At 32.8% G+C, this 72,089-nt stretch overlaps 4 protein-coding genes across 6 annotated transcripts; 1 reads left to right on the top strand and 3 right to left on the bottom strand.

The window, feature by feature from the left end:
- Nucleotides 529–3,146, bottom strand: LOC109329031 (protein ODORANT1-like). 3 transcript variants are annotated; one of them, XM_019562691.1, is made up of 4 exons: nucleotides 2,867–3,146; nucleotides 2,111–2,240; nucleotides 1,036–1,351; nucleotides 529–990 (listed from the first exon to the last, which is right to left on the bottom strand). In XM_019562691.1, exons 1-4 carry the CDS (start codon nucleotides 2,997–2,999, stop codon nucleotides 730–732), a joined length of 840 nt encoding a protein of 279 aa, XP_019418236.1. In that variant the 5' UTR covers nucleotides 3,000–3,146; the 3' UTR covers nucleotides 529–729. The 3 variants fall into 3 exon arrangements, with proteins under 3 accessions (XP_019418236.1, XP_019418235.1, XP_019418237.1); XM_019562690.1 differs by having other exon boundaries at nucleotides 529–1,351; nucleotides 2,867–3,145; XM_019562692.1 differs by lacking the exon at nucleotides 2,867–3,146 and adding an exon at nucleotides 2,589–2,698 and having other exon boundaries at nucleotides 529–1,351.
- On the top strand, nucleotides 17,793–32,969 carry LOC109329047. Its single transcript, XM_019562710.1, has 14 exons — nucleotides 17,793–18,071; nucleotides 18,201–18,320; nucleotides 20,358–20,414; nucleotides 20,674–20,775; nucleotides 27,217–27,300; nucleotides 27,384–27,502; nucleotides 27,611–27,712; nucleotides 30,654–30,770; nucleotides 31,178–31,243; nucleotides 31,367–31,433; nucleotides 31,763–31,816; nucleotides 31,915–32,004; nucleotides 32,356–32,397; nucleotides 32,500–32,969. The coding sequence occupies exons 1-14, from the start codon at nucleotides 18,066–18,068 to the stop codon at nucleotides 32,626–32,628; spliced, it is 1,155 nt and encodes a 384-aa protein (XP_019418255.1). The 5' UTR covers nucleotides 17,793–18,065; the 3' UTR covers nucleotides 32,629–32,969.
- LOC109329278 lies at nucleotides 50,664–51,332 on the bottom strand. Its single transcript, XM_019562958.1, has one exon. It carries the CDS (start codon nucleotides 51,330–51,332, stop codon nucleotides 50,664–50,666), a length of 669 nt encoding a protein of 222 aa, XP_019418503.1.
- On the bottom strand, nucleotides 54,379–57,070 carry LOC109328973 (cysteine-rich repeat secretory protein 60-like). Its single transcript, XM_019562625.1, has 3 exons — nucleotides 56,152–57,070; nucleotides 55,112–55,225; nucleotides 54,379–54,968 (listed from the first exon to the last, which is right to left on the bottom strand). The coding sequence occupies exons 1-3, from the start codon at nucleotides 56,873–56,875 to the stop codon at nucleotides 54,961–54,963; spliced, it is 846 nt and encodes a 281-aa protein (XP_019418170.1). The 5' UTR covers nucleotides 56,876–57,070; the 3' UTR covers nucleotides 54,379–54,960.

Raw genomic sequence — 72,089 nt, 5'->3', positions numbered from 1 at the left:
GCAGGAAGTGTATTCTGTAATTTTGATGACTGAAATTTAATCTCATTGGAGGTGTCGTAATGATGTTATCTTTAACAATAAAAGTGTGTATGGAGGAGGTTTTGGATAAGATAAAGTTCAAAGTTTTAGTTATGGATCAAGAATAGACAAAAAAGAGATAACATGTTTTGGTTTGAATATGTATTAATCCGATCTTTGGGTGGGAGTTAATAGTTTCCTTTAGATTCTTGAGTTTTTGATCTCTCCCCGTGGGTGTCTTGTAAATTTGTTTTCTCTGCATGTAATTTTGTTCCCCTTCAATAAAATTTCCACTTTATAAAAAAAACACAAAAATTAATTATGTATTGATCAATTTTGAGTCTTTTCACACATGAATATACAAAGTTTGTGTGAAACATTTGATTTTCTACTCTTTTTGTAGTCTATTAATTAAGATTACCACAAGAACATAATAGAAGAATAAAAAATTTATGAATAAGATAACATTTCATTTGCATGATAACAAGAATGACCTGAACAACAGGAACATCAAACCAACATGTTTGCACTATTATATAGATTTATCTCCTGCATGACTAGGTAAAATGTTGGAGAGAAAAAAAGTGAATTAATATAATACTAAAGAAGAGTTGGAATTATCTTCAGTTCATAATTTGATGTTTATTTTATTTCAACAACCTAAAAGAAATTAAGTTACAAGTAACCCATACTCAAAAGTCTAAAAAAAAACTAAAACAAGCCATAGTTCCATGATTTTGAATCCATGATTATTCTTGGGTCGCCACCATCATCATTTACCAGGAAATCCCAACCATTAATAAAGTCATCATCCCATAATGCCATGCTCCTATTGTTGTTGACATTGCTATTAATATTATTATTTTCATTGTTTGGAGACAACTCAAAATCTGGGAGCAGCAAGTCTTCAATGAAGTTTGATGATTTTGAAGAAGTGGATGAAGCATGTGGAACAAGAATCTTATTGGATTCTATTATTGGAACTTTATCTATGCAGAACTCATCCATTATTGAGTCAAATGAAGGTGTTATAGTTTTGTCTTCTATAGCTTCAGTTAAAGTTGATGACTCAAATGAAGTTTCTGGCTCTTTATCGTGGTCACTTTCAGGTTCAAATTTTGGGTCCTGGTTAACTGGTAAACATAGTTTCTGATGTTGTTCTTGACATGGTTGATGTGGTTGGGTTTGAGTTTGCACAACTGCATTAGGGAGTGGCTTATGAGTAACAGGATCAATTCCTATTTTCTTGAGCTTTTTCTTTATATGAGTATTCCAGTGATTCTTGATTTCATTATCAGTTCTTCCGGGGAGATTAGAAGCAATCTTAGACCATCTGTAAAACAAGAAAAAGAAAAGGAAGAAGCAAGACACTATGAATCAATAAAGTAATAGTGATTATTATTTCTGTAAAGAATATTTACACCATATGGTCCATGCTAAATACTGAGAACATTTGAAAAGGAAAATGACTTTACAACCACCAGAATGTATATATTTAATGTCATGAAAGTTACAAAATGAATAAAATTTGCTCACAAGACAAAGTATGCCTGCATTTATATTTCTATATTAATGATTGCCATATGCGGTCAACTTTGAAGAACTGCAATCATTAATAGTTCCTTTTGATTTTACTCACTTAAAAAAAAGAGGGTGTCACATTGCACCAGTCTCCACAAAAATGATGTATTTATGTATGTTTCTAAGATTTAAACTCATGATTTTCTGTGACAAAACATACGAATAATAGCTAACAAAGAAAACATGAAAGAAAGATAAGACTTTGTATGCAATTTTAATGTCTTCTTCTTTTTGCAGGTGTTGTGGACCATGTCTTCTGTTTATGATGAATAAACAAATTACCACTTGAGGGGCACGTATTATAGAAATGATAAATTTGATTTAGTTAGTGCTAGTGCTGTCATTAAGAGACATTTTGTTTAAACCATTTTCTGAGACCCAACCTAGTTTAAATCTCTTAACATCAAAATAGCACTGTGCTAGTTATTTTATTAATAATAAGTAAAAGGGTTCAAAAAGGACAACATGCAAAAGGGAAAAAACATGTCAAGAGAGTGAATAGTGAAAGAACCTATTGCCAAGTTGAGCATGGAGGTCAATGACCATTTTCTCCTCATCTTCTGATAGAAGACCTCTTTTGAGGTCTGGCCTGAGGTAATTTGTCCATCTGAGCCTGCAACTTTTCCCACACCTTAAAAGACCTGCATGAAATCATAACCAAAATTATTATGTTTAAATTCATTAAAGTGGTTACCTTTCAGAGTAGTTGAATTGAAAATGAAAATGAAAATGAAAATGAAGTTGAGGCTTTTCTCCACTTAATAAGGCAGCATATAAATTAATACCCTCCTCTTTCCTATAACAATGAAATAAAAGGAACACATGCAAACTCTAAAGCTTTTTTGCTCATAATTGAAGTACTTAAAAATGTCATTTACAATTGTGGGATGTTGTCTTTATGGTAATTGCGAAAAACTAAGAAAAATGAGGACGGAACAGCCACAATATTACGGTCATAATTATTGTTGTTGCATAGTACAATTTTAAACCTGCAAATTGATACATAAGGAAGAAGCTTTCTAACACCATTCTTTCTGCAACTTTCATTATAGAAAGAAGTGAATGCAATGATGAGGACTAAATGTGCGTATGCAACAATGAAAAGAGGAAAAATGATTTGAGTATATCTCACTCACACCAATTACAATGAAACAAAAATACATAAAAATAGAAGTTTGATTTTTTAATTGACATGAAATGTTTTACTCAATATAAAATAATATTTGAGATATAGTTGAGACTACATATCCTTGTTATGAAAAGAGACCTGCTAACTTAGGTACAGTTCTCCAGCAAAATTGGCCATTAGTGAGGATGAAGTTGATAAGCTTCTTATCTTCTTCTGCACTCCATGGCCCCTTCTTCAACCCAACTTTGTCACAACAAGGTTGTCTTCCCATTATTGTTAAGGAATACACAAATGCAAATTGTAAAGTCTATTTGGAAATGATACCCAAAAAATAGTGGGTTCAAATTGATATAGATAGAGACTGAAGAGTTCCTAAGAATATACACATTACAAGGTAGGATAGAGCACCACCACCTACTTATTTATATAAAATCAAAACCCCATAAACTCCAAAGTCCTCAAAGCCCACTAACTCATTTTTATCATTTATTTTGATTTTTGTTATTTCCTACTAAAAGGTATTCCGTGACAATTTTATACGCCATCAATATATTATCAACCACTAATATTTATTAATTATTGATTCTATTAAAAAAATAGTATCAATAAATCATAGCTAATATATTATTTATATATAAATTTTTACAATAAGATATATATTACACTCTTACTTTATTCAATTTTTGAAAGGTTTATTTCATTCAAGTTGGTTTTCTTTCTTTCGTATTTTCATTAATTTATTACTTCAGTGACTACTAACACGTGGGGCTACATCTTCTTCTGAAAGCACCACCTCATCAAACTGTTTGAAGCGTGAAATACTGCACTAACTCAAACCTTAAAAGAAAATAAAATAAAGTATTTTCTCATCTTAAAATATAATTTATCTCTTTTAACTAGTAAAAATATAAGTTTAAAAATGTTTTTATAGAAAATAATTAAATATGATATAATTTTAGTTGTTGGATGAGATAACATATTTTTTTATACTATGAAATAATTTATTCTCAAAACATAAATACTACAAATACATTCCAAAAAAACAACTGGGAATGCAGAACCAAATATTGCTCTTTTTTTTTTCGAAAAAAATAAGTGTTGCACTTCTTTATAACAGTGTTTACAATTTGCGCCGCCCTCTTTATATGTTTTTTAATAAATAAATTTACAATTATTTTATTATAGTACACTTATTTTGTGGTACAATTTTAATTTTTTATTTGATTAACTATTAAAAAGTTAGATTTGAGGTATGAAATCAATTTAAATATTTTTTATATTACAATATTGTTGAATTAGACTTCGAATAATATTAGAAATTATTGTCTCTAAATTAATATTTAAAGCTTGCTCGAAATTAACACGTTTTTTAAATGAGGATAATACAATATCAGAGAACTTAATGTTAATTATAATATTTTTATGAGTTTTATACTTAAAAATAAATTTAATTTTATTTATAGCCTAATTTGATTTATTTTAATTTAAAGTAAAATATTAGAACTAAGAGGACATGTACTTTTATTTATATATAAGAGAGATTTCAATTGTGAATTTCATTAGCTAAGATTCTTTTTCATAGTGGTGATTATATTCAAATAGTTACATTATAAATGACATGTGTTTGGGTTTACTTTATTATCACCAGTGAGTTCTCTCCTTTTATAAATACATATAATCTTCACATTATGAAATTGGCATCAGTGAGTGTTGTATTAATGGTGAAAAATTTGGATATATCTATCAGGTATCATAACTAGGTTTTAACATATTGAACATTATATTCGCACACAAAAGTACTAAAAGTCATTACAATTTTGGTACTTGTACTTTAATGAGGTTAAAGGGAGAAAACATATTGAAAAAGAAAAGATTTAAAAATAAAAAACAAGTTTTGTAAAAGAAAATAGAGCCTATCATTTTAGCATTTATTAAAAACATCGTCCAATTCATGCTCCTTCAATTTTGAAAAAAACGAAAGAAGTGTACAAAGGTTTACGCCACGATACACATGCTCTCTTAATATATTTGTTTAACTAATAAAACATCGTAATGTCATACTAGATTTTTATCTAGATTAAAAAGTTAAAAGTTTAATTTCTATAAATGATATTTGTTGGGATGAACAAAACACATATTCTAAAAGAGAGATTAATTTCTTACCTATAAAGTCACAAAATATATTAATTATAGAAAAATATATATTTGGTCAGAGAAATATGTTTAAAATAAAGTCATGCTTCTTGAGCTTTGACATTTAATAACGAAATTAATAAACATTTTTTTCGGGAATTAATAATCACAAATCTAAAGTCGTGATAGACTTGAAAAGATGATGCTATTTACAGCTCAAATCTTGTTTATAATACTTTTGACCAATGAAGGGAGAGAAACAAGAGTGTGACTAAAGTTTACCATTTAGTGTGTACCGGTTGAATGACAATGTTTATCATTTAGTATTAATATTTTTATAACAAAAAAAATACCCCTCGATTTTTTTCCATCTGTTATTCAATTCTCCTACTTATTATTCTCTTGCATATCATTATTGTGTATTTAGTAATGTGCCTAATGATGAATGTGGTAACTATTATTTTTACAGACAAAGTTTTTCACAGGGATAAAATAAGAAAAAATAATTGTAAAAAATTGATAAGATATTTATAATTTATATTGTACAACTTTAACAATTGAGTTAATTATTGAGATATATATGGTAGCTATAATTAAGCACATGCATATGTGTAGAAAGAAGCATAAGATCCATCATAGAATTGGATTGGTCCAAACTACGCAATTTTATATGATAACTTCTCATTATATACCATGACTTGTGTACACTCTTCAGTCTCTTGTAATTATCAATGTTCTTAATATGAGCTTAAATCAATACCGCTGACCAACGTCCCTTACTCTTCAAACCAGAAACTCATTCATCCCTCTTTAATCTGCATAAATTCTGGTTGAATCGGATTAAACTAAGATAACCCAAAGTAATCCAGTGAAAGAACTAACTATTTAATATACATTAGAAATTCATAGGCAGTTTGAAAACTGAAAAAACACAGATCACACAATGGGGTGTATTCATTATTAATATCATTAGAGAGTTGTTCTTTTAGTCTTGTGAAAGTGAAGCTTGGAGGTATGGAAGTATGAGTAGAATCTTCTAATATGGCTTTAGAAGTGCTTGAATAAACTGGGAGAGGTACTTGAAAAGATTATGTAACGATCAAGTCAGTATGTGAATGAGATAGAGAATATGAGAGAGTAATATAAAGAGATATTGTATATGTAAGAGATAGTGAATGAGTAAGTAAACTTTCTTAAGGGAGAAATCATCTATTTAAAGTGGAGAGGTAGTAAGAATATTCCTTTGTAGATGTTGTTGACCTGGCCGACCAAACGGGTTGTTGGGTTTGCTCTACATGGGCGAAGGTGGCTTTTCTGATGTCAAGCGGCTTTGGCAGGTCCATATTATGTGCATTGTCGACTTATAATTGTATTAGTATGTGCTATCATGCCATAGGTCCATTTTATCTCATGTTGAAAGGTAAAGTAGGGCATGGATAGCATGTGCCAGGTGGCAGAGGTCTGTGTTATTCAGGCAACGTAACAATAGGGTGTCAGAGATGGTCTTTATAATATTTTCTCGTATCCTCCCAGTCAACAGTACATCTTTCGGGTTTATCCATTTGCTCGGTCGAAACTCGGGATGTTCGAACTAGACTTGTGTCATCCGGTCTCGAGTTAGTAATTATTGCCTCTATCCGATCATGGTGTGTACTTTGGAATCGGGTTGGAACAGTTGTCCTGGTCTTGTGGTATGGCTGATAGGTCAGGCATGTCGGTAGACGTCGTTATATGGTTGGGTGATAAAGACTCTCGGGTATGTAGCTAAGCACATGAATAGACTCCCCATCTGATTTGATTTCGCTATTTGTATTTTTGTGAATGTTTTCAGATACTTGTTGTTTAGTTTATTAAATGTTGTTGTATCTTGACACGTGGATGGTTAGGGAAGCCTTGAGCTTTGTACCGTTTATGTAATGATGAAGTCACACCGGGTGTGATTTGCCCCCAATTTTGTCGACTTCTGCATTAAATGAGTGATCTTGTCCTAGCGTGCAATAAATTAATTGCCTCGATCTCTAGGACACCATTGGATTATAATCGAGTGCTTCTTCTTGAACGGCGAGGATGAGTCTAACTTTTGCCTCTAGCATATCTGAAGCTACGGCTTTTGTGTCTACCATTAGATTATATTGTCTTTACTTATTTTTTATGGTGATGATGATTTGAGCAGTGTGAGCATGAGTGAGCCCTTCCCTATTATTCTTCTATAAATTGTGGGGGAAGTGTATTTTGATTTCTTAACTCATGTTTCCAATTTGATTGTTTTGAGTTTTTGATTACAAGTCTTCGTTGTTGTTCTTCATAGAGGGCCTTTCTTCATTCAAAACTCAGGTAATTCCCTCTCCTTGTCCTTTGTTTTTTGTCTTCTTTCATTCTTACTGGTTGCAATAGTTGTGGGGTTTCTCACATTAGGGTAGTATAACAGTTGTGTGGTCTTTTTTTTACTCTCGTAGTGTCATTAGAAATGTAGTTCCTCGTGTAGGATAGTTGTCTCTAGTCAATGGCCTTAAGTTGTTAATTGATAACTCTTGTAATAGTAGGTCTGAGATGACTCGTGACTTTACCTCTCGGGTCGTCTAGTATAGGATCCTGGCTGATCATGAAGGGGGCGATTCTTTTTATTATTGGGTTGACCGTGAGGTGCTGGGAATAGAAAGCTTCTTCTTGCTTGGAGATCGTCCGAATTTTGACATTATTGGCAGGATACCCTATCATTTCATACTGCACGCTCCGAGGAAAGACGAGAGGGTCTACTTCAACTATTGGGTGGAGTGGGGAGATAAGTTTTCGTTCTTTTTGTACGAAGTATATTCACGGGACTTCAAGCTTCGCCTTCCTCTGAAAAGCTGGTGCGTCTCGGTCCTCCACCATCTTCGGGCAGCCCCTTCCCAACTTCAGCCGAGTGCTTGGGAGTTTGTCCGGGCCTTCGCCTCTTTTTTTTGAGAAAGGAGGCTCCATAATTCCCTAAAGGTATTTTTCTATATGTTGCGGGTGACCTGTAGCACAAATAAAGATGAAGAGTAGGCATGTGAAAGAACTAGCGATTTAATATACATTATAAAATTCATAAACACTATCTATCATACATTTTCAATAACATTCGAGATGTATTAGCACAAAATTGGATGATTCAAGTTCAATTTGTAATGAAGTAAACTAATATGTTAGCGGACTTAATGAACAAACTAGGGTCAAAAGCTTCTAATGGGTTCACAATCTAGGGCATAATTCCAGTAGAAGGACATAATATCATGTACATTTTTCTTTCATTTAACTAGTGTTATCTTTCAAATGTACCCAATTTTTTGGGGACCTTTTGTGTTTACTTAATAGAAACAAATAGGATATTGTTGTGCTCACCATGCTGAACTTTGGGGATTTTGTTGGGCTTAAAGTTTCTTAAGTAGAGGGGTTTCGAATAGATTAGTATATAGTCATATTTTAATTATAGTATTCAACTTTTAAGCTCTGGCCTGGGATCTCTCCCGTGTGTGTCGTGTTTGTTACTCAAATCCATAGTTGGATTGCACACTTTCCACTAGTGTTTTGGATTCATGTGTTCTTTAAGCCTGTTCTTTAGTGTTTTAGGGGAATGGTCAGTATCGGATGTCCGGTAGAATGGAGGAGATCAGAACCCTTGGTCGAAATATCGTTTGGACCTGCTAGGGGAGGTACTTGAAAAGTTCTCGGATGATCAAGTCAGTAAAGAATTTTAAAGAGAGAATGAGAGTAAATAAGAGTAAATAAGAGAGAAGATAGAGCAATATCAATAAATGTAGCAATAAATGAGGGAATGAGAATTAATTATACTCCATGTGTGGAGTTCCTTATTTATAGAGTCTGGAGATCGTCGACATGACATCCGACTATTGGTCAGGACCTAGTAGGTACAACGGGGATATGCAGGGTTGTCCTTGTTCCGTTTGCAGGTCTGCGTCTGTCGAATTGTCGAAGGTAGATAGAATGTGCAGGCGGCATGACAGGTGGAATGTTAGTCAACATTTAAGGCGCTTGTGGCGCATTAATAGTGGGATCAGAGACTTTAATATGGTATCAGAGGCATTAAAGACGTGTCAGAAGCATTTATGGTGCTTTCGGCGGGCCTGACCTGCCATGGGAAGTGAATGATGGTAGGACTAGACATACATATGTACTCGGGACGGGCTAGGAAACACCCAGATTTATCCAGGGTGGAACAAAGCCTAATAATGTAGCAGATGAATTGGCTAAATCTGATTTAGATCTAGATTTGTAATTTTTTATTTTTGATGTAATTTGTAGCTTTTGCTTTCTTAAGTTTTTGTTAGATAGTGTCTCTACTCTTTATTATATAGGATTGTAGATTATTTATTCTCTTTGTTCCATACTTACAAATATAATAATATAAAGTCTACCGATTCAGCAGAGAAGAAGTTCTCAACATGGAGATATTGTAGGGAAAAGGGTGTTAGAACATCTCTAATGATAAACAATATATTCATTTCTATGAGTCTCAAATTATTTTATAATTTATTACAACTTTTCATAAAATTAAACTAACATCTACATTTTACTCACAATAACAAGTATCATTCATATTCATATTTGGGTCTCACAACATATCTTAATATTCTTAATCAAACATCTACTTATTTCATTCTTCCTCCTTGTTCTTATTTCTCTTTCATTATTTTTATCTAAGAATAAAATTTACAAAATAAGAATGTCACAGTAAAAAAGTAAAAATGGCGTAAAAACATTCTCATTTTCAGTTAAGAACAACTCCTTCTACTTCAAGACAATAAATGCAGCACATAACACATCAATAATTCAGAATTAAAAAAGTACTCCATATTTATTTTGACGTTTTCATTTTATTTTAAATATAATATTTTGATATACTAAATTATATTTTCAATGTTATAATTATTTATTAAATTATATTTTCGGTTCATAATTCTTTTTCACTATGAAATAAATAATGATTAAATGAGAATGTTCTAATAATCAAAATATATGAAATTGGTTATATTATTTAATGGTTTCTTAATTTATATGTATAACCTTGAAATAAACATTTAATATAAGATGGAATAATATTTTATTAAGGATTAAGTTATTAAGTCTCATAAAAGTATTATTTAATACAAAAGTATTATTTAATACATATAAAATTCAGTGAAAGTTAATATTGAAAAACTATCACCACTATTTCTTGATACATTAATGACAATATTTTTCAATAAACGATTACTTATTTTGTTTAGTTAAACAAGGCATTAAGTAACTAATATTTATTTTTTAAAGAGAAAAATATCCCTTGATATAAGGAAGATAAATTATCTCCTCCAATTTTTAAAATATTGATATATATTAGTTATTTTCTATAAAAATAGTTCTAAAATTAACAAAAACAATACAAATGTCATACTTCTACTTGGTTAGAAAAGATAAATTATCTGATATGAGAAAATACTTTATTATTTTTTTAACACTTCTTGTCAAATTTTAACAAGTTCTTCATTACCTTAAACAACGGATGGGGATCACATGTCCTCATTCATGTCTCACTTGGTATACCAAGTCAATTACAAAACTCCATCACTTAAAAAGAAAAATTATAAAAACAGAAATTAATATTTTAATATTATTTTATGATATTTGATTGATCCGGGATAGATAAATAAGAAAAATATAGGACAAGTGATCGTTGTACAAGAAACAACACCATAGAGTATTGTTTTATTATCACCTACAACCTCATGTTCAACCAGAAGGACATCAAGCAAGAAGCTTCAGTAGGGTGGATTTGCCCTTTCCGTTGGGCCCAACCAAACCATACCTCTTCCCATGAGATAATAGATATCATCACTGAAACATTCTTCTTCAGTTCTTTACCCGAACAGATAATTTATCTTTTTATATATCATCAGATACTTTATTTTATTTTTGAAGCAGGTACTATCTATATATGCTCCTCTATTTGCCAGAATCACATGTTGAGGTTTTAAGGAACCAAGAAGACATAAATCATTCTATCAAATCCATAAGTCAGACGGCAATTTTTTGAAATTATTCTCAGATAAAATAAATAAGTAAATCAGCTTATCTAGCCTAATAAAATAAATAGATTATTGGTAGACTCAATTATACATCAATAGAGACAGACTTAATCTGTAAAATCAGCTACAAAACAATAAATAAATATGTAGAATATATCATGCCAATACAGATCGAAGATAAAACAAAATTGGCATGAACGATGTATAGAGTTCTAATCTCAATAATATCGGGCCTTTGGGCCCATTCAGCTCACCACTCGGCCTATTAAATAATAAACCGCCATTCACCACAAAATTTCTATCATCCTTTTTCATTTTCAACACCATTTTTTAAAATCGTAAAATACATTGATTTTTTGGGTACAAAAATCCTAAAATACATTGAATTAGCTCACTTTTAAAGTTTTTTATACAATTATTTTATTATTCACTCTTCGCATATCAAGTTTTTTTCCTGAAAGCGACAACCACGAACCCCGAAATGAATTAGTTCCTTAACCAAAAAGAAAAGAGAATACCTTAGTATTACAAAAAAAAACATATCAAGTTTTCACTTTCAACTATGGTGGACAAAATTCATGTTATTTATAAGGAACTATTAATAATCTTATATCATAATAGACTTTTAAATAGGCTAGAAGATCAAACTATTATTTAGTATATAGATTGGGTTTGTTGAAAACAAATTTTTTTTTGATTTAGTTTGTGTCCACTCATACTCGATTAACCAATGTCAATTGTGTTTTTTCACTTCTCATACTAACTAATCCAAAATAAGATATAAATCACCAAATCTAATTCTAATAATGAAATGAAAAGGTTTATAGGCATGAGGATTGACATAATGATGTGGTTTGGGGTTTAATGAAGAAGATGAAAGAGAATAAGCTATGGGTATTGGGTAGAGAAAATATAGGGTTATGTGGTTATGTTTTTATGAGGTAGTTCATTTTCTCTAATGAGTTTAAACTCTATGAATCATATGAAGAAAGTTGTCTGTATTTTTTGGTATTGCCAATGATATTTTCTCACCATTTTTGAATAAGGAAATACCTTTTGGGTTTGTAGTTGTCTTTCATAGGAAATACATAAAAGTGTCATTCATAGGAATCAAATTGACATTTGGTTATTGGGAATCTAGTGGAGTCCTTACACCATTGTATCAAACACTTTGAGAATAAGAGTAATGGATTATCCTTGTAGCTAACAAATGAAAATGTGGACCAATGTGTTTTAAGAGAAGGAGTTTTCCATTAATAGAGAGACAAATACCACATAATAACACACTAAAGACAATATATAATAATGTTTTTATTACTATGAAATCACAATTTTGTCATTGAAAATATGAGTAAAAACAATCATTTATCTCTCTATTAATGGAGAGGATCCTTGTTCTACTCATTGGCTTCCTTTGATTGGTTGATTGGGAGTAGGGATCTTCTCCATTACTGGAGAGAGAAGTAATTCTTTTACACTTAGTTTTGAGATAAAAATATCATTGCAAGTATAAACAAAAAGATATAATTGTCTTTTTATCATGTTTTTTGTTTTGTTTTATACACTACTTTCATGGAGAGGAGTCTGACCCTTTGATGGTACTTGTAGAGTGAAGATGAATTAATCGCAACAACCCAATGGGATATTCCACAACAAGAAAAGATTACAAAGAATAGCTATAGAGTTTTTTTTAAAAAGAAAACCAAGAGAGACTCAATCGGTAGCGTATATGAAATACATGTCATGCTTAGTGCCCTTTTTACAATGGTTTGATATGTTGCCTTCATTTATTTATCATCTTTATAAGCATAAAAAAGTTTTTTCCTTCGAAAGAGAGAGCCATACTAAATAAAAGAAGAACATAATCCCAATTATGTCAATAGGCACAGTATTCACATGATGCGTTTTTTATGCTCAAATAATGCTAATAAGCTAAAGGAGGAGAGTCATAGAGATAGTACTTACCTTTTAAAATTGGCTCCTAGGCTACTTTTTTATTACCTTTCCCTCTTTTCTAGTACTTACCTTTTTCGTTTCTGCTTGTGTATTTCTCTATAGTATTGCTTTTTCTGTGTATTTTATGTTTTTTGTTATCTACTTATGTTTCTGTTTTCTTTTTCTCCTCTTTAGTATTCTTTTTGTGTGTTCTTTATGAAAGAGTCATCATCTATTTAAGGAATAAAACTGAAAACTTTTTTTCTATAAAAAGGTCAACCGATTTTCACTTTAAAAAACTATTTATACAAATTAAATTAAGGTATCACAATCCAGATCAGTTTATGATTTTTTCCTTTTATCATTTGATTTTTGAAATTTAAAATAGGTTCTAGAACCTTATTTATTTTCGAAATAATTATATTTATTTTTCTGAAAAATACTATAATAATAGAAAAATGGATTTGAGATTTTTTATAGGCCGGGCAAAAGTGCTAATAAACGATTAATTACATATAAATCAATAATAAGGAAGATGATAAAAATACAACAAATCTAATATTCCTGCCATTAAGACACAGTTTAAGTTGATGTTGATGTTGTGTGGGTGTAACTTCAACATCCTCAAGCCTGTATGTACGATCCAGTCATTCCAATACGGAGTTCCAATGTTATTCACTCAACACACGTTCTAATATTTTATTTCCTTCTTATACCCCTTCATCATTTAAAAGAAAGAAAAAGGATTCTTACGATACCATTTTTTAATCAGCTATATGTAAAAATTAAGGACATATTTGTTCCTAGTTTTACGTATAAATTATATATTTACTAAGAGAGTCTTATTTCTACTTGAACATGAATGCTTCACATAAATAATACGGGTGAATGTTTTTAGCTTAAATATAATTACATCTCATAAAAGTTATTTATAAATATTTTCAATGCCATTGTTGATATGTGAGATTATATTAAAAACTAATAATTAATAAATTTTAATGTTAATATGGTAAATAAACATTTTTTCACATAGCTAAAGGTATATTTGTGTATTTAAATGTCTTAGATTATATCATATCAAATAGGCTAACACATCACAATAAGTCCACACAAAAACTAAGTAAACAAATAGATCATCTTTATAATATTTTAAAGAGAAGGTGATTCTTTAAGCCTAGGCTTGTCCTATTTGTACTTATAGTTATGCCTCCTCAAAAATATTAGTTTTATATTCATATGTGATTGTACAAAAAGAATAATTAATCCACGTCATTCTTATGTAAAACAATTACATGATTTTTTTGATAGACAAATGTTAGTATAGAGTATTTATTATGGGTAAGACTCAAACCTTCAATTTTCTTCTATCAAGTCCTTAACCATTCATTCTAACTATCAAATTATGTTATGCCTTTTTTTTAATTTTTATTGTGACCAAACCATGGATCTTCTTCACTTAATTACATCATTGTTTATGATTATATAACAATTTAATCAAATTTAATTGTATAATAAGATATACACTTCATGGTTTAGATAAACATAACAATTTTTTTTTTATCAACTATTCTCTCACCATATTCCTAGCGTAAAGCCTAATTTATAAGTAGTAGCTGAGTTTGCGCAAAATAATATTCCCTAATGAGATCATGCTTTGGTTTTCCAAGGTTGTAGTGTACTTCTTTATCATTTGCTATTTGGTGTATTGATCTGTGATACTCTATTTTGAATTCTATCTAATTGTTTTGGTCCTTTGGTTATATTTTTGAGTTAATACCCCTTATGCTTTTAGTCCATTTTCTCTTGCTTATAAAAAAAAGGATTGGCAAGAGGGACGTGTGATCAATTTAATATGTGCTGCAAAATGTTCATAAATCAAAAGTGGGAATGGATATATCCATTTTTTGGTCAAATTCTTATATCATGCTCATCTTAAAACATGCTAATGAGTAGCCCACTTGCCTCCATAGACAATGAAAGCAAGTGATGAATTTTTTTAAATTAAACAAAAAAATTGAATAAACAAAAAATGTTATGTTATATGTAATTGATCAAATTATATTACTATACAACTTTTAGGAGACATTAAATCATAATATCACAATTATTTATATTTTAGTTTTATTAAATACTAAACCTACAAACCTCTCGTATTACTCAATATATATGCCCATATGTTTGATGGAAAACGATTCTATCAAACAAAACAAATGAACTAAAATTGTATCACATTTGTGAAATTTTTTGTAAATTATCTTAATCATAACATATATATATATATATATATTCAGTTAAAAAATATAACTTATTTAAATAGATTAAATTTAGTTCCATACTCCGTTAATTATGGGCAAGTCTACCCGACATTTCACGAAAAAATATCATCACATGTAAGAAGCCGTTTTTGAAATTAGGTTAAATCGGAGGTTCTTTAATACTTGGGATCAGTGTTGTTAAAACCGTACCGGTTATCAAACCGGTCAGGGTACTGGTATAGTGGTACAGTGGTTCAACCAGTGGTTCAGTAATTAAACCGCATGCCGGTTAAACCGGACATACTTACTTATATTTATATATATATAAACCTATAACAAAAAAATTCAAATAGGTAGATACTCAAATTTATAATTCATATTTATAATCTACTCAAAATTCACATAAATAAACAACTTTAAGTCTTTAACAAATTCAAAGTCTAAATTAAAAAACATATATCATCCAAAAGTATCACTTAACAAGCACAAAATATAAATAAATGACATAACTTCACAACTCACTCTATAAAACAAATAAATTTAGAGTTTTAACATTTAACATCAATGAGTCAAAATTGTCTTATATGAATATTACACTTTTCTACCAAATCCTATCTTCAGACAGTACTCCAAGATTACACAAATGTCACTGAGATTACACACGAATGTTAGGAACCAAAATGTGTAATTTAAGTATGTCTTGGAAGCATATGTCTTGAAGTGTCGAAGAAGAGTTAAAAAGATGGGTCATCCTTGTAATGAGTTTTTAAGTTTTTAAAAAAAAAATATATAAATGTTATAAATGTGTATAAACTGGCCGGTTTAGTAAAATACCGGCCGGTTCACCGGTTCTGACCGGTTTTGACCGGTTTGGACCGGTTTTTGACCGGTTTTGACCGGTTTGATACTTGGCCGGTTCAACACCTATACCGTACCGGTTAGGGGACCGGTTCACCGGTTTTCCGGTTGAACCGGCCGGTACGGTACGGTTTTAATAACTATGCTAGGGATGAACATAGATTGGGTTGGGTCACGTAAGACTTGTTCCTTACCTAGCCTTAAATATTGATCAAGTCATTTTTTAAACATAAACTCGTTTCTAGACTCGAAGCTAACCCGACCCTAAATTTTGATTGAGTCAACCTTTAAACTTGAACACAACCTTAGACCATTTTTTTATCAGCAACAATTTGATTAAATAAATAAATAGTTAGGAGAATAAGTGATACTCCTATTCAAAAACCAATTAGGCAATATTACCAAAGATACAACTAAAGGGGCTCGAGACTCACTCCTCAAAAGAAAAGGAAAAATCAATAAAATATTCTCAATATTATTTATTATTATGGATATATAATTTGACATATTAAATGATATATGTATATATTGTTAATCTTATGTATATAATGAAAAATTATATAATTAACAATATTTTCGACAAAAAATATCTGTATATAATTAAATAGAGACAATCCAAAATAATAAGTGAGTAGTCATGATGAGTCATGTTTATCCCTACTTCATCTTAAATATTAACTATGTCTATTTTTTTAAATCTTGACCCTAAACCCGATACCTTATTATCCCAAACCTGATAAGGGGAAGAGTTGGTCCAGCTCACCCCTATTTAATACTGGAAAATTTACACATGTGGTGCACCTTGACCGAAAAATTACGGTTTTGGTGCACCTTTTAAAAAAATTACCAAACTAGTATAACTTTTTAGAAATCGGCAATGGGATTGCCGATTTCTGTAATTTTTTTCTCTCTCCTCCCCCAAAATCGGCACTGGGGAGGGAGTTTTATTACAATATAATTTTTTTTTAAACTCCCCCCTAAATCGTCAATGGGGGAGGAGTTTTATACTTTTATTTTTTTTTTATTTTTTTTCTATCCCTTGAATCGGCAACCGGAGAAATATTATGTGTGTTTTTCATTATTGTGTTCTGTTATTAGGGTTAGGGTTGACAAAATTTATTATGTTATGTGTTGTTAGGATCTGTGTTTGAAAAATTAAACCCTACAACTAATAATATAACTCCTGCAAGTTAAAAAAAAATAAAAAACTCTCCGGTTGCCGATTCAGGGGATAGAAAAAAAATAAAAAAAAAATAAAAGTATAAAACTCCTCCCCCATTGACGATTTAGGGGGGAGTTTAAAAAAAATTATATTGTAATAAAACTCCCTCCCCAGTGCCGATTTTGGGGGAGGAGAGAGAAAAAAAATTACAGAAATCGGCAATCCCATTGCCGATTTCTAAAAAGTTATACTAGTTTGGTAATTTTTTTAAAAGGTGCACCAAAACCATAATTTTTCGGTCAAGGTGCACCACATGTGTAAATTTTCCATTTAATACTATTTGATTTGTTCTTTCTCTTTTACTTTGTATAAACATTTTTCTCTCACCTTGCTTTCTTTCTTTTTGGTTGTTCCTTCCTTTCTTACCCGGACAAACTTTCTCTTCTCACTTCTCCTTTTTATTCCCTATTCATTGATTTTCTTATGTACTTGCAAGCCTTTATGCTTTACCTTCTTCTCTTACAACACGACATCAAATGAAGCCTTTCAATTTTGTAACTGTAAGTTCTTATATCTTCTTCACAAAAATAGGTTTTTTGCTTTGAATGATATTCATACCTCTTCAATGTTCTCTATAGCCATTTTTTAAATGGTGGGTTTCATTAACTATAAGGAAATGTAGCGTGGTGTGCGTGTCTTTGTGTAAGTTGTTGCCTTCATGATCAGGACACTGGAAACAAGCGTTTCTTATCATTAAATTACAAAACTACTTCTTTAATGTAGCTCTTAAGTTTTCTGTTCTTGCCACCTCAAAATCTATTAAGATTTTTTATTTTACTGTTTGTTTTTTTTTCTAGCAAATTTTAAATGACATATTTGTTTCAATTTCAAACGAACTGAAAGTACACTGTAATTATCTTCAAACCTTGCAACATACATATGATAGTGAGATGAAGGTGTGTTATATGTTATTCATTTGTAACATTTATTTAGGATAATAAATTTTCTCCGAATTCCTTTTTAATTTATGGAATTGCAATGCTTTTGCAAGTTATTATAATATCATTATCTTTGTCCCTTGTTAGGGTTCTGTTTTTCCTGACCTGAAGAATAGGTTGTTTCTTTGGAGTTTCCTTATCGTAGTTTCTTTGATTTGTGGTGCTTACTTTGTCGGCTATTCATTCACTGGGAAAGAATACAAGCAAGTATGTATTTCTATCCCCAAGTTTTTCATTTTAAAAAAGTATATTGTATATCAGAATATAATGCTCGCTCGTTATCTGTTCCTTGAAGCATCAACACGATGTATTTCATCATATATGTGCCAAAAAATTCATATTCTCTATCTTTAGCTAATAGTATTATGTCAAGTAGTATGATAATATTAATTTTTATTTTTAAGAATTTTTTATTTATTTAAGTTATACTTTTTAATTGATCAAGATAGAAAATTGGATATGCTTCGAGAGAGTAGATTTGTTTTAATAGCATGTATTTACTGCTTGAGATTGATTACAAAAATTATAAGATTCAAAACTATATTGACAAAACGCACTACATTTTTTCATTCCATTTTCCCCGCACTTTCTTATCCTAGATGTAGTTAAATGTTTTATTTTATTTATTTACTTTTTTATGCTCTTTTAATTCCTAATATAATATAATATTTTTTTATCTTGATTTTTTGTTACTATGTTTATTGTTATTGTTAAACTTGTTCTTTTCTTATAATTGTTAATTTTTATATTTTTTATTTATTACACAGATTTTATTACCATTTTGTTATGGATACAATTTAATATATTTTTTATTAAGGTAATTTAAATTAGGAAGTTACTTACTTTCAATATATACTTTAAAATAAAAATACAGAAATTCAAACATAATTTACTTAAGGCAAAATATATGTAACAGTTTTATATATTTTCACTACATCGTTTGTCATTCATGTTTAATGTTATTTAAGAGAAGTAATACAAATGAATAGTGGATGATGTACTGATTGTGTATTAATCTTTGCACTAACAATAACTAAATATTATACTCTATATTTATATATAGGAAGTAAGTCAAATGAGAACAATTGTTATTGTGAGAACAATGCAAATGAGAATAATTGTTATTGTGAGAACAACTCAAATGAGAAATGATTACATGCGTAACTTTTAATCTTCACGATTCAAATAAGATCCAATATTTCATATTAAATGTTCTTATTTTTCACAATAATAATTAATTCCACTTGAATCACTTCATATATATATATATATATAAATAAGTGCTTCAAATGAGAACAATTTTGATATAAAAACTGTGAGCATTACATATTTACAATCATACATAGATGATTAGAATTAAAATTTAGTTATTAATCAAATGATAACTTAAAAAAATTATGTGCTTTTATCTTTTAATCTTAATAATTCAAATAAGATATAATGATCCAATTAAATGTTTTCATTTTTCATAATAGAAATTGTTCTCCTTTGACTTGTTTACTATATATATATATAAATATCTTTAAGTATAAAGTGTTTGTGACTAATTTTTTGTATGAAGACCTTTAGAATTCAAATAAACACATTTCATGTATGCCTCGAGTAATTCAAGTTTAAATTTCAATATTTTTATATCAAAATACGATATAGTGATTGTAAGTAATTTCCTCATTTAGATTAAGTTAATAAAATAAGTACTACATTGTATCGATAAGAAATGGTAATGAAATGTATGTAATAAATAAAAATTATAAAAAATAACAATTATAAACAAGTTTAACGATAAACATAGTAACAAAAAAACAAGATAAGAGGAAAATTATATTAAATAATATTATATTATACTACTTATTATATTAGGGATTAAAAGAATGAAAAAAATTAAATAAATAAAATATAATATTTAACTACATCTAGTCTAGCATAAGAAAGTATAGTGAAAAATTAAGTGAAAAAAATGTAGTGTGTTTTGTCAAGAATAGAAGATGTTGATATGTAAGTTGTCTTGGAATTCAAGGTCGAGTTGGACTTAACAATTACTCTCACATGAATTTGATTGCTTTCAGTTGTCTACCCCTTCTTGTGAACAAATGGTTTCCAGTTTCATTTCAGGCTTTCATACTTTTCACGTTATAATAATGTGTTGAATTCTTAACTAATCTTACGTTTTCACGATATTTATTTTATACAAATACGTCGAAATTTGAGCTATGACTAGAAAATTTGGTGGCATCACACATGCAGAGATTAGCACAATGGGGGCTATATACAATGCCAGATACAAAACCCACTGCATGCGAGGTTTGTCATTTTGGAGGAAAGAGATTATTTTTATGAGTTTAAAATCTATTCACATTCAGTATAAAGTTTTTTACACTGTTAATATATCATACACCATTGATTTATATTATTTTTGTCTAGAGTCAATATGGTTAGCATATGAATGGTGGTGAATGATTTGCTGTAAAAAATTGTTTATTAATACATATTAAATCATATTTTTATATGACCTGTAACTACTTGTAATTACCTCTAATTCTCCTGTTTCCATTTTCCTTAGAGACAATGCTGGCCTACTGGAAGTGAGGCATTGCCTGAAGGAATTGTTGCTAAAACTTCCAACTTGGAAATGCGTCCCTTATGGGACTCTGGTATAAAAAATGTAAGTGAAGTGTATGCTAAATTCTCCTCATGTATTTTTGACAGAAAGAGGTACTCTATCCCAAAATCATCATGTCCTTATGTCTATGGTCAATAGGCATTTTCCAAATAATATAAAAATATTAGTTTGTGTTTTTAAAAAATTTCTTTTTAATTAAGTGACATTTTTTCATTGGTAAATTGATTTTGAACTGAATCTTGTTATTGAATCATAGCATCAAAGTGTCATTCTATAGTACAAAAGTGATTGCTTAATAAACAAGCAAACTAAAAAGGATCTAACTAACTTAACTAACTTTTAATGAGAATTTAACTCTATAATCAATTTACTAAAAAATACATTTGTGCTCAATTAAACATTAAAAGTTATGGATTATGCTTGAGATGGCCCATGGTTGATTTTCTGCTTGGGTCAGTTTGGTGTATCAGCCTCGGCCAACTTGTCTGGATTTTATCGGCCAGCTATGTGCACCACGCCTGAGTTTCCTCGGTCAATCTTATGCGCCAAACTCAACCTGTCTCGGTCAGGTTCCTACATCACGCTCATGCTGCTTCGGTCATTTTTGTGCGCCAAGCTCAATTTGTCTCGTCAGGTTCCTGCGCCACACCCATGCTGCTTCGGTCATTTTTGTACACCAAGGGCAATCTGTCACGATCATTCCCTCTAGTCAAGGCTGGGTTTCCTCGGTCATTTCCATGATTCAGGGCCAAGTTTCCTCGATCATTTTCTGACCATGTATTGCAAACTCGGGCGATGAGTGTGGCCTTAAATTCCTTGTCTGGCAAGGTATGAGAATCATGCTTATCTTTCAATATCCCCCACAAACTAGAGAGTATATATTTATTACTCTCAGTTTGTTGAGTAAATACTTCAAAAGGTGATGGATCTAGTGGTTTAGTGAGAATGTTTGCAAGTTGCTAACGAGTTGGTTTGGAAGAAGGTGGAAGAGGTTGGACTGTAATCTTTCACGAACCACATGACAATCAATGTCTATGTGTTTGGTTCTATCGTGAAAAATTAAGTTAGCTGCGATATGTCTTGACGAATTGTTATCACAGTAAAGTAATGTTGGTTTGATTAATTGAATTCTGAAGTTGATGAGTAGGCAGTTGAGTCATTGAATCTCACATGAGGTTGCTGCAAGTGCACGATATTCCGCTTCAGAAGATGATCGTGCCACAATGGTTTGTTTCTTGGATTTCCAAGAAACTAGGGAGTTGCTAAGGAAGATGCAGGACCTACTAATGGATTTTCGGGAATCAATAAATGCTGCCCAATCTGAATCACTAAATCATTTTAGTTTGAAAGGGGATGTAGATGCATAGAAGAGGCCTTGACTTGGGTTTGTCTTGATGTATTTTAATAATTGAGTCAGGGCTTGATGGTGTTTGGTTGTTGGTTGGCTCATGAAATGACTAAGTTGTTGCACTACATAACTCAGATATGGTCTTGTGTTAGTGAGATATATAAGCCTTCCAACAAGCCTCCTGTAAGAAGCTGGATCAGTGTAGAGGGGTGAGTCATCTTGATGTAATTTTGTAGTCTTGATTGTTGGGGTTGGTGCTGGTTTACATGCCAAAAATCTTGTATCTGATAGAACATCTTATGCATGCTTCCTCTGGAAGAGAGGATACCTGTAATAGATCTAGATACCTCCAATCCAAGAAAATATTTTATATTACCAAGATCTTTGATCTTGAAACAAGTGTGTAAGAAATTCTTAACATATGTGATTTCAGTATGATTATTGCCAACTAAAACTAGATCATCAAGATAAATTAATAAAGTTGTAAAGTCCATACCCATGGCCTTTGTGAATAGAGAATGATCATGATGTAATTGAGTATAGCCTATTGAAGTAAGAGTTTTGGTTAATCTCGTAAAACATTGTCTTCAAGCTTGTTTTAATCCATACAAGGATTTATGTAATTGGAAAACCTTGTTGGGAGAGTTGCAGATCACACCCTGTGGTATTTTCATATGGACAACCTCATTCAATTCCCCATGAAAGAAGGTATTGTTGACATATAATTGGTGGACAACCCATTTTTGTGAGGCTGCTATGGCAAGGAGTAGTCTAACAATTGTTAATTTAACAACTAGTGCAAAGGTGGCTCAGTAATCTACTCATTCCCTTTGGTTATAACCTTTTGCTACTAGTCTAGCCTTATACCTTTCTATGGAGCCATCTGCCTTATATTTCACTTTATAAACCAATTTGGATCCAATAGGTTTCTTGTTGGCAGGTAAGTCAACAATAGTCCAAGTATGATTGAGTTTTAGAGCATTCAGTTCATCTTGCATAGCCTTTATCCAATGGTCATGTTTGACAACTTCGTGGTAGTATTTGGGTTTAATAGTTTTGGTGATGGAGAGCATATGGTTTAAGTGTGCAGGTGTGATAGCATGATAGGATAGAACAGACGAAAGAGGATGATAAGGTCCCTATTTTATGATAGGATTGGTTGTAGGTGAAGGTTTTAAGGAAATGAGATTATAGTGAAAATCATGTAAGTAGGTTGGTGTTTACCTAGGTTTGGTTTATCTCCTAATGGTCTGAGGGTGTAGGTTAGTAAGCTCGGGATGAGGGGTTGAGGCTGCTAATTCTAGGTCATTGTTATCCCCTTGGTTGGGAGTAGGCAGAGGGCTATAATAATTAGTTTCTTCTAGGAAATTGTAAATGTTGTCTACCTCTACCAAGGTGTCTTGGTTGTTGTTGTCCAACAATTTATAGGGAAAGACATGCTCATAGAAAATAACATTTCTAGAGATGAAAATCTCTCTAGTATTTAGATCAAAGAGTTTGTAGCCTTTATTACCATGTTTATGACCCAAGTGGACACATTTTCTAGTCTCGGGGTCGAGTTTAGATCTATGGTGTGTAAGGGTTGAGGGAAAGATAAGTATCCAAAGACCTTTAAGTACAAAAGGTTTAATGGTTTATTGTGTAACATCTCATAAGGAGACTTGTTCTTAAGGATATGGCTAGGGAGTCTGTTTATTATATGTGTGTCATGCTGCACTGCATAAGACCAAAAAGACTTGGATAGTTTGGACTGAAAGATTAAAGTCCTAGTGACATTTAATAGGTGTCTATGCTTTCTTTCTACTACTAAATTTTGTTGTGGGGTTTCCACATAGGATGTTTGATGTAGTATGCCATGAGCAATGTAAAGCATAGGCATGTTAAATTCAGCTCCATTGTCACTTCTTATGACCTTGATAACCTTATCATATTGAGTCATGATCATCCTAATAAAGTCCTGAACCAAATTTCTGGTTTTAGACTTGGCTCGCATAAGGTAGAGCCAAGTATGGCTTGTATAGTCATATACAATTGTGAGAAAGTGCCTATAGCCATGTATAGAGGTGTTTGATATGGGCCCCAAATATCCATATGTATAATATCAAAAGCATGCTCACATCTATTCATGTTATGTGGGAAAGAAAGTCTAGCCTATTTGCCTAAATGGCAATAATCACAAACATTAGCAGCATTAAAATTGACATATGAACATGTTTTGCAAATTGAATTCAAAGTAGTTATTGATGGATGTCCCAATCTGAAGTGCCATAAATCAAAGAAAGAAATTGCTTGTAGATTATTTACATTATGAAAACTACTTATCTTATCACTAGATAAGCTTCTAAGCATATACAATCCATTTCTCACTTCAACATGTTCAATCATCCTCAAGGAAATCATATCCTGAATGCAACATGTGCAACTATCAAAGATTAGATTACAATGTAGGGAGTTAATAAGTTATGAATTGAAAGCAAGTTGTAATGGAATTGTGGCACATATAGCACATTATTTAAGGTAATTGACTTAGAAAGTTTTACTGCCTCTGCTATTTTTGCTTGGACAGTGGTGCCATTAGGCAAGCCAATTGCGATTGGCCTTATGTTGTGATGAGCAACAAATAAGGACAGGCCAGGGCACAAATGGTTAGTGGTCCCTGTATCCAAAATCCAATATGTAGAGTTACCTGATGGACGGTGATCCTCTTGGTTTGGATTATTTTATGTTGCATTGGCTGGATCCACAGTTAGCTGATTGACATTGTGTGTGACTATGTAGTTCCTGGATTTACAATGCTCTTGAATAAGGTAGTTAGTTGCTCATACTATTCAGCTCCAAAATTAAATTTCTTGTCTTCTAAGCCATTGAAACTTCCTTGTGGCACTACATCTTTCTGATGTGGTTGGTCACTGCTTAGTGCTATGTTTATTGCTCTTGATTCTTGCCTGCTTTTTCCTGATTGAAAGTTTGGTGGGAATCTATATTTAAAATAACATGATTCCACTGTGTGTCTTTCTCTACCTTGCAAGAAACCACCCCTTTGTCCACCTTGTCTTGATCTTCATTGTTGTGTATTATCAGGTTTGTTGGATGATCTGTCATTTGCAAGATTCAAGAAAGTCTTAGAACTTGTGGAACCATTGAGTTGTCTCTTTTGTTGGTGTAAAAGAGAGAAGGCTTTGTTTATCCGAGGTAGTGGTTTCATAAGTAAGATTTGTGTTTTGCAGTGTTGAACTCATTATTTAAGCCTTTCAAAAAGCAGATGACATACTCATTTTCCCTCTGATCTTGCATCATTTTAACCATTCCACAATGACACTTGACGTAACATGCACAAGAAGGCATTAGTCTTAAAGTTTCAAGTTCATCCCACAAGGTCTTGATGTCAGTGATGTAGTTTGAAATTGCTCTATCTCCTTGCTTTATTGAATGTAGTTCTTGAAGTAAATCTGATATTTTGAAGTAGTCACATTTTGAAAACCTTTCCTTGAGATCCAACCATTATTCATGAGCATTGTCAATGTAGACTATGCTTTGAGCAATTGGTTGTGTGAGACTTCTTGTAATCCATGAGACAACCATGTTGTTGTATCTTTCTCACATGTCATAATTTGGACTTGACAGACTTGGTGTATTGATTGCGCCATTCACAAATTTGAATTTGTTCTTTGTAGACAATGCTCTCCTCATGGCCCTAATCCATGAATGATAATTGTTACCATCCAGTGGAGGTGATGCCAAGATTGCACTAAGGCTCTCTCCTGGATGGAGATAGAAGGGACTCTGTATGTCATTGTCATTTGTGTTGAGTGGCAGAACCTGTTCTGGTTCTAGAAGATTGGCCATGTGCTTGAGTGCTTTGTTCTTGTTGCTAAGTGATGTGGTGAGTTGTTGAGAATAGCTCTTCTATTCTTGGCCAAGGAAGGGCTTTCTTGATGAGATTGGTCAGGATTCTTGACCAAAGTTGCATAAGGCTCGTGGCCAAGAAGTTTTTAGAAGAGAGAGGAAAAAGAAAAAACTCCTGATACCATAAACCATAAAGCGATTTTGAATTAAATTATACCTCTCTTGTTATTGAATCATAACATCAAACTACCTTTTTATAGTATAGAAGTGATTGCTTAAGAAACAAGCAAACTAAAAAGGATCTAACTAACTTAAGTAACTTTTGATGAAATTTAACCCTATGATAAAAATTTACTAAAAAGTACATTTGTGCTTAATTAAAAATTAAAAGTTATGGATTATGCTTGGGATGGTCCATGGTTGGTTTTTTGTTTGGGCCAGTTTGGTGTATCAGCCTCGGTCAGCTTGGTTGGTTTTTTGTTTGGGCCAGTTTGGTGTATCAGCCTCGGTCAGCTTGGCTGGATTTTCTCGGTCAGCTATGAGCACCACACCTTAGTTTCCTCGGTCAATATCATGTGCCAAGCTCAATCTGTCTCGATCAGGTTCCTGCGCCACGCCCATGCTGCTTCGGTCATTTTTGTGCGTGAAGCTTAATCTGTCTCGGTCAAGTTCCTACGCCACACCCATGTTGCTTTGGTCATTTTTGTGCACCAAGGGCACTCTGTCACGGTCATTCCCTCTAGTCAAGGCTGAGTTACCTCGGTCATTTCCATGAGTCATGGCCAAGTTTCCTCGGCCATTTTCTTGGACTGAGACACGAATGAGTATAAAATGATCTTTATCCTTTTTTTACAAGTTAAAATCCTTCGTATTATTGATTTGTGGTAGAGCGTTCGGCTGTTAACTGACTGGTCGTAGGTTCGAATCCTACTTGGGGAGATTTGATTAATTCCGAATTATGTATTCGGAATGAAAGGGTTCACTTTGACAATTAAGAGTAGGTAACTTGTTCCCTCTATCTTTGTTTCTATTGCATTCTATCTCATCGTATCCCATTCTGTTATGCGATATTTGAGAATCGCCGTCAATACCTCAGTGTATGTTCGGTTATTATTTTTGTTTGAGAGTATACGATAATTAACATATGAATGGTGAATGATTTACCGACAGTATAAAAATACTTACACTATTGGTGAACATATTGAATCCTACCTTTAATTTTCTTTATGTACTCATACTTTTTCTTATACATTTTTTTGACACTTCTTTTGCATTTTTTTTTGTTTCAGAGAATTTCAAAGCACCCATCGAATTTGTTGGCTATAACAGTAGGAGTTAAACAGAAAGAAATTGTCAACAAAATTGTTGAAAAGGTAATAATTCCTTCCCTTATACAGTTATTCTTTGATCTAAAGCTCATAATATTATATCTGCTGAGTGATATTTCTGATGGTAGTTTCCTTCAAGTGATTTTGTCGTGATGCTTTTTCATTATGATGGTTTTTTGGATGGATGGAAGAATTTGGCTTGGAGTAATCATGCCATACATGTATCTGCTATCAATCAAACAAAATGGTATAATCAGCTCATATGTTAATTTGTTTTCCCAAATTATAGTCAAACACTCTGAAAATTAAATTCATGTGTAATTATTGAACAAAATAATGCCGTGTGATGGTATAGGTGGTTTGCCAAACGATTTTTGCATCCAGACATAGTTGCTGGATACAATTATATATTTCTATGGGACGAGGACCTTCTTGTTGACAATTTTGACGCAAAAAGGTAAGCCCTTTTGCTTGTCTCTTAAAATTCAACTTTTTATAGACATCCTCATACGGCTACACAATCTCTTTGGAAGTCGCCACCACATCTTCTACCGTTTAAACGTGAAAAACTAATTTAAGCGCAAATTAGGATAAATTAGTCTTTTATACTAGAGTTTGAGTTTAGGACTCGGGTATAGATCGAGTAAGGTATTAGCACACCGTTCGCCCATAATTAAATGGTATCCTAACTAATTGTATGAACTAAATATCATTGATTAATTTAAATTAAATTGTTTAAATAAAATATTTTATTTTATTTGTGTTTGACAAAATTTCATCTTGCTCTTACGATCCCAAGGTGCAATAGGGAAATCAAAACTACATAGTTCTGATTTAAAAATTGGTAACTTGGTTGGATTAAAAATTTAGAACTGGTTTGAATTTAATTGAAGTGAAACTAACAGACGAAGAGTCGACATTCATTATTTATAGCACTCACAGTGGTTGTTCTTAAGGTTGTTCTTAAGAGAATAAGATCATTATTATTTTCTATTCTACAATGGTAATGAAATCCATTTAGCCAGTTAAGCTAAGAAGAAAGAAATAGATCAGAAATAGAGTTTGAAGGCCCAAGAGTACGGGAATAGGTCCGGTAGGGAAGGTGCGAGATGATGAATGAAAGGGTCTGCCTCAACAGATGAATCCGTGACTGCAGCGACTGAGGAAGAAATCGATTCATTGCCAGCCGTCTTGTATCCTGGCAAAAGATCCCAAAAAAGCAAGCAGCATTTCTTTCCTCGATAAGGCCTGGGGGATGCTTCCTACCTTCCTTATCGCAGTCAGCTATGTAACTCAGGCAGCAAAGGTTCAAGCTACTCTTTACAACTTCTTGTGGTTGACGCTAAAAGCTGCTTGTGACAACTCTTCTTGTTCGCTCCTACACGTATGCCGAGTTTAATCTCTCATTGTGTTTTGTTCTTAAATAAGAATAAAAGTGACTAAATAAGAACAAAAGTGACTAAATAAGAACACTCATTGTTGAAGAGAGAAAATCAATGAAAATACATAATCTCGGAATAAATACAAGCACAAACATATCTAGAAACATCAAAAAATCCAGAATCATTACAAAAATTAAAATTGTGCAAAAACGGAAATTAATAATAAAAAATCAAAGAACTCAAACTTGTCTTCTTTGAACAAAAATTCTACCAATTGCATTTATGTCAACAACAAAATTATATTTTTATTTATAATTGATTCTAATATTTATAATAAATTATAGTAATTTTTAATTTATTAATAAGTAAGAAATTATTCTTGATATTTTACTATATTTATTGTAAAATATAAAAGTGTAGGCTAAGTTGTGGGACCCAAATAAGAATAAGAATGATGTTTGCCACTGTAAGAAAAAAGTAAACGTTGTTCTTATTTTATGAAGAGTTGTAATAAACTATAAAAATAATGTGTGAGACTCAAATGAGAATAAAAACATTGTTTTCCACTGTAGATACTCTACCCTATTCCCACTTCGATATATAGCAGAAACAGTAAAAGTTACTGGGACTGGTTCTCGGCTCGAAGCCAAGACAAAAACACAATATAAGTTGTAACCTTGTTATAGAAACTTCATTAAAACATTCTATTTATGGAATTAAATTATTTTTTATAAATTTGATTAATAAATATTATTATAAAATCTATATTATATGATATAAAAATGAGTAATTACGCAAGGTACTAATCAACTCAACCATGACTACCACCGGACATACAGTGAAATACCTACTGTCATGAAAGTTTATATCCAATTGTAAACAAATTGGTTTATTTTTATAGATCACATGGCTCTAAAAAAAATTGTTTTTTATATTAATTTGTTAGGATTGTTTTAACAATTAGGATTATTATATAATAAATGCATTCAATAGGTACTAGAAAGGTACCTGATCCATTTGAGACCAATGGTAGGTATAAGTTATCAACTTTGAACACATTGAGCAAGTAGTAATGAATGCATAATAGGAATATAAAATACTAAGTTGGCAATTAGAGTGGTTCATGGGAATTTCATCAAAATGCTGAGAAAGAGAATGCTTTAATTAGAAGTATGGAGTGAATATATCCATTTCCCTCGTTGGAATAGGACAAGGAGTAAGAAGAGAATATGAGGCATCATCTCAAGGCAATGTAGCAAGTATCCCCAAAGTGACTAAGAAATGAGACACTGTGTGAGATTGGGGCGTCCATGAAGCTTCTCTTAACCAATGTACATGGTAACACGTCCAACATGAAGGACCTTGTATCATATGGATTCTACATTTTCTCCAACATAACCAAACAGGATGAGTATAGTGTGGTTTGGGGTGTTTTATTTAGGTTAGGAATAGGAGATTTAAAATTATTGGATAAAAGGGATGAGTTGTGTGAGAATGAAACAGTAATTGTTTGTGAAATAAGGCTCACAAATCGTCAGTCATATACCCTCTCTATCTCTCTGATAATACAAGTTCTTCATACTTAATTCTCACCATGGGAAACTCAATCCATAATCATCTCCATGTGTTGTTTTTTTTCAATTAATAAGAGAGGGTAGTTGACAAAAGAGAAGGTGGGTGTGGGATAATAGAGAGAAGAGTGGGTAGGAAAAACATGGGATGGTGGTTAAGGAAAAAGTAGAATGATGGTTATTTATAGATAATGTGGTTACTTTATGATACCTAAAATATATCGATAGAAAATACCCAAAAAAAAATGTCAATAGAAAATAACAAAAATAGTCATTTTTCTTGAAAAAGTATTATGGGCTGGAAAAAAAATGAGTGTGCACAAATACATACACTTATAATACAAAATTCTTACTCTATTATTTGAATTACCTACATATAATATGTGAATTAGTGATGATAGTTTTGTTGTCCACAGTGATTATTAACTTGCTGGTTATTTGGTAGGTATTTGTCTATTGTTAAAGAAGAAGGACTTGAGATATCACAACCTGCACTGGATCCTGGTAAATCAGAAGTACATCATCCACTGACAGTTCGTCAAAAAGGATCAAAAGTGCACAGGTTAATCTTATTTCTACCTAACTCTTGTGAAAAACTGTGTTGCGTTGGTAGATCTACATCGTTATTACAGCATAATAACCAACACCGTACTCTGCTAATGAACTTGAAAATTACACATTTCCTTGTCATTTTTCGGGATAAATTTCCTAATATATGTGCACACTCAAACACAAAATATTAGCTGTCTCATAAAGTGTGTTACTTTATGTGTAATTTGTGTGATTGGTTGAAAAAGTTGTATTTAAGTTAAAAGTTTGATCATTAAATATTTTTCTGATCAATCATAAATGATGACATATGAATGATACACTTTGTATTAAAGAAGATGTGTTCCCCTAATACACATGTGGAAGTTGTTTCCCCAAACAATACTAACCATGCTTTGGCATTATTATATCTCTATGCAGAAGGTATTATAAATTTAAAGGCAGTGGAAGGTGTGATGACCATAGCACTGCTCCTCCTTGCATAGGGTAAACAGTTGCACATTTGTATTCTGGGTTATTCTCTCTAAACTTTTATTATTATTTATATTCTGATCTTTTGTGCTACTAAATAGGATTAGTTATTTATTATGGAAAGAAATTTCTTTGCAGTTGGGTGGAAATGATGGCACCAGTGTTCTCTAAAAAATCTTGGCAGTGCGTATGGCATTTGATTCAGGTATGGATGGATGGGGATCCTAACCTGTCTCCAACCACGTTCCTAACCAATCACAATGAAGAAAAATTGATAAAATTATAAATATTTAATTTTTTTAAAGTGACGTGACATAAAATAATTAGTCTGGGACAGAGTTTGGGACATGTTTTAGGACAACAGATCCTTACGAGAGGGAAAACCATGTCAACATGGAACTTAACCATATTGTGAAAATTATGATAAGTTATTATTGTTGAAAATGATGATATTACTTTCTGACTTAAATTAAAAAATTCTGAAACATGGTTTCTTCTTGTTATAGTAATGTTTATCTTTCTTTGCGTGTACAGAATGACTTAATCCATTCATGGGGCCTGGATAGGCAGCTTGGTTATTGTGCTCAGGTGGTTTGATTGCATATTCATTACATTGCTAAATAGTTCCTCCCCCTGACCACTGTGAATTGTTACTCATTCATATTTATCTAAACATTATACTTCAGGGGGATCGAATGAGAAATGTGGGTGTGGTTGATTCAGAATACATAGTTCATTTGGGTCTGCCCACTCTTGGTGGCTCAAATGGCAACGAGGCAAGTGGTCTTATTTTTATGGATTTAATATGTATACCTCTTGTAAGTATTTTTTTTACATTGTCAGCAAATCATCTATCATTTATATGTTAAATACTATTGACTCTCAAATAAAAATAATATAATCAATTATGGATGATGTGCTAACCGTATATAAAAACTTTATACTGACGATTGTAGATTTTAAACTCTATTTTTATATTTAGTGTGTATCTTAAGGATAACAATAACTCAATTCCCCGCCTAGTTCAAATGGCATGTGTAGTATATTAAATGGAAAATGATATTTTTTGTTGTTTTAACTAACTATCTAATTAATTAACAAAGGTTTGTCCTTTGGGTTGATTACAGGCACTATCAAATTTTTCAGATAGAGATAGTGATAGACCGAAAGTAAGTATGGTTATAATTAAGAGCATTGGAGATAGTCTTTATCCTTATTTTTTGTTGAATGAATAAAACAATGAATGCATTGCTACTTTGTTATACATGCAGGTTAGGATGCAGTCATACAATGAAATGAAGGTTTTTGAGAAAAGGTGGAGAGAAGCTGCAAAGATGGACAAATGTTGGATTGATCCATATCAACAGCAGCAGCAGCAGCTAAACCAGACTAGACTTTAGTCTACTTTGTTCAATGTCCATCCATCTATCCATCCATGTTCATAGCCAACTTTTGAAATTGACACAAATCAAATTGCATGAGATAGATTTTGGTGAATAAAACATCACATTGATTGGTGGGACAGTACCCGTTTGCCATTATTGTTTTTGCCTTGGTTTAGTTCCATTCCCTTAAATCATGGTGTAAATAGGGGAGGAGGTAAGGATGTGTTTCTTCGTTTGACTATACGATAAATGTGAAATCTTAGACTTTTTCACCCACTTGGTATGTAAATATGTGGTTATGATTGAATAGTCTGAAAGATATTTATTCATCTTGAAAATTTAAATTATTTCGACTCCAGTTGGTAACAAAATGCTATTTTCTTTCCAAAAATGCTTTTTTTATTTTAAAAAAAATCTCATCTAGTAAGTTCGATAGTAATTAGGTAAGTTTTCATTAATTAAAATGAAATAAAATAAACTGAACCCAATAAAAGAACATGCTTTTGAATTAAATTGAGTAGCTACGAACCAACAAAGTTTACCAACAAGACGTTGGTCTAATGATGTAAGATCCGTTAGATATCTAGGATGACTAAAAGATTAAAAGTTCGATTCCGGTGAGCGACACTTATGGGAGGAACAACCACATACTCCAAAATGAATTAGTTCATTACCCAAAAGGTAAGAGGATACAAAAAACTCAACAAGGTGTTGGTCTAGTGGTGTAAGGCCCTGCTAGATCCTCAAAATGACCAAAAGGTCAAGGGTTCGATTCCTATGAGCGACAGTTATTGAGAGGGACAATCATACACCAAAAAACAAATTACTACGAAAACTCGTGAATGAATAGAGGAGGTCTATAGGGAAAGGTGTTAGGTAATATTAGTAGTGTATAGAGGAGGTCTATAGGGAAAGGTGTTAGGTAATATTAGTAGTGTGTTTAATGTATGAATTTTTTTATTGACAATTGTTAGTATTTAGTATGAGTGAAATTCGAATCATTAATCTCCTTCATCCTAACTATCAAAGAACTTTATAACTTCTTCATTTTTTCAAATTTGTTTTGGATGAGATTTGAAGTCACAACTTCATACACTTTGTTTCTAAAACCTTTCATTATTATCTTTAAACTAAAACCTTTTATTATTATCTTTAAACCACTTTATAACTCTCCACATGTATACGGTATGGACACTTGACCCAAATCCTTTTTAATGATCCGATTAAGTGCAAGAGATAAGGATTCCATGGCTCTTGCATGATGTTATCATTCCTGTTATTGTTGAATGTTTCAATTTTGGAATATGTCTAACAAATTAATTTTATTGAATTTTATTTATATTAAAGAAAAATAATTTTGGAGTAAATTTTGTGGTTTATTTTGAACCATTGAACTGAAATTGTAGGGACGTGGATATGTTACAATTTGATTTGTTAATTTATATTTTGAAGTAGTAAGATATGTAAGCGAGGTAGGGTGTAAGACAATACTGAGTGCACATTTCTTCTTTTCTCCAACCAAAACAATGACACTTTATCGCCTCCTCCTCCTTCGCTCCCTTCGCCTTACCTCCTCCTCCTCTGCTCCCTTCGCCTTACCTCCTCCTATCTCCTCCACCATCATTCTCTTCATCTCATCTCCCAATCTCGATCATCTGCCTTTTCCTCTACCGAAGAAGCCGTCGCCGAGCGCCATTGTCGCAAACGCCGTCTCCGCATCATGCCTCACCTTAACGCCATCCATCCTCCTCCTCGCCACTCTCAACCGCGTGACCCCAACGCTCCCCGCCTCCCTGACACCACCTCTGCGCTTGTTGGCCCACACATCAGCCTCCACAACCATGTCCAATTCCTCATCTAAGCTGGACATCTTGATGCAACCTCTATCGTCGCCCGCCACTCCATCTTCTCCTCAACCTGCCCCATCGTCTTCACCTGCAATGACATCATCACTGCCATGTACCGCGCCAAGAAGTACAACGAGGCCATTGCCCTCTTTTACTTTTTCTTCAATCAATCAAATATTGTTCCTAACATTGTTTCTTACAACAATGTTATCAATACTCATTATGATGAGGGTCGTGTTGATGTTGCTCTTTAGGTTTATCGCCACATCATTGCCAATGCCCCTTTAGTCCCTCTCATATTATATATATCGCCACCTCACTAACACTACATTCGGTTTATGAAAGAAAAGTTATGAGAAGAAAATGAATAGAAAATGAGATGAATTTTTAGTTGTTTGGTATGGAAAATGGAAAGAATGTGGAGGGAAAATATATTTATAATTAATAATGAAAATGATATGGATAGAAATATAAAAGCACGAGTCCCACCATAGAACTAGAATCATCTGCCTAAAGAAAATCATGTCTTATGTCTCTAACCAATCAAACTTCACAAAATAATATAGAAATATTAATTTCTGTTTTTATGATTTTTATTTTTAATTAAATGAGACTTTCTAAATGAGTGCGGACACATAGTAGGACAAAAATGGATACATGTGATCCCCATTCCCACCATATTTCATTGTATTGGTTTGCTTTTAGGGAGGAAAAATATCCAACTCATGGAAACTAACAAAAAAATATATCACATATCTACAATAATAGCTTTATGAGTGAGTACAAATATCATGATATTTATCCCGTAGGTTTCAACATAGTTATAAATTTATTTTTTAATTATATATTTTATACATTATAATTTTAATTATTGAAATATCCTATTATACATCTAATATTTTTTTATATATTATAATTATAAAATATATAATTAAATTCGAAAACTCGTTGGATACTAGCAACTAAAATCTATCCTTACGGGTATCCACAAAATGTTGGATGTAACACTGTGAATTTTCTATGTATGTTTTATTAATTATTTATTTTACTAACAATTAATTTTTGAAATTAATCGGTGCTAATTTAGGCTAAACCGTAGTTGAGTGTTAGTCTTGTTTTGTGAATTCCTATTTTGTGGTCAATTTTTGTAATTTTCTGTGAAGGAAAATTTTTGAGCTGCTCCCGGTCCCAAATTCGGCATCAAAAATGTGTTTTGAGTTCCGTAATTCGGAATCGAATTATAATTGCGCCATTGGCTTCGAAATATTATTTCGAGTTAAGATAGACATAAAGTTTATCCATAATGCATTTCTAAATATTTTTCACTTCGAATTCCGTGTTTCGAAGTTCTAACCGTAAACCGAAATTGGGAGATTGTTAATATCCGACTGAGTATTAGCCAACAATACTCGGACATGGTTTAATCATGAATGTTTCACCGAAGAGGTCAAATCACTTTCATGAGTGAAACTTGCTTGTCAAACAAGCACAAATAGAAATCTCTTACACAAAATCCCTTAAATCACTCATTTATTTCTTACACAATCCATTTTTTGAAAATCCTTTGGTCTTTCCGCTCTCTAAAATCTGATTTCTTTTCTTTAAGTGCCAACTCCTAGCTTGGAGAAAACACTTGACATTTTCATAGTTTCTCTTCACTTTTGAATTTCTAAGAACTTTCAAGGTAGTACTTCATTTTTTATTCTTCATCCTTTAAGATCTAACCATTAGATATTTACGAAATTTTAATATGATGTATATATGTATGTTAAGAATATTTTCAGCCGTTGAAATTTTCAAATAATCTTCCTAACTCTTTTTATGCTCAAAACTCTGAATATGTGCTTTCTTGAACTTAGAAAGTTGTTTTTGAAACCATGAACTCTTTGTTATTCATGGGGCTATTTTTTAGTGTTTAAAAGGATGCATTTTGTTGATTTTAGTGAAAGGGGATGAGTATGAAATCAAAGGAACCTTTAAGGAGTTTTGAACCATGTAAAGTTTGAATTTTTCACTTGTTTTTGGCTTGAGTAACCATAGTCTTGGACAAGATAGAAAGTATTTATTTTGCCATATTTCTAAGTTAGATTTTTATAAGTTGGATGAGTTTTGTTGAAAATATGGTTCATTGTTATTCATGACTATGAAACCAACACCTATTAACCTTTGTGGGTATGTTTGAAGGTGTTGAAATGATCATGAAACTTGTTGAATCATCCTTAGTTAACTTACTTTAAAGTGGTAAGTTTAACAAATGATATTTTGGTTTAAAAATGCTAACTTTTATTATGTTGTTCATGATTATGAAATCAACACATATTAACCCTTGCGGTTATCCTAAAATTTGTAGGTGTTGAAATGATCATGAAACTTGTTGAATCTACTTTAATTAACTTACTTTAAAGTGGTAAGACTAACAAATGATATCTTGATGTAAAATGTTGTTTTAAGTATGTGATCAACACTATCAACACTTGTAGTTGTTTTAGAAAGAATATGTTGAAATGACCATGGAAAACTATTATACAAAGTATGGAATCTACTTAAGATGACTTGCTTTAAAGTGGTAAGGTCAACTTAGGAGATATTGATTTAAAAGTATGGACTATGATTAAGAAACTTACCTTAAAGTGGTGAGTATAACTTAAAAAGTCTCCATGAAAGCATAAATTTATGCGGTAATAAAAGTGTAAACTTTATTAAAATCTTACCTTGAAAACGACGGAAATCGTGAACAAGACTTTCGAGGATAAATGATGGTTCAAGAATATGAATTTTGGACCGGATGGATGAAAGCGATTGAGTTCATAAATAGGTTAAACAATGTCTTTACCTTAGGGTTATCATGTAAAAAATTTAATTTGCAAATCACTAATTTGTTTTGCGTTTACTTCTGAAGCTTCCGATGTCGGACAACCTACCCATTCACACTTAAAGGGAATCAATCGCTCAACAACCTAAGGTGAGGGAGAATACATCGTGAGATAGTGGTGTCTGAATATGATACCAGGATCTCCTAAACTACCTCAAAAGTTTGGAGTTATATTTGTGTATTAAGAAACTCGTACTTAATCAAATGTTTGCGTGCCTAGATTGAGTACAGATAATTTCTTAAGTTGTATGCCTTAGGATAGATTAAAATATCAAGTAATATGGTAGTTAACCACGAAGGAACACCACTCGAAAAATTAAAACACGTATGGATAAAAAAACAATGGAGATATTCGATCTAGAGGCCCAAAAGGTCGAGGGAGTGGTCCTGGCCACTAGACCACCCTGCCTGGGTGAGCCAACCTTACTTGGGCGAGGGCCAGGCAATGTGTTTTGCCTGTTTTCGGAGGTTTTGGCACCCGAGCGACAGTCCCTCGCCTGGGTGACGACCAGACAGTGATTTCGATCATTTTTTGGTGGATTTATCTCTTGAGCGACTATCTCTCACTTGGGCGTGAGCCAAGCAGTAAATTGAGTCTATTTTGATTGACTAATTGCTTAGGCAATAGCCCTAGCTTGGGTGAGAAGTTTATTTAATACTTGGGAGATACAGTGGCTCAAGTGAGGAATTTGGTGCCCATATCAAAAAACATATACAATTACCTTTGTTCTTGCACCTTATTAGGGCAAGGTTTCCGACGGTGATGTCGTGATTAGGGCGATGCCCAAAAAGGATTGCACGATACCACGCAGTGAGGTTTTTTGACCGTAAGAGGGTTGGCCATATGGTCATCCAGGGTAATTCAACGATGATTCATAGTGGTAAGGAGGTTATTCCTCAATTATGTGATGATGTAAGATTGGGTCCTACAAGAAGCATTCCTTTGGGAGATGTCTTAGGTTGGGCCGGTCATGAAAAATAATGATTAAAAGATTTAATCATCTAATTTCGGTTAGTATGCATACTCATTATGGATAATGAAGTAGTGGAGAGGAAATTTATGGGAGATGGACGAGCCCAACGATGTTGAGAGGGATGATGATGGGTGATTCGTCAGCAAAGTGTTGAGGGAGAGTCTAGGTGAGACAAATCCCTTGTATTTCTGGATGAGGTATTATGTTGGGTCAGACAGTTCTCACAGCAAAAACTAGACAAGCTCTAATAACCCTTCTTTGCAATCAGGATCGATGAGAGGGATGCAGAGAAAGCGTTTGAGATGACACCATCCTGAAATGGACAGTTCTTTTGGAATAGATCAATCATATATCTTTGTGAGGAATAATTTTGGTGCATTCAAATCGGCTTATTATGGGACCTGTACTCTCAGTTATTTCTGAATAGTTTATTGGGAGGATATTGGTGTAAGGATGGATGAAATAAACATAGCATTCATACATTGAGCTCGTGGATATTGATCCTCATGGTCTGAGTTATAACATCATTCATCATTTGCATTAAGTATATGAAATATTTTGTGTATATTATGTGTGTATTTGTGGATGTGATATTCTATATAATTTCACGCTGTCAATGAATAATATTCATTAGATGTCTTACTCTATTTTCTTTCTGGTTGTCTTTGGTACGCGTTTTTGTTCAGATGGACCATTCCACAAGGACTCGGAGCTACTGATTCTCGATATCCCAGGAGAGGGCATGGAGGATTGACGGAAACCGCTACACCTACACGAGCCCTTGTGCCTTAGAGTTGGAGATGGATTGTGATGGCTCCATGATGCCCTTCCCATCCCAACACACGAACTTAGAGGCTTCCTTCATTTTGCAAGATCGAATGCCGACACCTATTGTATGTGACTCCTCGCAGACCAGCTGCTGCATGGCCATCTACGAGGCGTAGGAGTTAGGATAGTGTGATCTGTTCCCCACCGTGGAGGGGAGATGCTCGATGGACCATGCCTGAACCACATGCAAATGCGAGAGCGAGAATTAGGTTACAAAATTCAGCCTATGACCCACTAGAGGAGATGGAAGCGGAAGAGGAGATGGAGACTGAGGAGAAGTTGGAAGCTGAAGAGGAGGATTGTGTGGAGTTAATCAACATAGAGGACTCCATCGAGGTAGTAGACCTCTCCTCTGAATCTGAGATGGAGGAGGATATAAGCGATTGTTCTAGCGTACCCACGGACACTGGAGCTAGCCGTTAGAAGCTATTTCTTTTTCTGTTGTGCTTTTTGGGTAGGGTATCTGTGTAAGATACTTTCGATGTGTTGAATGACTTAGCCTATTTTGTATAGTTTCAGTTTAGGCGAAGATTTCATTCCACCTTGTATTTCGTGCTAACGTTTCACGCTCGTTCAATGAAGAATTATTCAAAGATATGTTGGGTTGTTTTTAGTTACCATTTGGTGGTTATGATTTTCTGCAATTTACGTTACTTAAAGTGATATCCCGAAAAGGAAACGAATATAAGGAAACTAATTTTATATTACATTATTCAAAAAAAACATTTACCCATATTTTAACACTATATTTATGGAGTAATTTTCGGGGTGTTACATTGGATATGGGCTCGGGAGAGCAATATACGTGCTCGCCCCGCCCCATTCCATTGTCATCCCTATTTGTTTTGTCACATGAATAATAAATTTGAAATTTGATTTAAGAAATAAATTAATTATTTTAACAAAGTTGTAATTTGATTTACACTGTATTTGATTTAAGAAGAAAAAAATGAATGGATTGAAAGTTGAAGAAAGGAAAGTTAGTAAAATATTATCTTTAATTAAATTATATGAAAGAAAGAAAAAATAAAATTACAGTTCAAAAACAAAAAAAAACATTATCAAGTATAAGTTAAGAGTAAATAAACTTTTCCAAACATTTTCACACCGTATATGAGAAGAAAAAATTTAGTGAGCCCATTGGCCTTTTTTGTTTCCTTCCTTTGTTTTCTCTCAAACTAAATGATAGAAAAGAATATTTTCCTCTATTTTTTTCTCCTTCTATTTTCATTGCAACCAAACATGCCCTAAAGGTTTTATTGAGGCAAATCGAGTCGGCGAAGCACTAGACTTATTACACGAGATGTTTGAATAAAGGTCATGGCGTTGATTCCATGGTTTATAATAACTTGATTTTTGGTTTCCTTCACTTGGAGAATTTCGATAAGGCCAACAAGCTTTTTGAAGAACTTAAGGAGAGGTGTTTGGTGTCGTGTTGCCAATGCTACTATATAGAATGGTTCTTTAATGAGGGTAGAGATAAGTATGCCATCGAGTCATATAAGTCATTGATGGATCGCCAATTTAGGAAAAGCTTGCGAGCAAAATGAGCATGAAATACGAAACAGGCTGATAGCCTACTTACTCGGATTAAAACTTTGTTGTTATAATATCTTTATTTCTATTTTGAGAATAAAGTATCTCCTCATATCAGGATATAACTTATCTCCTTCAAACAATCAATGAATTTAAGGAGATAAGTTATCTCATGATATGAGGAGATGTTTTATTCTTTTCTTTTATGTCTATCTCATTTATTGAATTTTTTTATCGTTCTTATTTTGATCACTATTTTTCAAGAGACTTTCAATGGATTCAAGAGACTTTTAATTACTATTTTTCAAATTTATCCTTATTTACATGATTTGTGTGAATGTTGGCTATATTTGGATTGATAAAATATTATCCTATATATGATTTAATTACTATAATTCTATTTGATTTTATCTATAGTTTATGTTTATCTAATTATTTATTATTTCTGGTTATCATCCTATTATTTGTATCAATTTCTACTTATATAATAAATTATTTGGAGTAACTCATATTCGAGTTTGACCAATCTTTATCTTCATAAAATTTTACATGGTATAAACTTAAAGAAAAGAACTCATTGGTATAATCACGATCGGAATGACTGTTGATGAGAAAAGAAGTTAGTGCTTATGTACTTCATTACTTGGAGATAAACTATAATTGAAATGATCATCAATGTGAGGAGAAACCAATAAATATAAACTAAGAAAGTGTATTTTTGTATTGGAGCATGTTGCTATTTGTTTATTTGAATGACTTTTGCGTGAAATTTGGAATTATTAGGTTGAATAAAAAAAAAGTGAATAAATACTAACATAAGATGACACAACAAAGGGAAATGACTAATTAGAGTTAGGAATTTAAAGAACCTCAACAATAAACTAGTAGTCAAACATGTTACGGGGATGAAACTACTTTGTTACCATATAGAATTTTATGAAGGTAAAGGTTGGTCAAACTCGAATATAAGTTAGTCCAATCAATTTATTATATAAGCAGAAGTCATTAAAAATGATAGGAAGATAAACCCAAATATTAACTAACTAGATAAAATTAAATTATAGTTTACCTATTCACATTTTATTTTATTTTCATAAGTCATTAATTTTGTGATGTATTTTCAAATTAATTATTTATCATGCTAGATATTTTTTATGATCAACCATTATATTTATTTGGTTTTAAATCATAAGAAAATAAGTGCAAAAACTCAAATTTGTCTAGCCCATATTTAAATATTTTTTTCAAAAATAAAAAATATAAAGTTTCATGTTATCAAAAAAGGACATTTTGTTCATTACAGTTAAATATTACTTTTTACCCATTTATGTGTATTATGACAATTTTTTGAATTTTATAGAGTCATAAATGATTTTTTGTACAAAAAAAGTATTTTAGTAATTTTTGAAGCTAAATAAAAGACAATTACCCTACCACATATTTTTGTAATTATTCCATGAAAAATATTTTTTGTAATGAAAAGATCATTTTTAGATGTCCTAAAATAAATTTATCTCATTTGATTATTCAGTGCATAATCACAATTAGACAACATTTGAGTTAAGAATAATTTTATTTTAATTATATCATTAATTTAGAAATATAATTAATAAAACTTTTGTTTTTTCAGCCGTTAAATTTAAAATAAAAAATCAATAATTAATATAATGGTTATAAAACACTACTATAGATAGCATGAGAAAATAAAATGAAAAAGAGTAACGAATTTATAAAAAATGAAAAAGGGTTAGTGAAAAAAAGAATGTGTGAAAATAGTGGAGAAAAAAGAAAGAGAAAAGTTTCACAAGGAAGGAAACATTCCTACAAAAATAGTAACCTGAAATTTTGTGTCTCTGTCATCAACATTACCTAATCATTTGTGTTGGACTTCATCAATTCAACCCATTCATCATTGCTTGTCTTTGTCAACATAATCAACATTAGGCCAATTGGATCGTGACACATGTTTTCGTCCTTTGCTATCTCTGACAAGAGCCACATGTGTTGCTTCTCCAATCTATGATCATCAATCCTTTTTACGCCTTTGTCTCGGTAATTTTTGGTGTCGTTTTTTAGCTTGTCCTATTTCAAAATTTTGTGATGGCTTGCCACTATTTCCGAGCCCAAAGAGGGATTCCTCTTCGTGATTTTTCGTATTACTCACTCAAGCTTCGCCAAGTCAACAATTGTAGGTTTAATTTTTTATTTCCTTTTATTTTTCTCTTCTTTGTCTTATATTTATTTATTTCAATTTGTATGTTAATAAATTAATTATTTCAATTTTAGTAATAAATATTTTTTATTTTAATAAAAAATCAATTTAATTTTACATGTTAATTATAATTTAAAAAATTAAAAATATTTTAATAATTAATAACTACATTTAAATAGTTTTTTGTTAAATAATTAAATTGCAAAGGTGGTAACAAATAAAATTATATATTATATTTCTTTAAGCAAATATGTCAATTAGACATTATAATTGGTACTTCACTCTATTCAAGTAGGTTGATGGATAACGATAAATTTTGGATTCCTTTTAAATTTTACAATTAAAAATAGAGAAAAGTTCATAAAACCCATTTAAATTTTATGTTTTTGTGCAAGTAGACACCAAATTACTTATACAGTTTGTAGGGACCAGTACAAACAAATTTACCCCAACATTCCATTATTTCATTATCTCCTTATAATATTGTTTTGCATCAGCATCAACCCAACATGGAAATTAGATGTGTGTTACCTATATTGTACGATTTATTTATAAGTAGATTATTCTCAAAAAAATTTTAAGTTGTAGAATGTGCATAATAAATTGTTTAAATTTTCAACCTTGCCAATCTTTTTATATAGTTTTTCCATTTCGTAATTTATTTCAAATCCATAAATCCCTGATTATTAGCAAGCAACCATCCTCGATATATCCTTGATGTGGTTAATAATTTGTGTCTTCTAACATTATTTTCTTGATGTGGTACAACAAAACTTGATATGGTACTACAAAACTACATGTGGATGGTTCAGTCTGTAAATTTCTTGGTCAAGGAGCTTGTTTTGTGTGAGGGAAAGAAGAGAAATAAAAGTTATGTAAATTCTCAGCAGTCAACCTTACATCATATAATGTGTTAATTTTAATTTTTTCACACTCTTGAAGCGGTTAAATAGATATGGGAAAATTTTACTAACAATAAAATTGAAATTAACACATTATATTGTGTAAGGTTGATTGCTATGAATTTACGTAAAGTTAATTTATCTTCTTTCCCTTACTCAAAACATGCTCCTTGACCAAAAAAATTACAGACTGAACCATCCACATTTAGTTTTGTAGTACCATATCAAGTTTTGTTGTACCACATCAAGAAAATAATGTTGGAAGAATTATTAACCATATCAAGGATTTATCTAGGATGGTTGCTTGCTAATAATCAGGGATTTATGGATTTGAAATAAATTACAAAATGGAAAAACTATATAAAAAGATTGGGATGGTTGAAATGTTAAACAATTTATTATGCATATTCTACAACTTAAAATTTTGGTTAGAATAATCTTTTATAAATAAACCACTCAATATAGGTAACGCACATTCTAATTTCCATGTTGGGTTGATGCTCATACCAAACAATATCATAAGGATATAATGGAATAATGGAATGTTGGTGTGAATTTATTTGTATTGATACCCACAAGCAACATAAGTTGGAGCTAGTAAGATGAAAGTACCACATGTTACTGTGACCATCAAAAAATGAATAATTTGGATTAAAGATGACAACCGAATATGTTATTTTACCAATAGTTAAAGTTTAAGAAATAATTAAGAAGAAAAAATAGTTTACGATGTTTACTTGTAAAAGACATAAAGTTTAAGAAAGTTTTGTGAATATTTTCTAATAGATAATAATAAATGTTGAATTATCGTTAATCTTTAAGTAAATAGAAATCAAATCACTCTATACCAACATTAATCAATTTTTAATCCGAAATTGCACATAGGAATACGAAAATGTAAGATAACATTTTGTCACACAAAAATAATAATGTATTATTTTTATAATTAATTAATTTTTTAATCAAATAAATGAAGGACATATAAAGGTCAATGCAATAGCAAGAGTACTGATTTAATACAGGATGACAAAGTACTAATATATTCTCTAGTTCATAATCAACTCTCAAGCTCTAAATTTTATTGCAAAGACCATATTTTTTTAAATTGGACAAAAAATAAAATTTTCTATGTTTTAACTAGAAAAATGTAGTAACGAATCCGAATGATTTAGGAGATTTTAAAATCTCATTCAACCTCTTCATAAGTCGTGATAATAAGATTATACTAATAAATAACATCTATATAACATTAAAAACACTGACTATTCATATTGTGTTATTTTCTTCATAATTTTTTATATTTCCCTCCCAAGTCAAAACTTAATAATCAACCTTATTTCCTCTCTTTCTTAGTTTCTTTATTTTTCTCTCTATTCTTTTCTTTTTATATGGACCAAATAAAATTAGGTTATCATATATATTCCTAAAGCGTCATTATTATATAATAGGTTTTCAATATCGCACCTTTGATAATAGTTTTCAATAGCTGTACTTTTCTTTTTATTGTAATAAAAAAATAGCTATACTATTTTTCAGAGGTGAATGTGTAAGTATGTATGTTTTTTAGATATCATTTCAAATAGTTGTAGCAATTATATATGCCATTATGATAGATCTTTTCAACATAAAATCAAATTATTTATAGTACATAATCTCCATTTAAAGCTCCATAGAATTGCTCTTAATTTTAATCCCTTATCATTTCTGCATTTTATGTTTCCCCCTTATTCTTATTAAAAAGAATAAAATGTTCCTTAATGTACTAGAAATCAATATTCAATCAGAGAATTTTATCCAATAAGTAAATACATTTTGAGATTTGTTTAAAATATATTATTATAAAAAGTCTTACATTAGTTAAATTTGGAACGAAGGCGAGACCAATATTATTTATTGGACTCAATTTCATTGTTATAATATGCATCAATCAAACGATGTAAACCAATGGGACATTCTATGATTTGTGGTGGACAATCCTATAAGTAGGAGAACCACTTGGAATCCATATTCTTGGAAGAAAATTATGATAGTTTTTAGTTATTATTTTATTGCATAAATAAATGAGAATAATTCTCATGGGTAGTCTTAGGAATTATTTTAATTATTGTCTAAGTATTTTATTTAGTTTCATTAAAATCATGTAACATGGGGATTGAGAATTTATTTTAATTCCTTGTAACATGGTCCAATAGTGGCCAAGAGGTTAAATCCTAGGAGGGCACAACTAGATCATATGGAATCATCATAGTAATTAAGCAAGGAGATAACATTTATAGGCCAATTTAAAATTGGCATGGATAGTCTAATAAGACAAGTTTCTATGAATCCAATCAGCCTAGAAATAAGTGAAGGATTCTAAAGCAAATGGATGACTATTTCAAATTTGGTTCAAGCTTATTTCAAGAGAGACAAGTAATCAAGTCTCATTCAAGGCATTCAAGTCAAGGATCATTCGATAAAGGCAAGTAATCAAGTCTCATTCAAGTCTAAATTCAAACTCACGACCAAACCTGAAGATCCAGAGATTAATTCACAAATTATGAACTTTCATTTTCAAGACCAAATCTGTCCCAATCAATTCAGCCAAACAAGAGATAAGGCACAATCAATTTGTCAAATTCAAATAAGCACATGGTTGAATACTTTAAGGGAATTTGGCCAACACACAAGGCCAAATTAAACCAACCATTAAACTCCAACCAAAACCATTAAATTATATGTTTTAATTAGGATTTCAAATTTCATAATTTCCCTATTTATGTATGTTTTTTATCATAAATGAATTAAGTTGAATTTTGTTTGGATTAATTCCTCTTTAGTTGAGCTTTACTCCTAACTTAGAACTTATCAAGACTAGTTCTTGTAGCGTTCATAGGCTTATCAACATTGGTGTGGAGCCTTAACATTGTTCTTATCAAGGATTCTTCCTTATGGTGAACCTCCTTGGCTTATCAAGCTAGTTTGCTTATGGTGCCTCCATCTTCATCCTTTTCCACTTTCTTTTATCCAACATGAACACATAAAAATTCATAAACCAAAAATAAACACCAGTTCGGCCCAAACACTAATTTCATACATATTTCACCTATAATCATACACAAAATGTGGACATTCATATAAAAGTGTTATTATGCGAGTCAAATTTAGTTTCAAGCAAGAACGATCGGCAAATAAAGCAAACCACTCCTGAAGGTTCGCATCTTCATAAGTATCTCATGAGTCTTAGGCCTATGGTATTGGGTTAAGATACTAAAATATGTATATTTGTTCTGTATATCCGATTTGGGTGAGTTAAAGCTTGATATCTTAATCTCTATATAAATTAGTAGTTGATCAATATTCACGGGGACATAGAGACAATTTGTTGAAACACATACACAAATTATCATGTCTTCTTCTCATGTAATTATTTTTGTGTCCTTTATTTGATTGCTTATAGCCAATATTATACAACTATCACTTCTACTTCATGATGGAGATTTCCTAGGAAGGCAAGAATTTGACTATTGCAATTAAGGTGAAGATTGTTAAGACGCTTGAAATACATTATTATAAATAATCTCACGTTGAAATCTTGAAATGATACTATCTTCAACTCAAACAGGTCGACTATAAATATAGCAAATCATGGACTCATTGAATGTGAAATATTGGCTTTGGATTAGCAAACGATGCTTCATATAGTCTTTACCTTATCATAGTTGGGCTTCAAATCCTTGTGTTTGTCTCATTCACTTGTCTTGATTATCATCTTGTCTTTGTTTTTTTTTCTTTCGAAACATTTGTTTTTTTTTTTGAGTTCAATACTTTTTTTCCTATATATATAACTCGTTTGAAACACAACCATCAAACGAAATTCATTCATCTTTTCTAATACCAGCTTTGTTTCATGTATCTGATCCATGAGCATAACTTCAACTCCATTGCTCAAAGTTAATCCCCATGAAAATAAAGTTCAGCTTCCCAACATTGTTGATCCGCATCTTGAACCCTGCACCATTTTTAGTTTCCTAAAACCTAATCCATTTTAAAATGTCCCTTCTGCCATAAGTCCAAAAAGCAAACGTATATGGTTTCTTCAGTCTCAAAAATCTCCAACCCTGAATCCAATATCAACCACATCGCAAGTACCTTGTCAAACATTCCCTTTCTCTCTCTCTCTCTTTTTTTTAACTGAAGTGCTCTTGCACCAATATATTAAAGTAAAAAGTCAATACACAAAGGGAAACCATTACAAGTTTTGAAACCTATAATTAGGGAGGTTATCCCTATTCCGTTGGAAGTCATTTCGAATGAAATCAGGCATGACATTCCACCAGTGATTCGATCTAGTTTTGATTCCAAAGCTACCTAACTTATCAGCACAAGAGTTGCCCTCTCTAAAGATATGTGATATGATGAAGTTCATTGATGCCATCCTAATTTTACAAAGATGCCATCTGTTTTGGAGCTTCCAAGGGATTGAGGCATTCCCCTTAAAGATGTCCACTACCATTGTGGAGTCACACTCAAGCCAAAGAGTGTTCCAGTCTTTGTGATAAGCTAACTCCACTGATGCAATGGCAGAGTGAAGCTCAACATACAGAGAGCTTTGAATGAGCAAATAGGAGGAGAAGCAGGCAACAAAATCACCCATGTGGTCTCTAAAAATGCCCCCGCCCCCTGCTAGACCAGGGAAACCATGAGTCGCGCCATATGTGTTTGCTTTCATCCAACCCATGGAAGAAGTTTTCCATAAGACTTCCACTATATTAGGAGCCTTACTGATGTTTGGGTTAATGTTCAGAGACTTGAGCAGCAAGAAATCCCTGATTGAAGAAGAGGTAACAACTTTAGATCCTTTGCCCGAAAGAGCAGTTTGCCATTTAATCCTACATATAGCTTGAGCTAAGGAGATTTTTCTATCATTAAATCTCAACTAGTTTCTAGTGAACCAGATTGAGTTAATGGTGTGAATAATGGATGCAGTTAGCACCTCCTTCAATTGAGAATTTCCCTGCTGGATGCAGGACTTTAAGATCCTTGAAATTGAGGATAAATCTAAGCTTATTGAGAAAAGACTACTCAACCAGCCCCAAGGTAAGTGGCAAACGGGCAAGAGAGGAATAAGTGTTCAGAGCTTTCAATGCTAGACCTACACAGAGAGCACATTGAGGCCAGGCTGCACCCTTTATGCTGCAGATTATCATCAGAGGGAGCCTTATTATGAAAAAGCCTCTAGACAAGAAAAGATTGTGAAGGAGGAATGAATTTTGCCCATATCAGCTTGCACCAGGAGGGGCTAGGGGGATTAGAATCAACTTTGATGTAGGCATTTCTGAGATCAAGGACACCATTCTCAGAATTCAACCAAATGAGCTTGTCCATGTTGCTACATATAGTAGTAGAAGGAATTCTTCTACACACCTCAGGGAAGAGATTTGAAATGAAAGAAGGAATCATCCATTTATTGTCAAGAATTGAATGGGCCAATTATCCTTCTACAACTGAACTCTAGAACCTTCACCAACTAACCATAAGGAATTCTCGCAAGCAAGGCTCCAATTATCTTTAATGCCAGGCCAAGTTGAAGACATGAAGTACTTGTTATGGGGGTTGTTGCAACTGAATCTCCTCCTATAAAAGATAGCCCATTCATCATTGGAGGACATCATATCCCAAGCTAACTTCAGAAGAGCAGCCTTGTTCATTTTCCTTGTTGACCTGATACCTAAGCCACAATCAGAGTGTCTAGTGCACACTTTGCTCCAAGCCACTATAACCAATTTTTTTATTTCAGTATTCTCTGACCAAATGAAAATTTTGATTTTGCTGTCCAGGGTCTTCACCAACTGAATGGGCCATTTGTAGATGTAGAAGCTATAAATAAGAATACTTTGAATAATTGACTTAACCAACTCCACTCTTCCCATGATGGTGAGAGAAACACCCTTCCAAGAGGCCAACTTAGTAATGATTCTATCAGCAATAGGTTGCAGGAAGACTTTTTTAGGTCTACCTTTGAACAAAGGCACACCTAAGTAATTAAAAGGCAAAGTTTAGCTGAAAAACCCAACAAGTTTGTGAGCCTGGCATTGTTTCTGGTTGCACCATTAGCAGAATAAAACTTGCACTTATTGAGATTTATATGCTGCCCAGAAGCTTGGGCATAACAGGTCACTAAGTGCTTGAAACAAAGCAACTCATTTTTAATGCCTTTGCAGAAAATGAGTATATCATCTGCATAAAGAACATGAGTAGGAGTTGTAAGGAGCTTAGGGCCAGTTATGGTGCTTATCTTCCTATCATTGTGCAACTTTGATATTCCTCTACTAAGCACATCCTCTGCAATGCAGAAAAGCAGGGGGGATAAAGGGTCACCATGCCTCACTCCTCGACAACACTTGAAGAACCCAACATTTTGGCCATTTACAGAGATTGAAAGCCTTGCTGAGTGTAAAATGACCTCTATCCATTTTCTTAATTGCTGGTTAAAGCCAAAGGCTTCCAAAGCATCAAGCAAGAATTGCCAATCCAAGGTATCAAATGCCTTCTTGATGTCAAGCTTCACAGCCAAGTTTCCACCAAAAGACTTATGATGAAGGAGATTGATTGCCTCTGCTGCAATGCATATGCAGTCCTAGATCTTCCTGTCCTTAACAAACCCTCTTTGTTGGGTGGAAATAACCTTAGGAGTAATAGTTGCTAGCCTATCAGCCAACACTTTTGTGATGATTTTGAACTGGAAATTCGCTAGAGCAATAGGTCTGAAATCTTCCACCTTAGTACCCATTTGGATTTAGGAATGAGGATGATATTGTTAGAGTTAAGGTTTGGTAACAGCCAACTTTGACTGAAGAACTGACTGACAGAGTTGTAAACATCATCCCCCACTATATCTCAGAATTGCTGGTAGAAAGATCCACCAATTCCATCAGGACCAGGTGCCCCATCCCCATTCATGGCAAAAACAACAAGCTTAATTTCCTTTGGGGAAGGATGTTTAGTTAACATATTATTATCCTCATCATGGAGCAGATGAGGGATAACCTGCTGGATCAAACCATTCCTAGTTGTGGTGTTAGGAGTATCAAACAATTCAGTGTAATAATTAAGCACATGGCTAGTAATATCATCCTGAGTATCCAGGATTAAATCTCCAGATTGCATCATGGAAATGGAGTTGGTTACCTTTCTCATTTTAGCCACTTTGTGAAAGAAGTTGGTGTTCCTATCCCCAAGAGTATGCCAATTGACTCTAGATTTCTCCCTCCAGAACTCCTCCTCCACCAGCAGGGCCTGAAGCAACTCAGATTGAGCTCTTTCCTCCTGCTCCAAAAGATCATTAATAGGCTCATGTTGTTGGATACAAGACTGTATGAACTCCACATTACTTTTAGTTGTTTGGACTCTTAAGTGAATGTTGCCAAAGACATTTTTATTCCAAACTTTAAGGTCCTCATTAAGAGCTTTAAGCTTTTGAGACAACACATACATTGGGCAACCAGGGAAGACCCTTCTCCAACAGTTACTAATAAGATTTCTGCAATCATCATGAGAGGTCCACATTTTTTAGAACCTGAACTGACAAGGATGAGTGATGAAGTTTGAGTTGGTTTTAAACAGGAGAGGGTGATGGTAAGATTGAATCCTTGGAAGAGTGCAACAAGCAATTTGATGCCAAAAATTTAGCCAATTCTCATTACAAAGGACCATATCAACCCGTTTCTCCACCAGGGCAGACCCTCTTCTTTTATTTGTCCAAGTAAATAGAGCCCGTCGAGTTGCTAAATGAACCAAATTAGCATCATCAGAGAAATCTTTGAACACATAAGAAGGAATTTAGCAGGGTTTCTAGAGCTTCTACACTCATAAACATCACTGAATGCACATCAGCCCAAAGGCTTCTTCTTTAAAGATAGCTAGTGTGTGCATAAACCGCACATATATTAGCAATTTTGTTATCTAAATTAACAGAAATTGCTATTTGTTGATCCGAGTTGGCTAACATAGTGGGAGAAAGGGCAATGGAACACAAACCCCAAAGATTAGGAAGGTTAGCATTCCTATTATTAACCATAAAAAGCCTCATTTTCAAGGCAGCCTAGAAAGATGAGTTAAGAGTTAAGGAGGAGATTTTCGGTTCAGCAATAAACAACACATCCGGATTAATAGCAGAGCATAGATTCTTCAAAACCAACCTAGTTTTAAGGTTTCATATTCCCCTGCAATTCTAGTAAATAACCTTCATTGATCAGAGATAGAAATTCCACCCTTGCGGGTAAAATATGTCATTTCCTTGTTGGATTTTTTCCTCATTTTTTCCTTTTGAGCTTTACTTAGGATAGGAGTGAAACTGTCTTCTTCCTCTTCCCCTAATTCATCCATATTCTCATCATCTACCCAGAGTTTTCTTAAGATCCTCATATCCTTAGTTGCCCATGGATTGCTCAGGTTGTTTGAATCTTACACAATGAGATTATTTGTGCCTTGTAAGATATCTAAAGCTACCTTGTCCATGGGTCCCTCCTCAGCAGCTTGGTCCCGTGATGGAGTGTCCACCTGCCTTGGCGTATTTACAACTGTCTCTAGCCCCTCTATGTTAATATTTTCCTCAATTTCAAGATTGATGCAGAAGTCCTTTTCAATCTCTGCTGTGTTTTTTTGCTCAACATGCGGATTCATATCTAGTGCCTTAGGGATTTCCTCAGGAACAACTTTTTTCCTTGTCCTACGACAATTAGTTATCCAATGTCCTATGGCTTGACAACCCGTGCAGAAATCAGGGAGATTCTCATATTCGATAGGCACAAAAAAAAGCAAAGCCATCCATTTCTACGAGGATCTGATTTGGCAAGTTAGCCTTGAGATTTAGCTCCACCAAGACCTTGGCAAAGTTACCAAAGGACCTGCTTGAGGTTGCATCATCCAACAAGATGGGGGTACCAATTACCCCAGCAATTGAAAAAATGATTTTGGGGCTCCAATACTCTTGAGGAAGATTGAGGATTTTAACCCATACTTGTGCAAAGGATAGCTTTTGGACATTTGGATTGAAATCTGGAGTCCATAGAGACATCCTTAGAAACCCAGGTCTTAGACTCCAAGACCCAATGGCACAGACGCTTCTCATGTCTTCCAAAGAGGAGAATGCGAAATCATAATAGCCTTTCCCTAGAGAAATCATGGACCACTTACCAATCATTCCCCACAGTGAATGGAGCTTCTCTTTCAGCTTTGAGAATTTGAGCGGCTTATCCCCCTTAGAGAGGATAATTCTTCCGTGAAGGTGGTTCTTGCATTGTTGTAACCCAGCTTGGTATTCTTCCTCAGGGATCTTGATGGCAATCGCGTCCCCTTTGATGCATGGTTGTGGTAGCTGCAAAATGACAACATCACACGAGTTTTTCACAATCTGGGCAAAAGATTTAGCCGTGTGGGGAGGGGGTTGGGGTGGTTGAGGTGGTTGCTCACAACCTCCGAGAAAATTCCACGGAATCACTGTCAATGAAGGTTGCATTTTGAGAATGGATAAGATGAATATCCCCAAGAAAATCAGAAAACGAATCTCCAAGAAGGTTGGAAGTTAAAACCTAGCAGAGAGAAATCGCCACTTGTTCACCATTTTGCAATTAATATGGATCTTTCGAAACATTTGTAACTATTTTTCAATTTTATAAAATTCTCCCTTTGCTGATAAAAAAAATAGTCTCACATTGTATAGGATTTAAAGGAGTGAGAGAGGCCAAAGCTATATATTAAGCTCAATTTCTTATTATAACATGTTCCAATTATAAACACTAAATCAGCTTTGGGCCCATAGTATTGGATTAAGGTACTAGGATGTGTAATTGTATTCTTAATCTTATTCTCATCTATTTATTCAGTTGCTCCTTATTTAATTTCTTATGGTAAACATTGAGCAATGATTGATTCCCCTACACAGAGTAATGAAGATATTTACTAATATTGCAAATTTATAATGTAGTCAAAAGGTTTATAATTGTTCAAAGACATTGCACTAGCATGGTGCATCAAGACCAAATTGATGCACCAGGATTATTGGTCCTGACTGAGGATGCTGCATCAGGCCCTGGATCTGACCGAGTCAGCTGCATCAGGCCCTGGATCTGACCAAGTTAGCTGCATCAGGGCGCATCACTCCTGGCACACCAAAGTGCATCAGCTGGGCGCATCACTCCTGGCGCACCAAGGCGCATCAGCTGGACCAGAGATTGGTGCACCAAGGCGCATCAGCCATGGTGCGTGACGCATCAAGCCTGGTGCACCAGATATGGCACATGGCGCACCAGTAAACCAAATTAGCACGTAAAGGCTTCTTCCCTCCTTGGGCAGCCATATGTTTCGTTCTAGAAGAATGGATTGTAGTAAAGCACTTATTTTTGTCACATGCCTATTAAAAATTCTGTTTTTATAGTTAAGTTGGTTATAAATTATTTTTGGTTTTCATTCGATTGCTTTGGTTACAAGCAACATGAAACTCTTGTATAAATTCATTTTTGGCTCATTAATAAAAATCATCAATTCTTCTTCAAATTCGTATGCATCATTTCTCCAACACGGAGACACTAATAGTTAACTTTACATACAGACATCAAGGAATTAGACATGCATATACCAATGGTGCACATTATTACATGTAGCTATCACTCATGGACAAATTTACGTTAACTTAAGAAAGGAAAATGTTGATGAATGCTCTCCAAGTATATGCTCGAGACCAAAAGAAGAATAACATGAAAATTCTGTTGTAGATCTGTTATCCCCAAAAGTTCATGGGAGCATATACCGATGATACACAAAGTGGGGAATATTATGCAACTTTTAAAAAACAAAGAATGATTAATTATTTCTTTGCAAGGGATGAGACAACACAACTTTAGGATTAATAGAAACAGAATCTTTTAGCTTTCTTTGTTCCTTTTCCTCTTTGCCTTTGGTATTCAAATTGGAGTGTCCCATTCTTTTCCCATATAACATAACATCCTCATCAGAGTCCATTGTCTAATTGAATTTTATAAAAGAAAAGATAAAGGGAAAGATAAAGAGAGTTATAAAAGAAAGAGATGACATTGTGTAGAGGAAAAGTGAGGTAAAAGAGAGATTCCAAAAGCAAAAGAATGGAGAAGGCTGAGGAGTGATCAGTGTCAAGCCTCTAAGTTTGACAAACTTTAATTTATTTACCTGCATGAGAAACAATACAAAAACAAAAAAGGAACCATGTTAATGAATATTCAAGTGCATGGTGTTTTTTTTATATTATTATATTATAAGGTTGCAACAAGTTAACTAAAATACACTAAGAAAAAATGTGGTATTTATATTACCTTGTCCTTCGCAAATCCTCCTCAAGAAGAGAAGGAAAATAACAAGTATAGCTACACCTGCTAATAATCCAATAATTATTGCAAATTTCTTTTCACCTCCATTGCCTGATTTACCTATTAAATACGAGTCAACATTTGAATAAAATGAATTAGGTAATAAAGCAAAATGTAACTCTTCTTTATTTATGTTGACAAATACACTGTCAATTGGTTACTAATATCTTTCACCAACTAAAAATGCAAGGCAAAATTAACCAGGATGTTCACGTGATGTACATAGCTAATTCGTAAACCCTGTAATTTTAAATTCATTAAGCGAAACCTTTTTTGTATTATTTAATTTTTTCTAACTAACCGATTCCTGTGATATTCACAGAATAGCTGGTTCATGCATGCGATTCAAGAAATCTTCCCAATTTGCCTCAAATGCTCTTAGGTAAAATGAATATGAGAGAAAAACAAACCAAAATTACAAAAATGGGAAGAATAAACAAACTTTAAATATAATTAATTTAAAAGAGAAGAATGTTAACAAGAAATATTAAGATGTTTTCTAAGATAGCAAAATAAAATAAAAAAGTTATTAAAAATTTGCATAACATATAAAAACTGTTTGATTCTTTGATTTTTGTAAACTACATTGAAAATTATAGGTCTTGTGTTTTTAACATTTTCTACCTCCATGATTGTCCACTTCAAAATTGAAATGAAACAATATTCAATAACAAAAAAAGTTGATCTAAATTATTCATTATATCTCACTTGCTCAATTTACTTAGAAGTTTATTTTAGACTAGTCTTTCTAGTAATCAACACGCACAAAATAAAATCAAGTGTCAGATGAACCAATCCAAGATATGATATAACGATTATATTGTCCATTCAATTCAATCAGTCAAAACCGATAAATATCTCAAAAATTGAACGTTGTTATTGTTTCTAACAAGTTTAGTCACTATGTCATTAAGAAAACCATACCACTACATCACTACCAGTACTATTATACGTTTGATACCAATAATATTGAATTCGTGCATTACCGTGGGATTTGTTGGAGTAAGCATGGGCCCCATTAGCAGAGTACCTAGCATAACACTTAGCCAAGAACATGTCCCCATAATCAGCTGCACCACAATCACTTTTCAACCGTTTGATGGCTTCCCCTACACAATCCTGACACTGCCCAAAACTCAAATCCCCACTACACTGCGCCATTCCCTTCACCTGACCCGACCCACCAACCCGGAATGCCCCACCCGAACCAGCCAATGCAGCCAAAACCATGTCCCTCTGACCCATGTTGTCCCCCATCGACGACCCGCACTTTTTAAGCACCACTGTCTTGTCCTCTTGCCCCAAGAAAGTTGCATTGTCATATTTTATGAAACATCCTTCCAGCTGGACTGCACCACCACAGGCCTGCGGACATAGGTCACCTACACGGGTGACCGCCTTGGCAATGCAGGTGGCGCAGTCTGGCATGGCGAGGTCGCCTCGGCATTGGTAGAGGCCGTAGACGACATCGTGGGAGGTGGAACCTCCCACGATGGAGAAGTGGTTGTAGGAAGAGTAAGTGGCTGAGTTGGTGAGTGAGGTGAGGAGAGAGTTGATGTTTGTTTCATAAGCGGAGTTTGGGGTGTATTGTTGTTGGGTACAACCGATGTAGACGAAGGAGTCAGTGGAGGAGGAGGAGGAGAGAGTGAGGGAAGGGAGTGAGGAGAGAGTGAGAAGAATGGTGGTGAGGAATGAGAGGGAGAGGGCCATTATTGTTTCTGAATGGTGATAGAGAGAGGTTAGGTTAGGTTTTGGAGTGGTTGATAAGGGTTTTGTATGAGTGAGCTCATATGCATGTGTTGGAAAATACTATACTATCGAATCATGACATCATGATTGATGTTGATGGAAGAGAAGCTGAGTAACTGAGTTTGGGGTTGATGGTGTTGCTTTTAAAATGACCAAATATTTTTCAACCGCACTCCAAAGACAGGTGCAATATTACACTTTCAGTAGTCCCCCTAAAGAGATTGTGAACATAATTAACAATAGTTTAATTTTCTTGTAACTTTTTCACAATTTTTTTATCATCAAATAATTTGAGTAGACTAAAGGTGTAGGAGAGGTACAAGAAGTTACATAGGGATAATCATATAGTATCATAAAATTGTAGTTACTAATTAGTTTAGGAATTATACGAAGTTAAACTTTTATTAGTATCTCGTTCGAAGTATTATATCACAGTTTTGTTGATCTTACCTTTAATATAGGGCCGCGATTTCACCTTTCACATTTTTTTGTAATTTGCTTATTGGTTGATAGAGTTAAAAAGGAGATCATCAGGGACCGTTCCACATTGAATTAAGGGTGTGCAAATGCACACCCTGTTTTTTTATAAAAAAATGTTATAAATTACCTATATTTTTTTATGTATGTTTGCTGCTTTATTATTTTTAATTTATTATTTCTATTATATATTTCACATTGTTTCCATTAATTATTAACTAAACATAAATCTATTAATTATTCAATATAGATAATAAATCACAAATTTATATATCAATAGTTTTTATAAGACATGTAGAAGAATCATGATTTTTGTTTAACTGATTTTGTGATGTTTGATAATTAACTTAAGATTTATATCATTGATATAATATTTGAAAGAAATCAATAATCTTTTAGATAAGTTTGTTAAAAGTGAAAGACACATTATTTACATATTAGTTTATATTCTTTTGAAATTAGCAATAATTTTTGCATGTTGTCACTCCAACCATAAAAAGAGCGTTTTCAGCTATGAAGATTATAAAAAATAGGTTACATAGTCGAACGGTAAATGCATGGATAAATGATTGTCTAATGGCTTATATTGAACGACATGTGTTCAACAACATTAACAATGGATTGATCAATCAACGATTTCAAAATATGAAGTCACCTAAATGTCAATTATGAAGTATGTAATTTATTTGATTAGCTATATTTAAATTGTGACTTTGACATCAATATTTTTATCTTTTAATATATGATAATGTTTATTATTTTAATTTTAAACATATGTTGCATACTCTACTCCCCAGTCTTGGATTCGTCACTGAAGATTATTCCTTACAAACCAAGTTAACAATATAATAGATAAATGCAATCTAACAGCAACAACAACCACAATTTAGAACCGGTAATAACCATGTCATCTGTGTGGTGAAGAGAATTCACACAAATGAGAAAGGAAAAAAAAAAGCTTCTCTAGCTTCATAATTTTGCTGCCAATGGCCATGTGGGGTCTATCTCAAATGCTTTATTTTCTTTTTCTGTTCTTCGTTTCATGGTTTTGCTTATGATTCTTCTTCTTTTGTGATAATTAACACAAAGTAACAACTTTTTCATTTTGAGAACCCAAGAAAAATTTATTTTTCTTTTTTAAAAAAGAATTCCCAAAAACCATTTGTATTTTTATGTGTAACCTTAATCATTGTAGTTATTTATGAAACTTTTAGATTTTTTGTGTATAAGATTATTGGAGTTGGATTCATGATATATGTAATTCATATAAAGTTAAACCAGCTTACAAAATTATTCAACAGAATAGTAACACACGAGAAAATGATAAAAAAATGCAATTTTGGATTTGAAAATTTGAGGCATCGTTGAACAACCTAACACTCGCTTAGAGGAGTATGCTTAATAAACTACCATGTAAGTTAATTTTAGCAAACTGAGGTATGATTATTAGTGGGAACGACCTATGGTATAGTTGGTGTAATGCTCAAAATGAATTAGTAAATCATGTTTTTTCTTACCACTTTCCTTACCTAGTGTGCAACAAATCTACAGATGGCTTGGATTTGAATCGGCTCTCCTTCATATGGCAAGGTTCATTCATTATAACACTCTTTCTTAGTAGAAGATAGAAGTTTGAGGAATGATTTGTCTATTATATTAATAGTTGGAATCGATCTTGACTCTCTAGATAAGCAAAAATGTCATCATTTTCAATAACAAGGAAGCGATCTTGGAGGATATTGTCGATGAGATAAAATTCGAGGTTTGGATATGAATCAAAGGAAAACATGATCATGCTAATATGTATTGGTTTGAATTGATTTCTAATCCAATTCTAAGTTTGTAGTGCTATTGTAAGTGACTTGAGTTCTTTCTCGTTTATGTGGAGACCTTGTTAGTGTTAGAAAAAAATGTATAATCCAAGTGAAGTAGTTAGAATTAGTTGAGTTTGTGAGTTTGTTAGTTATTACTATTTCTGGTTAGGAAAGTTTAAAATTCTGTTTTGGTAGTTTGATATTTTCTATAAAAGGAATGCACATTTTCTTCGTTGAAGTTTGAATGAAATTAGTGAATCTCATATACTTCTACTTTCTTCTTTACTCTTTTCTATCTGAATCTCTAACAAATTGGTATCTAGAGCACGTTGTTATCCTAGAATCACGTCTTCCAAATTCTTCTTTTCTTTCTTTCTCACCAATTCATCTCTGAAAAATTGAATTTGCTGAGTGTAGAACAAAAATCAATTTTACTGCGTGTGGAGCATTTTCTATGTGATTGAAGTTGTTGAAAGCTGCACAAGAAGGTTGAGGAGGTGTATGCAAGATTGGAGCTGGGATCAGTGTTGATGCTAATCAAGCTACAATTGTAGGAAGTATCAGTAATCTTCCATCTTTGAGTCTTCCCATCTTGATTGAGAAGAATTGGGCGCAGTGACACATTCAAATGAGGGTGTTGTTTAACTTTCAAGAAGTGAGTGATGTTATTGAGCTTGGACTCCTCACAATCGGTCCTGAAGCAACTGAAAATCAAATAGCATTACTCAAGGAAGCAAAAAAGAAGGACAATAGAGCAATGTTATTGTTGCACCAGTGTGTGGATGACATCCACTTTGAGAAGATACAGAATACTACCATTGCTAAGGAGGCCTGAGATATCTTGCTTCGAAGCCATGATGGTGGAGACAAGATTAAAAAGGTAAAGCTGCAAATTCTAAGAAGGCAATATGAACTAACACAAATGGAGGAGAGTGATAGAGTAAGAGATTACTTCACAAAAGTTCTAACAATCACAAACTAGATGAGAGGTTGTGGTGAAGTAGTCACATACCGCATGATAATTGAAAAAATCATGAGATTATTGCCTCAGAAATTTGATTACATTGTGGTTGCAATAGAGGAATCAAATGATGTTTTTTGACAGAAACCCAAGCACGAATTGTGAACAAGCCTTGACGTAACACAATTCAGAGAGGAAGAGAGGAAGAAATTCAAAAAGTGGAAGGGAAAGAAGAACAAGAATGACATTGATTGGTCAGAATCTTCTAATAGAAGAGGAGGACCAAGAAAGGTTATGAAACAAAGAAAGTATGACAAAAGAAATGTGGAATGCTTCATCTGCCACAAGACATGTTACTACTCCTATGAATGTACTGTTGAAAGAGGAGGAAAACAAAAGCACTCTAATGACAAAGAAGTCTATACAACACAAGAAGAGGTTGAATCAGAACCACTAACCTTGATGGTTATAAACTCTGTAGAAAACACCCAATATAAGTCTTGGTATCTTGACTCAGTGTGCTCAAACCACATGACAAGTCACAAGGAGTTGCTTGTGTACATTGATCCAAGCATGCAAAACAAAGTAAAATTTGCAGATGATAGTACATTGAAGGTGGAAGGAGTTGGTGATGTAGTGATTTTGAGAAAGAATGGGTCAAAAGCACTGATTTCAGATGTGTTGTTTGTCCCTAGAATGAAATGCAACTTACTCAGCATTGGTCAACTAGTACAAAAGGGATTCACTATAGTAATGGGAAATGGTCAGGTTGAATTGTTTGATGTTGACAAGAGAGTCATACTGAGGAGCAAGTTGGCCAAGAGTAGGACCTTCCAAGTGAATATTAAAGCTGCTGAAATCCAATGATTTAATCTCATAAGATCCCATGAAGAAAACTGGTTGTGGCATCTTAGGTATGGTCATTTAAATTTCAAGAGCCTAAATAAACTTAGTTCAACTAATATGGTTCTTGGAATTCCTATGACTATACTGTCTGAAAAGTATGTGAAGTCTATTTGATTGGAAAGAAATCAAGAAAATCATTCCAATCTCATTTGAGCATGAGGTCCAAAAGAGTCCTAGAGGTAGTACACTCAGATGTGTGTGGTCCCTTTGAATAACCATCGTTGGTGGAAATAGATATTTCATCACCTTTATAGATTAGTTTAGTAGGATGGTTTGGTTGTATGTCATAAAACAGAAAAGTGATGCCTTTGAAGTGTTTCTGAGATTTAAAGCACTAGTGGAAAGGGAAAGTGGCAAGCTTCTAAAGACACTCAGAACAGATGGTGGAGGTGAGTTCACCTCGAACACTTTTAACTCATATTGTCAAAGGAGTGGAATCAGACATGAAATCACTACACCATACACACCTCAACACAATGGATTGATAGAGAGGAGAAAAAGAACAATCATGAATATAGCAAGAAGTTTGATCAAGGAAAAGGGCCTACCACATAAGTTATAGGGTGAAATGGTAACAACCTATATGTATATACTAAATAGAAGCTCAACCAAAAGAATTGAAGGTAAAGTTCCAATGGAAATTTGGACTAGACAAAAACATAGTGCAAGTCAATTCAAGGTGTTTGTCTCACTTGCATTCAAACATGTACTTGATCAAAAAAGAACCAAGCTTCAAGACAAGAGTGAAGCAATGGTGTTCATTGGTTATCATTTTACTGGTGCCTACAAACTCTATGAATCCAGTGAGGGATAAAGTTCATATTAGCATAGATGTTATATGTTGGAACATGAAAGTTGGAATTGGAACAAGATGACAACTAGCTTGAGAAGAATAATGTATGATGTTATTACTAAGGACGTCATCTCAGAAGACACATCTGAGTGAACTAGTAATATCCCTACAACTCAAAGATCACAAAGGATAAGATTAATGCCCACCAGATTCAGTGACTATGAGATACACTCAGATAACCAAATCAGTAATGAAGGGGACTTAGTTCACTTGGCACTCATGGATGAAGTAGAACCAATTGATGACAATAAGGCACTTTAGCATACAATTTGGAAGGAAGCAATGGTTGAAGAACTCAGGTCCATTGAAAATAATAAGACCTGGAATTTGGTTGATCTTCCGAGAGGCAAACATCAGATTGGAGTCAAATGGATTTTTGAACAAAAACTCAACCTTGATGGATCCATATCTAAATACAAAGCAAGATTGGTAGCGAAAGGGATTCTGCAAAGATGAGGCTTGGATTAATCAAAAATTTTTGCTCCTGTAGCTCGAATTGAAACAATCAGACTGGTAGTGGCAATTGCTTGTGCAAAAAATTGGTCAATGTTTCAACTTGATGTCAAATCAGCCTTCCTTCATGGTGCCTTGGAAGAAGAAGTATATTTTCAGCAGCCTCTTGGTTTCATTGTAGAAGGGAAGGAACACCAAGTCTACAAGCTAAGCAAAGCACTATATGGATTAAAGTAAACACCAAAGCCTAGAACAAAAGGATTTATGCCTTTCTCTTTCAACTCAACTTCACAATATTCATAGTTGAGCATGGTGTATATGTAAAGGACAATGGAAATGGTGATTTGATTATCATATACTTATATGTGGATGATTTGTTTGTTACTAGATCAAGTCCTAGAGGCATTGAAGAGTTTAAAAGAGTCATGGAAGCTGAGTATGAAATGATGATTTGGGTAGGCTTAGCTACTTCCTTGAAATGGATTTTACCTACACCTCTGCAAGTCTATTAATGCATCAACAAAAGTGTGCTAAGGATTTATTGTAGAGATTCAACATGATCTCTTGCAATCCGGTCACTAGCCAAGTAGAAACAAATGTGAAGCTCACAAAAGATGAAAATGATGAAATAGTTTATGAGACTCTATTCAAACAGATTGTGGGATCTTTGAGATTCCTATGCAACACAAGACCAGATTTGTCCTACAGAGTTGGACTTGTGAGCAGATTTATGTGCAATCCAAAGAAGTCACATATGCTAGCTGCAAAAAGATTGTTGAGATATGTGAAAGGGACCACTGATTATGGAGTATTTTTTCCAATAAAAAGGCAAGAAGTTGAGTTAGAAATGATTGGATTTGCAGACTCAGATTACAATGGTGACCTGGTTGAAAGGAAGAGCACCTTAGGGTACTTGTTTTTGTTGAATGATGCACCAATTTCCTGGTGCTCTAAGAAGCAACCAATAGTTTCCTTGTGCAGTTGTGAAGCAAAGTATATCTCTGGAAGTTATGCTGGTTGTCAAGCTGTTTGGCTTGAAGAACTTATGAAGGAAATGAAGGTTGTTGTCAAGACACCAATGCAGCTTAAAATTGACAATATTTCTGCTATAAGCTTGTCCAGAAATAGCCATGACAGAAGTAAGCATATATAAGTAAGGTTCCATCTTCTCAAGGATCTAGTATACAAGGAGAGGATCAAGGTGGTGTATTGCAGAACAAAAATGCAATTGGCTGATGCTTTCACCAAAGCGTTGAAGGCAGACAGCTTTGAAAGCTTAAGGAGAAAGATGGGGATTGTATCCCTTAATTACTTGGCTTAAGGAAGAGTATTAGAAAAAATGTATAATCAAAGTGAAGTAGTTAGAATTAGTTGTCTTTGTGAATCTGTTAGTTCTTACTATTTCTGGTTTGGAAAGTTTAAAATTTTGTTTTGATAGTGTGATCCTTTCTATAAAAGGAATGCACACTTTCTTCATTGAAGTATGAATGAAATTAGTGAATCTCATATGCTTCTACTTTCTTCTTTACTCTTTTCTTTCTGAATCTCTAATAGTTAGGACGATGAAGTTTTATATGTTATGGTTTTGTTAGGTAGCCTAGGTTGTTGTGATACTTCATTGAGATAACACTTTCTTAAGTGTGCTGGTTTTGTATTTCTGTATGTAATATTTCAATATTTTTTAAAAACTTTAGTTACCACAAAAAGTATAAGCTTTTCCCAAATGCAATGAATTTTTTTTAAGAAAAAAATATTATTTTAACATATTCAGTTGAATATGCTACTCCACTTGATAGGGAAAGAGAGGGCTATGTATTATGTTCTTGGTGGGACTACGTCATCTCTTCTTACTTTATGTTACACTTTATCTTATAGTGTACGTGATGATTGATCTAAAAAGGATAAAATTAATTCAAAATTCAATAAATTTATTCTTTTACTGATCATCACCACATTTTGAGACCGAAATTTTAGTCATATTTTACTGTTCTTGGTACATCAACTATGCAACATAATATGGTGACTTTTATTTTTCTGATATACTTCTGGTATATCCATTTTATAAGATCATTTTGAGCTTTTGTATATTTTTTTGTTTCCCACATGTATTCTCGTACTGGAGGCAATCCTGTCTGAGCCGAGAACATTCACAGGTGCATGGGGCTAACTCTCCCAACGGATATTTTTTTCATCCACAAGACTCGAATGGGTTCTTGCTTAAGAGGACTCAAACATGTACCACTTGAACTAACGCCTATTAGTTTTGAGCTTTTGTATTGATTCTATCTAAAGATCATTTTCAAAATTTTATGTATAATAAATAGATTTATTATCAAAATATCATTTTCTATTCAAACAATATAAGTAGAAAGAAATAATAATTTGGTTTAATTCATAAATTTCTATCCTTTTTCTTATAATATTTCTATGTTTTAAATGATGTGAAAAAATAATTAGAGGACTGTTTAAATGAATAAGGATCCTTTTTATTATGAGAGAGTCAATTAATTATTTCTTCATTTATTTTTATTATAAAAATATAATTTTATTATAATTAAATAGATAAATATATTATTAAAAGTTATATGTCTTTTATTTTGTTTGAAGTATTTATCTAATCATTAATAGAGATGATCTAAATTTCTTTAAAAAGTTTGGGGAATGGAAAAGTTGGCAAAAACAAGAAGAGCCAAGCATGAAGTCGGTTCACTACTACCAAAAACTTATGCACCAAAATCAATTTATAAAATCTAATGCCAAATATAATTTATACCGAACATTGGCAGTGACATACATGCGTGGGCATGTATGGAATTCTGGGCCTCTGAAAATTAAAGTGCACAACCATACACACATGCCAACCCAGAACAGCCACGTCTTCTTGATTTATTAGTGACTTTACCATATTAATTATATCTTAATTGTAAAGTAAACCTCGCACACTTAGAGAAAGGGGCTTTAACACTTTCTCTATTATGCACACAATTACCTTTTTCGAGTGAAGACGCAAAAAGACAACTGTGACATCGCACTTCACATACCTTCTTCAATCTCATATATTCTAGCATTATTTGCACATCGTGAAGACAAGTTCATCCTAGTGTATCCGAAATTTGGTTGCATAATGTTATAAAAATATGGTTAAGAGGGTAAAAATGTCTTTACATATGGGTATCCCACATAAACATGAGGCATGTAATGTTCTCTGTTATCAGGAGTGTTTTAAATAACTGTTACAATTATAGAAAATTATCAGAAAATGTGGTGATGCATTAATAAATAATAATTACTATTTTGATGTTATTGTGAAGACTTTTAAAACTATAATATTGTAGCAGCAATTATGATTATGGAATGCAATTTAACACCTATCACCACCAAAGAAAATTGGACATCAGGTTGGTATCACACCTTGGGAAGTTATGCAAGCTTCCTATTGTGAGATTGAATGTTTGATACAGAAACGTAGTGGGCCTCAAATAATGAAGGCTATAGGAAAGTCACGGGGAAAGTTTATGGTTTCGGTAAAATCACCAAGGAATTCTACCTGCCTTTATCACCATGCCCACTTAATTTTGTGAATTATTGACAAAATGGTCCTCAATGACATCTTCCTCAACTGCTCTAACATAGAAACGCAAGGTAGTGAAAGGTCATGCTACATCTCAGAAAGATTAAAATGTTAAGAATTTGATTATTGGTAGTGACATTAGAGGTGAATGTGGAATGGGTTGGGGCGAGTTAAGCATGTCCTGTTAGAAATTGGAAATATCTAACATGTCTTTCACCCGTCCCTAAATATTAATCGGGTCAATTTTTGAACTCAAACCCGTCCCTAATTAGGATAGGACGCGTGAGGGACGTGTCCAACATAAGACGGGTCAAGATAGAGATGGGTTCGGGTTGAAAATGACAAAATGACAAACATAGATTTTTTTCTCAAATCTTTAAGCATACACAATTAAAATTATTACAATTTGTATATAAACTCAAATAAAACCTGCATCTCGTATACATCGGTATATAAACTAGAAATTGCAAATTGCATCATTCAAACTAAAAACTATCACAAGTGTTAACATAAACTGAAGTATTCTTGTAAATGATAAAAACATGAGAACTCAAATGACAACAACATGTCAATACTCAAAAGTTCACACAAAAACGAATACAATAACTAGCTATTAACTGAAAAATGAAATTTAAATTGGAGTTCACAAAGTATGCAAAAACTAAAAATTAATTGGTTTTCTATCAATCAAGATTTATGAGCTTGTAGGTATTTGAGTTATGTGAGCTGGATATAATGAGTATTGATAAGTACTTATTCAACAATTCTTGATATATAACTATAAGGGATGGGTCGAGTGACCCGGACATAGACCCGAACCCATCATTTTTTGATGACTGGTCTATCCCTTTTAATCGGGTATGTCCTTTTTAATTTATTTGGATGGATCAGACCTATCCCTAAGTCATCGGGTTGAGACGGGTCTATGGATCGGATCGGGTCTTGCTCACCCTAGTGACACTTGTTGGGAGGGGCAACCACACACACCAAAAAAATTAGTTCTTTATTTATAAGGTAAAAAAAACATCATTAGTAGTACCAAAAAACAAAATAGGACTCCAATATAACTTATGTAACACTTAAAGACAATTATATTACAATGATGGTCAACTACTAATAAGAATTTCTTCTTTTAAGACAATAGTTGGAAACACGTCTCCTTTTTCAAAGAAAATTTGATGTATAAAATAGTTAGCTTTTGTTAGAGGATATTTGGTTGGTAGAGCATTTTCTTAAATAGGATTAAGTTAGTTTTCTTTTATTTGAATTTATTTATAAATTATATTTATCTTATTAATTATTATTTTGGTTTATTATCTTATATTTGTAACAACTTTTTTATGTATAATAAATTTTTTAGACTAACTCACAATTGAGTTTGACCAATCTTTATCATCCTAAATTTCTTCATAGTATTAGAGCAGTTACATCCTTTGTGACATGAACAATCATTGTCCCGCTACCGATGTGCCGAAAATATGAAAATTCGATTAGTTACAACCCTTTATCTTGTCACTTTCTCATCGATATTCATTCATTTTTTCTTCAACCTAATAATTCAAAATTTCATGTAGTAGTCATCCAAATAAATAAATACCAACATGCTCTACAAAATTTCACTTTCTTTGTTTTATATGTATATTTATTTCTCTTTCCATTGACGATCATTTCGATTGTACTTTATATCCAAGTGATAAGTTTTATAACCACTAACTTCTTTTCTCATTGACGATCATTCTAATAGTCATTATATCATTGAGTTCTCTTTCCATCGACTATCATCCCATGGTGTCTTTTCTCTCATTCGTGAATTATGTTGGCAGTGATTTATTTTCTTATCGATGATTACATCAGTGGTTTCTCTTTTCATTGACCTTATTCTAATGGTGCATTTGCTCCCAATAATGAATTATGTCACAAGTGAATTATTTTTTCATCGGTGATGATCATTCTATGGTGATATTATACTTGATATCGTAATTAGCAACAACCATTCAATAGCGCAATTTTGAACAACACTGTTGAAAATGAGGCGGAAGAATATCAACAGTGCATTCTAAAGCAAGCGATGTCAATGTGGGTAACTTCAACAACGCATTCTTGAAATAAGGCTGTTGAAAAACAGTAACGTTAGCGCTGACTTGAATGAGTTATATTTAACATCATATGTAATAGGAAGTGCGCACTATTAATGTTCATCAACTCTACAACACAGCGTTGAATAAACGCAGTTGAAAATGACATAGTAACAATACTTTCTTAATTATGCATTGTTGATTGTATACAAAATTATTTCCTCTGCACTTAATCGATTAACAATTTAGCTATTGTAACTTCATGTAATCAATTATCTCATTTCTTAATTGATTAACATGTTCTCATTTCTTATATTGTTTGAATGTTATTTACTGCTATTATTAATTGTTCTATATATTTAATTAATTGTCATTAATTGAATGTCATAATATCATTATTAATTTGAATTTCATTAAAAAAATTAATTAGTAAAAAAGTTATTATATCGTCCACAATGTTTCCTTCAGGTTGTGCTGTGGAACACTTACCTTCTTTATATTTGAATGAGGAGTTCTTCCACATCGCTATTTCTAGGAGAAGTTGTTGCTTAGGTATAATTGACAGCGATATCCTCATTATGCAATGTTGAAGATACTATCAGACCCTAAAAAATTAAAGTGTTCTTGTATTCTCACACATTCAGCAATCCCAACACTCATTTACTCTACAGTGAAACTCATTTACTCTCAAAATCGACCTTAAAATTCATTCAACCTCATCATCATTCAACACCAAAATCAACCTCGAAAATCATTCACTCATTCAACACGAAAATCATTCAACACCGATTTCGAAAATCCTTCACTCGTTTAACCTCAAGATCATCATTCACACATTCAATACCGAATTGAAAGTGAGTTTTCCTTATAATTATTTATCTTTTTAATTACATTATATTTAGCTTGTATTGAGTTATAAATATTTTCCTAATAAATGAATAAAAGTGATTTCACGCATTTAGTTTGTATTGAGTTGGAGTTTCTGATCTCTTTCACTTTAATTACATAATAATGTATTTGCTCTGCTTGGTGAACTTAACTCCAAGCTTTAGGAATTTATGCTCATTATCTTTTTTTGTTAATAGAAAATGGATCGAAAATGGATGAATGTCAATCTATTGACGAAGGAGTATGAGGAAGGAGTGAAATCATTTGTTATCTTTGCAATTCGGAATGTTGAAAACCCTAATAGATTTGTATGTCATTGCTTAAGATGTTGTTACTAAAACCGAATTACTCCAAATGAGTTAAAAGTTCATTTAGTGTGTCATAATATTGATCAAAGTTACACTTGTTGAACAAGGCATGGTGAGAAGAGAGATATTATGGATTATGATGATGAAATGCATATGAAAGAAAACTACACAAATGCATATGAAGACAATCGTTTCGAGGAAATAACAAACATTATCGAAGGGGATCTTCAGGATTGTCCTGAGTTGTTTCAGCGGTTGACAAGTGATGCCGAGAAACAATTATATGATGGTTGTACTAAATTCACAATATTGGCAGTAGTGTCAAAATTGTATAAGTTGAAATCTATTAATGGAAGGATTGATAAGAGTTTCACCGACTTACTTACACTTCTGAAGGATATGTTGTCGGACAATATTGTGCTCCATTCCTGAACCTATGATGCAAAACAAATGTTACGCTCCATTGGCATGGACTACACTACGATATATGTTTGTCAAAATGATTGCATATTATTTTTTAATGAGAATGTTTCATTAAAGTTTTGCTCTAAATGTAATGCATCACAATATAAAAAGGAAGACTCAATTCCCAAAAGGTTGTATGGTATTTTCCCATCAAAGCAAGATTCAAGCGTATCTTTAGCAATACCAAAGATGCAAAGAAATTGATATGACATGATGAAGAAATGATTAAAGATGACAAGTTTCGACATCCTGCAGATTCTCCTCAATGGTGAAAATTTGATCATGACTATCCTAGTTTTGGTCAAGAATCAAGAAATATGTGTCTTGCATTGTCAACGGATGGAATTAACCCAAATAGTGTTCAAAGTTGCTCTCACAGTACATGGCCGGTGATGTTGGTGATATATAACCTACCTCATTCTCTATACATGAAGCACAAATATGTGATGTTATCTATGTTAATTTTTGGACCTAAACAACCAAGAAATGACATACACATATATTTGGCTCCATTAATTGAAGACTTTAAGGAAATGTGGGATACATGTATAAATGTGTATGATGCGTATGGGGAAGAAAGATTCAACTTGAGGGCTTTGTTGTTCGACATAATCATTGATTTCTCTTCATATGGTAATCTGTCTGGATATAGTACAAAATGATATTTTGCATGTCTTGTATGTGAAGACAATACTCATTCAATGAGGTTGGAGCACTATAAGAAGAATGTCTTTCTTGACCATCGTAGATTTTTGCTTTCAGATCAACACTATCAACGATGGAGAAAAGCATTTGATGATAATAATGAAGAAGGTCGTGCTCCTTTGTCGTTGATGGGTGACCAATTATTTCAAATGCTAAAGGATTTGAATAATAACTTTGGTAAACCTTTTGCGAAAGAAATTGTCACAAATGAGTGGTACCTTACTCAATGATTCATCTTGCTCGAGATACACAACTATGTGACCGTTCCTATATGAGATGGATGTACCCATTTGAGTGTTATATGGAGACATTAAAAGGGTAAGTGAAGAACTGATCAAGACCAGAAGGTTGTATTGTCGAGCAATATGTTGTTGAAGAAGCTCTTGATTTTTGTACTGGATACCTTACCGATGGTGATTTCATGGGCATTCCAAAGCCTCGATATGCAAAAAAAAAAACATTTGGTGAAGGTATTATTGGGAATAAAATATTGATTATAACAAGAACCAAATTGGAGCAATCGCACTTATATGTTTTACATAATGTCAACGAGGTTGAGTCATATGTTGAAATACACAAGGAGATGCTTAGGAAGTCTTATCCAAGTAATAATGAAATTTGGATTTCCAAAGAGCATAATCGGTGTTTCATAAAGTGACTAAAAAATCACATTGATAAAGAGTTGAATATAAATGCACATTCAGTTTTTGAAAGATTGAGATGGTTAGTCAATGATCCAAGTATTCATGTCTTATCCTACATTGGTTACCTAATTAATGGGTTCACGTTTTATACGAAAAAACAAGATGATCATAGTATATGAAAAATAATGGTGTGACTATTGTTGCTCGGACATTACACATGTCAAGTACAAAGATAGAAACTAAATATATGCAAACATGTTATACATTGGGGTGATTGAACGAATATGAGAATTGGATTACGCAATGTTTCAGATGCTATTTTTTATTTTATATGGGTTGATAACAACAATGACTTCCGAGTTGATGAGTTAGGGTTCATGCAGATAGATCTTAATAGACTAGGAATAAAGATGAGTCATTTATTCTAGCATCACAAGCTCAACAAGTATTCTATGTTAGTAACCAACTGATATGAAATAGTCTATTGTTCTTTTAACTAACAAAATAATCGTCAATAATATTGTTGATAAAAAATATGAAGATATTGATGAAGATGGTCATTTTTTAGGACATATCAGTCGTGTGAGAGTGAACCAACTACAAATAATGATTTATATACAAGAGATGATCACGATGAAGGGCTTTGGGGGAATCAATATGTTCCTCCAAACAAGGATGATCTTACAAGCCAAAACCAATCAAAGAAAAGGATAAAGTATATGCAAATAGTCTTTGTATAATTATAGTTTAATTTTGATTGTTTGTAATTCGTATAATTTTGTTTCTTTGTAATTTGCATAATCTTTTTATTTGTAATTATGTACTTTGTCAAAGCATAATTGATATGATATTCATTGTTTATAGTTTGTATTATATTGATGTTAATAAAACAAACATTTGGTCTGTATTAATGTGTATGTGTTGTTGAGAATGTATAAATGTTGTGTTGTTGAGAATGTATGTGCTGCTAATAAATGTATATGCATGTATTAATTTCTATAAATCAACAGCGAATTCTAGGGGAAGCCCTGACATGCGTTGTTGTAAAGGATTAA

The sequence above is a fragment of the Lupinus angustifolius genome, chromosome LG16 (genome assembly GCF_001865875.1).
Source record: "Lupinus angustifolius cultivar Tanjil chromosome LG16, LupAngTanjil_v1.0, whole genome shotgun sequence".
Taxonomy (NCBI): Eukaryota; Viridiplantae; Streptophyta; class Magnoliopsida; order Fabales; family Fabaceae; genus Lupinus; species Lupinus angustifolius.
This window is presented reverse-complemented; position numbering and strand designations above follow the sequence as displayed.

Bases quoted from the DNA above. Each gene is read 5' to 3' on its own strand.
- LOC109329278 (XM_019562958.1), bottom strand. From the start codon at position 51,332: ATGTGGACCTCTCATGATGATTGCAGAAATCTTATTAGTAACTGTTGG.
- LOC109328973 (XM_019562625.1), bottom strand. From the start codon at position 56,875: ATGGCCCTCTCCCTCTCATTCCTCACCACCATTCTTCTCACTCTCTCC. The intron at 55,226-56,151 runs GTAATGCACGAA...CGTATTTAATAG, and splicing joins TTACTCCAACAAATCCCACG to GTAAATCAGGCAATGGAGGT.
- LOC109329031 (XM_019562690.1), bottom strand. From the start codon at position 2,999: ATGGGAAGACAACCTTGTTGTGACAAAGTTGGGTTGAAGAAGGGGCCA. The intron at 2,241-2,866 runs GTCTCTTTTCAT...GATTTCATGCAG, and splicing joins AACTGTACCTAAGTTAGCAG to GTCTTTTAAGGTGTGGGAAA. The intron at 1,352-2,110 runs GTTCTTTCACTA...CTTGTTTTACAG, and splicing joins CATGCTCAACTTGGCAATAG to ATGGTCTAAGATTGCTTCTA.
- LOC109329047 (XM_019562710.1), top strand. The intron at 27,713-30,653 runs GTAAGCCCTTTT...GTTATTTGGTAG, and splicing joins GACAATTTTGACGCAAAAAG to GTATTTGTCTATTGTTAAAG. The intron at 32,005-32,355 runs GCAAGTGGTCTT...GGTTGATTACAG, and splicing joins GTGGCTCAAATGGCAACGAG to GCACTATCAAATTTTTCAGA.